Source organism: Microtus pennsylvanicus, chromosome 3 (genome assembly GCF_037038515.1).
Source record: "Microtus pennsylvanicus isolate mMicPen1 chromosome 3, mMicPen1.hap1, whole genome shotgun sequence".
NCBI lineage: Eukaryota > Metazoa > Chordata > Mammalia > Rodentia > Cricetidae > Microtus > Microtus pennsylvanicus.
In genome coordinates, this window is record NC_134581.1 from 37,751,149 (window position 1) to 37,823,237 (window position 72,089).

At 42.0% G+C, this 72,089-nt stretch overlaps 1 protein-coding gene across 1 annotated transcript; it reads left to right on the forward strand.

The window, feature by feature from the left end:
* Nucleotides 1–480: 480 nt before the first annotated feature.
* Nucleotides 481–30,813, forward strand: Elovl4 (ELOVL fatty acid elongase 4). Its single transcript, XM_075965101.1, has 6 exons — nucleotides 481–841; nucleotides 19,730–19,917; nucleotides 21,605–21,685; nucleotides 24,906–25,077; nucleotides 26,296–26,423; nucleotides 28,729–30,813. Exons 1-6 carry the CDS (start codon nucleotides 742–744, stop codon nucleotides 29,002–29,004), a joined length of 945 nt encoding a protein of 314 aa, XP_075821216.1. The 5' UTR covers nucleotides 481–741; the 3' UTR covers nucleotides 29,005–30,813.
* Nucleotides 30,814–72,089: the final 41,276 nt, after the last annotated feature.

Consider the following 72,089-nt stretch of genomic DNA (forward strand, 5'->3'; position numbering starts at 1 on the left):
GGAGTTTAACAATACGCTAATGTATTTATGGGATGACCACGGACTACCGCCACCGCCGCTGCATGAGACAAATGGCATTCCTTTAGAGTGAAACCACCTGCATTTCCTTGTCTGGGTGACAAGCACGTGCCAAAGGCGAAGACAGCAAAAGCACAAGTGAAATAGAGGTGAATGACAGGCAGGAACCAGAAACGCCTCGCCTACACATGTTTGTCCACAAACTCCCCTTCTTTTCGGTCCAGTTTCCCACGATGCATCCGGCGGAGCAGAGGTAACCGTGGGCAGGCGGGCAGGGAAGGAGGACACAGGCGCGGGGAGGTGGACTGGGTACGAGGTATCCCCCTCCGGCGCTCTCGTTGCCCGGGTGGCGGCCGGAGGGGGGGGCAGGCCTTAGTGCGCCTGCGCAGACAGGCCACCACTCGCGACCGCAGCATCCCCGCGCCCGGGGCGAGAGGAGGCGCTGCCCCGCCCCGCGAGGCCACGTGATGCGGGCGAGGGGATTGGAGCTGCTGCAGCGCGCCGCGACAGAGAGGAGCAGCGCTGGGCGCTCGCGGCGGGTCCTCCTCCTCCTCCGCCCTCCGGCTTCTTGTCGCCGCTGCTCACCCCTGCTCGCCGCCCGCATCCCTAGCCGCGGCGCCTGGAGGAGGAGGAGACGCCGCTGCCAGCAGGGTCCCCGTCGCAGCCGCCCACTGTCCCTAGGGACCTCTCTTCTCGCCGCGGCTTGCACCTCTTCGCGCCACGATGGGGCTGATGGACTCAGAGCCCAGCAGCGTCCTTAACGCGGTGTCCACTGCGTTCAACGACACCGTGGAGTTCTACCGCTGGACGTGGTCCATCGCAGGTACAGGCAAAGGGCCTCACCCATCCCCGATGGGTGCTCTGCGGACTGCCCACGACGCAGACGCTAGTCCCCGGCCTCAGCCCCAAGCAAGGCCCTGCGCCCCTCACCCGGCGCCCTGAGGCTGTTGGGGCGCCCGGGTCCTCGCAGATGCGGCGCGGGCGCCGCGGTTGTGAACTGGTTAATCGGATGCGAACGTTAAGGCGTCTTCCTCCCACCCCCCCACACTCCCATCTCATCAGCTTCGCGGATGCAGGAGCTGACTTATCAGATGCTGCCTGTGCAGCCAAGGAACCACCGCGCCCTGACGCCCGCATTTCCCGAGCTCGCCTCATACTTTTCTTATGTACTGACACTCCTTGTAGAAAGAGAGGCCTGGAACGGGAGGAGGGCTCCGATTGTTCTTGTCTCTGCTACTTCAGCTTCCTTGAAGGCTTTGACAAAAATGCTTGTGTCTTATTCCATTTAGTTAACCTCTCTATAGTATAATTTCGACTGAAATGTAAAATAGCATTATTTAGCTGGCCGAAGGACGTTAGTTTTTGTGACTTCCTGAGGGTGCTGGCTTTGCGCAGTGCAGTGCCATCACGAGGAGGGGGAGGAAGGCAGTCTTTGGGAAGGGGGTCTCCGCAGCAGCACCTAGAGGTTGGCCCAGAAGTCTGCATAAGTACAGCGTACTGAAATTAGCGAACGTTTCCCTTAGCTGTTCAGTTTGTGGGGCAGGACTGTCATTTGGGTGACTTAGGTAGTTTTCCTAGGAGAAGTGATTGTAACAGAAATGGTCACGCGTTACCATTTCTTCATTTGCTTTTAAAAGTTTTCAAAATCATAAACGTCAATTTTAAAGGATTCTCGGAATGGGTTTATGATGTAAATTTCTGCTGTCCGTTTGCAGTGTTACTTTGTATCCCAGCAGATTAGGATGTTAGCAATATAGGTTATGACAGCTGTCTTAAGAAATGAAGTTTCTTTTGTCGCTTTTGTGTTTGTTGCTAAGGCAAATGACAGTGTCTTATAGCATGGATACAGTATGACATCTGAGGTATGTGCGGTGGACAAAATGCTTGCTGGAATTGTTTCTGTATGAGACAATCTATTTTTTCCCCGTGTGTGTGTGTGTGTGTGTGTGTGTGTGTGTGTGTGACGTGGAGGCTTCACTGACTGGTTTAGCAAAGTGCGATACTTCTCAGAAGACTACAAACTTGATACTAGAAGAGGCAGCAGTTCCCAGGCCTCACAGCGGGGGATGACTTAAAGGCACTTGCAATGGGGCATTTCTTTCTTGAGTTTTTCCTTAATGTTATCACACGGATACGTGCAATACTTGGGGAAGGAGCACCCTTCCCTTCCCTTCATCTCCTTGATACTGCTCTGAGCATTGCGTCAGAGCATCCCCTTACACAACTGTGTAGAGCTAAACCTCAGACGTGCTTGCTGGCAGGTGGCAACGTGGTTGAGGTCCTCCAAGCCGCCTTGCACCCAGAGCCACGCCTAGGAGTTCTCAGTCCTGTCTCTCAGCTCCTTCCCATCCTGGAGCCATCTCATCTCTCCAGCCTCAGAAAGAGAAGATGAGAGGAAAGCTGGAGCATGGCTTTTTATAGTGGTTCATTCTGTCTGAATGAGTCTGTGAGAAAGATCAGCAATGGGGTTGGCAGTGCGGTGTGTCCACTCAAGTGAAAGGTGGCTCCTACGCTTTGAGGGCCCTATAAAACAATACACTTTCGTGGGTCAAGCTTGAGAAATGAGTAGACACAGGGACACTCAAGTGACCTCTTCCTAGCAGGTCAGTGGGAAGATATTCGTCCATCTCTTCACTATCCACTTACGAAACCCGAGACTGCCTCCTTGCTTCTATAACGAGCTGCCCAGTGCAGGCAGAGGTGCTTCTGAACCCACCAGAGGCTCAGTGGCTAGAGTCTGTTTGGCTTTGGTGCAGTATAAGGAGGATCATTGTTTAGGGATTATTTGTTTGTTTGTTTTTTTGTGCTTGCTTTTTGCTTTCACATCTGGATCTTCTGTGCTTTCCAGACACTTTTGTGTGCTGTGTGTTCCTTCTGGGAACCAGGTCTCCATGTTCCTTCTGGGAACCAGGTCACACTGCCTCCCTTCTCCAAGAACATTTATTTTTTTCCATGAATATTGAAAATGTGGATAAGGGGGCTACGGAGTAGAAAGGGAGGCTTCGCCAGTGATGCTGGAGAAAAGTGGATGAGTCAGATGTTTGGAAAGAGGGAAATAAAAATGGGTGGGAGACAGGGATGCTCTTGAGAAATGGTGCGGAGTGTGACGAAAGGGTGACATTATTCAGGAAGAGCAAGCTGGGCTGGGCGCCGTGCCCCGAGTGCCTCACTGAAGGAGTATGCTGACTTCTTTTCCCTTTTACTTGTTCCTTGGGTTTTCCTCTTCTTGAAGTTCCCCCATGAGCACAAGTAAAGTAGTTCTGTTTTGTATTGTTGTAATAAGAAAGGTACAGGGTTGTAGGGTATGTTTGGCAGCCTAAGACATTTTTTTTAGAGCAAATAGCTTCTGGTGAATTATTTCAAACTCTCTCAAATGGTACTGTTTAATAGAACACAGCCAAAGGGAGGTCTACAAACTGGGCTTTTCAACAGCACATATCTAGCAAACAACGAGTTTCTGTGCTCGCAGGAACAGTGTCACTTTTCTTGTATTATTAACACTTTGTATATTGAAATTTAAGATTTAAAAAGAGTGCACTGCACTTTTTTAAAAAGTACAAATAAATTTGAATTTTCTAAACTGGGCACCTAGCTGCATGCCACAAGGAAGTTACTGTTGTTTACATTGGAAGAAGGCATGGGCCGATGTGAAGCTTCATTCAGGGGAGCCACAGCTCTGATGTCCTCGCATCTGTGTTTTGATTCTCTGATTTGACCTTGTATTTGTGAAAATGACTAGAAAGTATAACTAATTAAACTCCCATCCAAACATTTAAACCGACACATCTAAATAGTCTCCCCGCTCTGTTCAGTGCTACACTGTCCACTTTATCCATTCCCGCCAGTTTCCTTCTTGCTACATAGTGGCTTCGCAGATCATGAGTACTTGTTCATGTATTGTTAAAGTTAGAGCATAAACAGTCGGGGTCCTGAATTCACTTTGGAAGAGGAAGAGAGGAAAGGGGGTGAGAGGCGTGGTATAGGAGGGATGGTGTTTCCTATAAGGTAATGAGAGACTCGAGAAACCAGGCTGTATTGTGTAAGTAAATGCACTCAGGTCATGCATAGTTCTTTATTCCATATGTACTTTCCATGCAGAACACGGGCCGGGGACAGAGGCCACTGGGTCACAAACTTACGAAGTCTAGGAGAAATCACTGCTATTCTGCACCCCCCCCCCCGAAATCCTGGTTTGAGGGCCCCAGGACAACCAGAAGAGTTCTCTCCTGTTATCTCAGCGTCCCCGCCCTATGTGTCAGACGTGAGTGGCGAAAGCAGCAGACTACCTGGCTCTGTTTTCTGAGTATTTTATCAGTTTCCCACAGTTGCTTACCCTGGCCGTGAGTGAGCTGAGGGGAACAGTCAGAAAATGTTTGAGTTGGTAGACCAGGGCAAAGGTGCCAAAGGCAAAGGGCCCAGGGGATGGACTGGGGACTGAACCAGGGACTGCAAAAGGACCAGTGAGTCATTTAAACCTGCTGTGGGAGGGGATGCTTAATTCAGCTGTAATAAACTGGAGTCAGAGGAGGTTTAGCCTATGGCTTGCCAGGCTGCAGAGGAGGAATACAGGTTTTAAATGTTGTAGAGCATGTTGATAATCATTTTATTTGACATAGTTAATGTGTAGTTTTCATCTGTGTTAATTTCTATAGTAAATTTGTGTTTGCATTAGCCTGGGAGATATGTCTATATGTCTGTTCTCTCTCTCTCTCTCTCTCTCTCTCTCTCTCTCTCTCTCTCTCTCTCTCTCTCTCTCTGTGTGTGTGTGTGTGTGTGTGTGTGTGTGTATGTATGTATGTGTGTGTCTGTTCTCCTTCCCCCGTCTCTCTGCAGGGTTTTGGGTTTGAGGTAGGGTCTTGATATGTGAATCAGGCCAACTCTGAACTCACACTGTACCAGTATGAGCCCCAAGATCGTTATGCCTCCACCCCGCAAGGACTGTGATTACACGCTTGCACACTAGCATGAAAACAAATGTGTGGAACACGGCTGGTCTCTAGCCTCTCTCCTAGCCACTGTTTTTCCTGAAGTCTTTTCTCATAGCCTCTCTGAAGCTTCTGGGAGGCCCAGATAGCTTTAGGGGGTTTGTCAGGTTGATATTTTTCCTTTATTACAGTCTCACTTGATAAGTACACCCTTGAACTTAAGTGACTGATACTCCTATACCCTCTTCACCCACAGCATATAACAAAACACTCCTCATGCACAGATCCCAGCGGGGCAAACAGTGCAGTTCTGAGACTGGTTTCAGGACAGCTTTATGTGGTTAGAGTCTTTCAATTAGGGTGACAGACCTTGGACAATGATTTTGTGATCATCTAAGGTACAAAGTACTTGGTCATAATTTTTTTTAAATTCAATGGTTTATATTTTTTTCTTAAGTAATATAATAATATCCCCTGTGAATGATTTACCATGAGTAAGGTTTTGCACCTGAGTTAACTCTTGAGTTAAGTCTCTGTTTCTATGCAGACAGAGTTGATTAGTGAATTGTGTCATTCCTCTCATTCAGTGCATCTATAAAATCAGACAAGATTTTTCTGTACCAGAATCTATTGTTTAAAAATCATATGGGTTTTGACACGTGGAAATGAGGAGAGAAAAACATAGCTTCCACGGCTGTTCTTTTTTATGACTGTAGTCCTGAATTATATAAACCGTCCTTATGATCTGCCTCCTCGTTTATGGTTTGCCCCTCAACATGCCCTAGAGAATCTCTTTCTCGCTCTTACACAAGTGGCAAGAGACGATCCCCTTAATCTAGCTTTGCTTTTCATTTTCAAAATGTCTCACTGCTGTAGTTCAGTCCTTGAACTTGTGTTCCCCCCCTTCCCCCCCAGCCTTCTCAGGTACCACTACACCTGGCAATCTCATGTAACTTTAAATGTTGTGGTAATACAGTTTTAGATGACGCTGAATTGCAGAAAGGTGCCCGACTCCCCTTGTGTATGTGTGTTTGGGGGTGGTCAGAATTAAATTTCAGACCTCATACATGCTAAGAAAGCATTCTACCTTTGAGTTTTATTCCCAGTCCCGTAGAAGGTTTTTTTTTTTAAATAATTGTCTTTAATCATAATTTCTGTCAATGTCATCTAAATCTAAAAAAAAATCAACTATCAAGTCATTTAGTAGGACAAAATAGAGATACACAGTCAGCTGGTCACTCATTTCTTGTCATCGTACCCGCCGAAACACTGTGATGTGGGATTTCAGGGTAGTGTAACACAGTCTGTGGAGAGACATAGGGGCCGGGCTTCAGGTGACCTGGCTTCAGTCACGAGGCTACTGCTACTTAGTGTAAGAGTTTGGACAAGTCCCTTTCACCTCAACCTCACATTTCTTACCTGGAAATTCCAAGGATTAATTGGGCAATAATATTTTAGGATTTTCCTGGATCCATAGTTCTGTGATGTAGGCCAGAGTGGCCTCCAGCTCCCAGAAATCTGCCTGCCTCTGCCTCCTGAGTGCTGGGATTGAAGATATGCACCACCACACCCGGCTGGATCCAGAGTCCTGTTATAGATGCTACTTTTCTGTTCTTCAAGTAGAGAGTAAAATTTCAAAGACATATATGTCAGTTTTAATCTGAAAATCTTTTATGATTTGAATGTTTTCCCAAACCTTTTTAGTACCGCCCCATTAGTAAAAAGAGTAGATTTGTAATTAGTAGTTTTTGCTTTGTCTTGCGTGTTCTGCAAGAGCCAAGTAGAGAAATAGGAAAAGGATAAAGACACTGGGTAACAGCTGGAGCAGCTCTGTTTATGGTGCTCCACCGTAATGGCCATTTAACTATCCCAGAATTCCTCGAATAACTGTGAATGAACTAATTTGTTAAAAAGAGGAGGAGCAGTAACAAAAAAGTATAAAGTAATCTCAATTATGTAGTGATCTTATTACGTGGTGTGCATAGTCTGGGCAAGTTATCAGTATTTCTTTGTGCCTCTCTTCTTAAGGATTTAATTTATTTTTACTTATGAGCATGAGTGCCTCTGTATGTGTGAACGTGAGTGTGTGTTTGTGTGTGTGTGTGTGTGTGTGAGTACCCTTCGGAGCCAGAAGAGGGTATCAGAACCCTTTGAACTGGAGTTACAGGTAATTGTGAGCTATCCATGTAGGAGCTGGAAGTCTAACTCAGTTCCTCTGCAGGAGCAGCAGGTGCTCCCTAGGCACCTGTTCAGCCCCAGGTCTCTTCTTGCTACCTGCATCATATGAAGATTGAACTATAGAGTACGTGACATCTATTGTCACATCCTCTGTATAATCCACTTTTTTTAAATTTAAATCAAATTTTCATCTTTTCCTAGAACAATAACTTAAACATAAGCCTAAAAACTTAATATTATTAGCTTTATTTTTTTCTTCAGAAAACAGCTAATTTTGTGACTCTGAACTGGAACATTTGAAGGAGTAAGCATTTCTGTTTGCTTTTTTATTTATCAAATGTAAACTCAGGCTCACACATGTGTGTTAATGCATTTCACATCTTGGTTACTCCTTGTTGATGGTCACATTGCACCGTAGCTGAGGTCGGAGCAACTGGAATATGTCCGCTGATGGATGCAGTATGTAGCATGGAGATAAAAGAGTATTTTCCATGTGGATGCCTCTAAGGAACTTTGAACTCCAACACACCAGGACAAAGACACGCATCCCGCTCACTCGAGCTTTCTAGAGTAATGACTAGAAACAGAAATTAAAACAGTGTCTGCCAGGGACTGGAAAGAGAAGGAGCCGGCTGGGGAACTGGCGTCTAACAGGTATGAAGTTTCCGTTTTGCAATGTGAAACTAGTTGTGGAGATTGGCTGCACAACATCACAAATACACTTGCTAACACCAGTATGTACTTAACACAATTACAGTGGTCAGTTCTCACACTCAGGAAGATTCACTGGGACATTGAAAGAAAGGGACATTGTGAAAGTGGATGGGGGCCTGTGGAAGTGAGACATGGGGACCAGAAAGGGAACAGGAGACTGTAATTAAAGAATATTGTGTGCATGTATAAATGCACAAAATGAAACCCATCATTATGTATAATTAATATAGCCTAATAAAACATAGCAACATACTATAAAATTAATATAATGGCATTCCTAAACTTGACTTTTCTTCAGTATTGGATGGTGAAACAAACGATTTTTTTTAAAAAAAATTTCAGCTTATTGTAAAATGGCTTTTATAAAGGGAATACAAGAGTGTTGATTGACTTGAAGAAGTACCTGCTTGGCTAGCAAGCAGCAAACAAGGAAGCAGAACGTTTGGCTTTGCATTTTTCTTTAGCTTTACAGCAACCCTGGAGGACTGGCCTGAAACGTTTTATTTCCTTCTATATGTGTACAAGCCGCTGAGGTTCATGGGAATGAGATAACGCACTGTCCCATATTAGCTGATGCTCCTGCCATCATCACGGCCACCAAGAGGGAAATTCTGTGTCTTTCACCTATGCATCATTTTAGTCCACTTTTTTCATTACTACTTTACCCATATAGCATTACTAAATTTGTATTACTGTAGCATAATAAATCTGACCAAAATCATAGACCAAAAAAGCCAAAACAACAACAACAAAAACAGCTAGAATGCTCAAAGTCACTATTTGGTCTAGTGTATGAAATTAAACTAGAGGCCAGAGATGCTCAGCCGTGAAAGGGGCTGGGGTTCAATTCCTAGCACCTACCTGGCAGCTCACAAATATCTGTAATTCCAGTTCCAGGAGATGCAGCCTTGCTTCTGGTCTCTGTAGGCACCAGCCATGCATGCACTGTACAGACACATATGTAGGCAAAACACATATACTTATTTTCAAGAAGAAACTAAAAATTGATTTTTTTTTTTAGATAAATCTCTATGCTGACACTACATATGGGAATCTACGTTGAAGTATAAAGACATGTGTTCTGAGACAAAGTAATCTTCCATAAGATGGAGTGGTTAGAACTGTTAAAAATTATATTCATAGTGACCATGCATTTGTTTGCTAAACGGCGTGAGATAAGATACCTACTACTGTTGGTGAAAATTCAGGATGGGTTAGTATTTTGCTCAGTGGATATTTGGTTCCTAGAACTGTTAGAGCCAGAGCGCCCCGCCCATGCACATACCTGCACATGCACACACAGATGCAGATACGAGCCCCGTTACAACTGGGACGCATCAGTGTCATTTTCTTAAAGTTTTGAGATCATTGGCAGCGCTGAGTGTCCATTGGATCGGTAACCCCCGACTATGAGTTCACGAAACAGGGATAGGAGGGACCTGCTGCCGTCTGCTCTTGACTTCTAGGATGAACAGCATCATTTTGCTTTTCAGATCTCTCTGTGGGTACATTTCCCCCACTGCACAACTCCCTTTCTCTTGAACTGACTTTAGCAGATGTGCTAGCTTTAAAACCGCGTCAGGTATCCCCAGCAAACAATAGGGTTCACTGCGGTCTGTGGAGTTTGAGACCACGGTAGGGCTAGAACCACACAATTGTAGAGTCACAGAGCCAGGGTAGACGGAGGCTCTCTTTCCTGTGGTAGTTTTGCTGTTATAACACAGCATTGCCCACCTCTTCTTTTATCATGACTACGGAGTGATCCCTGGTTGCCTCCTGAGTGCCGGGTGCTGTCACCTGTGCTTTGGTGTGTTGACTTTATTATCATACTTAATACTTAGGTTCTTCCGGTTGGGTGCCATTGTTATCCCCATCTCAAGGAAGAAACTGACGTTCCCTGGATCTTAGATTTCAAATACTTAACCCTTCCAAGTTAAAACTCAGTTTGAGCAGCCATTAGATGGCACCTCACACCCGTCTGCTCTTCTTTAGCCTTTCTCTCCGTTTGTAGCTTCCAAAGCCATCCTTTTCTGCTTGCTGCAGGAAACTGCATGCTTTTCTCCCCTTTAACTTTGATTATAATCGCTGTTTAGACTCACAACCAAAAGACTTCTCTCTGCTTTGTAGCTTGCCCCTCATTCCCCACCCCCTTGGGTGACTGTTATACAACTGAGTTAGTAGTGTACCAGCCTGAACTACTCTGAAACCACCTGCTCCCCCCTGCCATCAGACACTCAACCTACCCCTCTCTCTCTGGCAGAGGATCCCTTCCTCCTCCCTGCCAATCACACTGCCCTCTGGCTGTGTGTCCCTACCTAGGTCTGCCTCTACCACTGTGCCTGGTGAAAGCCACCTTCCTCTCGCTGTTGACCCAAATGGTATATTTCCTGTCCCCACTCCTGAGAGCGTGAGAGTTACACAGGAGTTCCTGCCATGGAAGGGGAAGAGGTTCTGGGGATCCTCATCCCCAATGTAGAATCTGTCCTCCCTTTCTTGAGGGCCTCTCAGGTATCTGCCCTGTTCTGTCCAAGTGTTTCATGGGACTCTTAATCCCAGGGTCGTGGGTTCGAGTCCCACGTTGGGTGCCAGATGAAGGCGTAAGTCACAAACAATCCCACACCAGTTTGGAATTATGATTAATAGGGTGGTATTTATTTAAAGGGGAAAACACTTACAGATCACCATCCCAGACAACAGCCCTCTGCGCAATCAGGAAGGAGTCTAGTCACCGGAAATGGAGCAGGAAGCAAAGAGAGCGAGAGGAGGGAAGTGGCCGCTTTTTTAAAGATAGAGACCACGCCCCAATGGGCTGGTATCTCAGCGGCTATTGGCTGGAGGAGCGGAAGGACCTCCTGCAACAAAAGCCCCTTCCTAAGTTCTGCCTTATGTGGCTGACTTTATACCTTGAACATCCTTGTTAAGGCAGAAACTTTGTTTACTGTAAATGGAGACTATATTTTTATTTCCTGGCCACCCAGACCCAAATAAACACATGGAAACTCTATTAATTACAACACTGTTTAGCTGATGGCTCAGGCATATTTCTAGCTAGCTCTTACATCTTAAATTAACCTATTTCTGTTAATCTGTGTATTGTCACGAGACTGTGGCTGACTGATAATGTTCTGGTGTCTTTCTCCTTTGGCAGCAATATGGCATCTCCCTGACTCTGCCTTCTTTCTCCCTGCATTCAGTTTAGTTTTCCCTGCCTACCTATATTCTGCCAGGCCATAGGCCAAAGCAGCTTCTTTATTAACCAATGGTAATAAAGCATATTCATAGCATACAGAGGGGGAAATCCCACATCAGTTTACTCTCCATGGCAGAGAGGAAATTGTTGATTAGTTAGAAGCAGAGGAAGGCACAAGGCCTTCTTACAGACAGGACTTGCAATCAGCCTGTTGGGGGTGATTTCAACATGCCTGTGATTCTGTATAGTGAATGTAGCCTTTGTTTTGTGTACAGAGAAATTGACAGTCAGTGTTGCCACTTAGAATATTAGTGGAAATGGATGTCTTTTTTTTTTATTGAGAAAAAAGCAATTTTCCGCCTCCTCCCAGCCTCCCACTCCTCCCCCCCCCAACTCGTCTCCCCGTCCCCCCACTCCTCTCCCTCTCCCCCCACTCCTCTCCCCCTCCCTCTCAAGTCTGAAGAGCAGTCAGGGTTCCCTGCCCTGTGGAAAGTCCAAAGTCCTCCCCGCTCCATCCTGGTCTAGGAAGGTGAACATCCAAACTGGCTAGTCTCCCACACAGCCAGAACATGAAGTAGGATCAAAACCCAGTGCCACTGTCCTTGGCTTCTCAGCAGCCCTCATTGTTCGCCATGTTCAGAGAGTCCGGTTTTATCCCCTGCTTTTTCAGTCACAGTCCAGCTGGCCTTGGTGAGCTCCCAATAGATCAGCCCCACTGTCTCCATGGGTGGGTGCACCCCTCTTGGTCCTGACTTCCTTGCTCATCTTCTCCCTCCTTCTGTTCCTCATTGGGACTTTGGGAGCTCAGTCCAGTACTCCAGTGTGGGTCTAAATGGATGTCTTTTAAAACAGGAGCTCAGCCAGGAGTGGCAGCACACACTTTTAATCCGAGTGTTTAGCAGGCAGAGGCAGGCCGAGCTCTGTGAGTCTGAAGCCAGCCTGGTCCATATAGTGAGCTCATTTGCAGCTATCAGTTTTAGTCACTGAAGAAGGACGGAGTATTTTAAGAGTACCCTTGAGGACATAGTTCTGACTTCTTGAATAAACTCCCAAAGCTAGTCTGTCTAGTGGTCATTAGACTTGTGGTTTTATTTTGATGACAGCAGGTTACACAGATGTAGATGCTGTTAGAAGAAAAGAGAAAGAGAAGTGGCTGATTTTTCCAGGTAGACCCAGTGATCAGATCAATTCTGGAGTGTTGTTGTTGTTGTTTTCCCTGTGAGGTGGATTCTGAGTCAGTGCTCTTGGCTATGGCATGAGATTCTGTTTCCTACCAGTTCCAGGTTACTGGAATTTGACTGGCATATGGACCACACTTTAATAGAAAAGAAATAGAGTATTTCAATTTCCTTCTGCAATCTCACACTGTTTAATATTGTGGGAAAGGTATAAGCATTAAATGAGTTTAAGATATTAATTTTTCTGAAAAATAAAGTAAATGGGGGTGCAAGCCAGCACTCCCCGCCCCCCAATCTCTCTATGTTGCTTATGCTGCCCAGGTTGGGAATGTGTCTTTTTTTTTTTAACCTCAGCATCTTGATTAGCTGGACTATAGGTGTGTACCACACCCTGGGATCCAGTTCTTCTTGATGCAAGTCTTATCTTCTGCCCAAATATTGCACTCCTCTGTTCTTTGAGCCTCTCCAAGGCATCACCTGTGACCCTATCCTCCCTGCAGCATTGTTTCCATCTATTTTAGGCATCTGAATACTCTAAAAAGGCTTAATTTTACTAATATTTTTTTTCTGGTATGTGATAGTAGAATTTTACTAGAAAGGAAATTCTTTTTGGTTAGTGGAAACCTGAGCCACAGGGGGAAAAAAACCAGTAGGCCCTGTTAGAGGTTCCTAAGGATTCATTGTAGTTACTTGTTCCTAAGTGGAGGTTACTTGAGCTTAAAAAAAAAAAAACTATTGGGTTACCAGTACTTTGTTCTTTGTTTCACATTGCCTTTTAAAAGGATTTTGAAAAAAGCCTTTTAGCATAATTTGAAAATTAAGCTAATGAGGACTGGCAGGATGGCTCAGCAGGTAGAGGGACTTGCTGTGAAGACCTGGGAACCTGAGCTCAGTCCCCAGAACTCACATGTAAGCACAGAAGGGGAAAACTGACTTCGGAGTTTGTCCTCTGTCCTACACACACATGGTATACATGCATGCCTGTGCTCATACACACATCATATATGCACAATAGCAAGTAAGAAACACTTAAAAATGTTAAGTTAGTGAGAGCAAGTCCAGAGTGAGCCGTAAGATAGTTTATCCTCTCAGTACCTAGGTTATAAATACCCCTGCCTTCTCAGTGTGAGCTCTTCCTGATGCAATTATCTCTATTCAGTTTTCCTGAGTTTGGTTTAACCCTGAGGTTGTAAGGGAGGAAGACTTAGTGGCTTTTGTCAGTATCATTGACAGTGCTGTTGCTGACCCCACCACGTCAATCACTGCCCATCTGTAACTCTTCCAGTGCTGCCATCACCCTTGAGTCTGGCGATCTGGTGAGCTAGAGGACTCTGGGAAGCAGACAAAAAGCCCTAGAAGATGCCAAAGTCTTGTCAGGGGAGATGTCCACATTGTTTTGATGTCAGGCAACCCTGTGAGACTAATAGGTGAGAGAGCAGGTGCATTGGAAGGGAGGAGGGACACTGTGGGATCCTTAGAGACCAGGAAACCTCAGTTCTTGAATCCTTCCTATCAACCCTCAAGGTAGCGAGTTCCTCAGAGAAAGAAGGCAGGCACAGTTGATTCTCAGTGTCTGCTATTTTCTCTCCCCTGCCTCCCTGCTTGATTTGCTGCCATTTCTCCCTCTCTCCCTGGGTGACTCCAGGCACAGACCTTTATTGGTTCTTTTTCTCATTCTCTGTGCCCTTGCTTGTGACCTTAAGCTCTGGTATGACTTTCATGGTCAGTGAATTCTCCCCTCTCTTCTGCCTGGATATCCCTCTGTAAGCCCAGAGCCTCCTGGCAGCCCCACCTAGGGACTTCACACAGGGATGGACCTCACACAAGGATGGACCTCCCATGGGGATGGATCTTACACGGCGATGGACCTCACACAGGGATGGATCTCACATGGGGATGGATCTCACACAGGGATGGATCTCACACAGAGATGGATCTCACACAGAGATGGATCTCACATGGGAAAGGACCTCACACAGGGATGGACATTATTACATAGGGATGGACCTCACACAGGGATGGATCTTATACAGGGATGGACCTCACACAGGGATGGGCCTCATACAGGGATGGGCCTCATACAGGGATGGACCTCACACAGGGATGGGCCTCATACAGGGATGGACCTCACACAGGGATGGATCTCACACGGGGATGGACCTCACATGGGGATGGATCTCACATGGGGATGGATCTCACACAGGAATGCTTAGCATTTCCTGCTCACTTCCTCCCAGACCTGCTCTTCTTGCTGGTGCAATCTACACTGTTCTGACTTTCTCAACTGCCTCCTGGCCATAATTATGGCTGGAGTCCTAAACTCTGCTTTCCTCTTTTCCTCATATCTGTACCTGTCTCCAGATCTATAGATGTTGCCCTGTGACCTTGCCGTTGTCTCCTGTGCAGAGCAATGACTGGAGCTGGGATTCCATCACCTCATGCATTGTAGAGCCAAGCCATAATCCATGGGAGCCCTGAAGCCAGGCTTGAGCCCCGACTGCAGAGTTGTCAGTTCAGAACCTGGGGTGGGCCTGGGAATCAGTGCATTAAACAGCTCTTGCTCCTATGTCTGCAGTGGAGATGGGCCTGACATGGTTTCCATGACTCCCGATGATCCCCTTCCCCTGCAGTCTGTCATTCACTGCTATCAGGGTCTTGTCAATCAACTAAGGAGCTCTGAGTCCGTTTTTCTAATGCCCATCTCTGAAACAGGACCACTCTGCCTGCCTGTCTGCCGGCATACTTTTCTTCATTGAGTAAAAGTTCAGATGTCTGTCACTGAGCCGTGTCTTGTCCCTTTTCCTGTCCTGTTGCTCAACTTGGACTCGGATTCTGCTGCAGAGCAATTGGGTTTTCAAGTCTGTCCCCTCCTCCAATAAATGGTGAATTTCCATAGGTCAGCGACCAAGTGATCTGGACACTTCCCCCCTCCGCCAACACAGTAGTCACAATGTGACTGGATTTAGTGTTGTGTGATCATAAGGTACAGATCAAGGTAGAAACAAAAATGTGTCAGTGATGTGTTCAAGAAAGCTCATGCTCTGGGCATGGTGGTACACATCTTTAATTGTAGCATTGGTTAGAGGTAGAGGCAGGTGGATCCCTGTGAGTTCAAGGCCATCCTACTCTACATAGGGAATTCCAGGACAGCCAGGGCTATGTAGTGAGACCCTGTCTAGATAGATAGATAGATAGATAGATAGATAGATAGATAGATAGATAGATACATACATACATACATACATACATACATACATACATACATAATACATACATACCCATTTCAGGTGGATGGACCCCTTGTCTTAGACAAAAAACAGTTAACAACACTTTGAAAGTTTTGACAACATGGTTGAGTAACTATCTATGACTTTTCAGCATAGGTTACATGGTTACTGTCCATACTGACGCATTTAAACAGGTCGGCCCCGCTTGTCATGAGCCTCAAGAAACAGTAAATATGTTGTTACAAATGGAAACTATTATAACCTTTGAGGGCAAGGCATGATGACGCATGCCTGTCATGCCAAGCCCAAGAAGACTGAGGTAAGAGAATCATGAGCTCCAGGCCAACCACTAAGGGACATATTAGAAATAAAGGCAAATAACTCATGTACTCTTTTGGAGTATCACATGAGAATGTGGAGAATCCCAGGCCTCAGTCGAGGCTTCACAGAAAATGCAGCATCCCTGGAAATGGACTGCAGCACCGTCAAAGCGCTGGTGTGTGTCAACTCCTCCCGGAACTTGTTTCATTAAAGCTGGAGAAACCGAATCTACTTCACCTTCTCTCCTCCCGTGTCTATAGGTGAAGGATCTTCGGGGGGATTGTGCACCGTGACAGGGCCAGGGCTGGAGCTCAGTCGTCCACTGGCTGTGTCCTGCATGCTTCCCATAGTTTCTTACCGTCATCTGGCCTCTCAGTTGCGTCTCAGCATCCCTCAGCGTCTGATGTGGTAGAGCCTTCTGTTTCTGACCTGTGTCATCCTCTGCCTCACCCTGGTAGTCCTCTCTAAGTGTTTGTGATGAATGAGGGAAAGAGACAGTGTCCCACACCGCACATCAGCATGAAGCAAGCTAGACCCAGCGGGACACCATGGTTCTATCTACTGTTTGAGGGGCTGATGCAGGAGAATCACTTGAACTCACAGGGTTGAGCACAGGCTGGAAAACAGAGTGAGATCCCCTACCTCTCACCAAAAAAAAAAAAAAAAAAAGATTAAAGAAGTACGTTGTCTACTCTTAATTTCTGACTAATTTTGTATCCCGGTTTTCTTTTTCTATTTTCTTTCTTTTGTATGTGTTGTTTGTATAAGCTATGTGTGTACATGTTTTTATATAGGTGTGTGTGTTTTCTATGCATAGATCAGTACTGGATGTCTTCTTTAATTACTTGGCACATCATTTTTTGAGATAGGGTCTCTTACTAAATGTGGCACTCATGGACAGGGCTAGACCAGTTGTCCGACAAGCCCCAGGAGTCCCCCAGTCTCTGCCTCCCCAGCACTTAGATTATAAGCATACAGAGACACTGCCAGATTGATGTGAATTCTAGGGATCAAATTTAGGTCCTTATACTCACATGGCAAGAATTTTATTGACTGAGCTTCCTTCCTTCCTTCCTTCCTTCCTTTTTTCTTTTTCACTTACTGCTCAGAACTTTCTGTGAAGTCAGTAGGAGTTCTCTGTGTGGTGAGATAAAATATGAGCCATACTCTAGGATCTTAGACATTAAGGTCTCTCTGCAGAAGAATGTATCTTCTTTCCTTGCCATGCCGGTTGTCCCATTAGCACGGCTTTGGCTCTTGACTTCCATCTGATGGGTCAGTATTTGCCCTGGCATTCGTGGAAAATAGGACCCTACAGCAACTCCACTGTGACCCAGAACAAAACTCTAGGCTTCGGGAGTTTGTCCACATCACTGAAGACCTAGACTGATTTCTGTGGAGGCCTCTGGCAGAAAAAGATTTGTGTTTATAGGACAGTAATTCTCACTGAAGGATAACATGTACTCTAAGCCATAAATGAGCACGTATGACGGTCACATGGCCTGTGACAAATGCCACCACAAGTCAACATGGTTTTAGTCTCTTCCTCCTCTGGTTGGCTTACTATTTCCTCTGTTTTTGAAATATTTTAATTTAAACCTGGTAGTATTTGATTTAACCAGTATAATCATAGTTACCATGAGCAGTAGACCTACCATTTTTTGTGAAGAAGGAAATAAAATGTTTGCAGTTTTCCTTGTTTCCATGGATGTTTTTCCTTAAAGTAATTATGTTTTCTTCCTTTTTCATTTTTGTTTTTTTTTAAATTTTTTAAATTATTTTTATTGAGCTGTATATTTTTCTCTGCTCCCCTTCCTTCTCCCTGCCTTTTCTACCCTCTCCCATAGCTATGCTCCCAGTTTACTCAGGAGATCTTGTCTTTTTCTACTTCCTTCATTTTTGTTTTTTTTTTAATTTTGTGGTTAATATATAATAACATCATTTCCATCTTCCCTTTCCTCTGTCCAGACTCTCCCATGTACTCCCATTTCGTAGTCTTTCAAATTCATGGTCTCTTTTTCTTTGACTTTTGTTGTTGTTGTTGTTGTTGGTAGTGGTGGTAGTGTAGTAGTGGTGGTGGTGTGTGTATTCCTTCTTTGTATATGTTTTTCAGAGCTGACTGTTTGCTGTTGGATAACCGATCGGCCTGTTCTTCCTTGGGGAAGACTGTTCTTCCACTCTCGGCATCCCTTGGTTGTCTGTAGCCCTTTGTGAAGGGTTTTCCCCCTGTCCGCATTCACGTGGCTCCCGGAATCATCCTGTTCTAGCTTACAGTTAGGCAGCCATGTTGATGAGACTTCCTGTGTAGCTTCTGACATTTCTAGGAGACACAACCTCACAGCTCTTGCAGACTTTCTGCCCCCTCTTCTGCAGCAATCCCTGAGCCATTGGTGTGGGGTTTGGGTTGTAGATGTATCCTTTGGGACTGGGCTCTATAACTTTGATTTTGATTTGTTGTTGTTTTCTATAATGGCCACTGACTGTTGAAAAGAAAAGTTTCCTTGATGAGGGGTGAGAACTGCACGTATCTGGCTAGACCCTAGAGAAGGAAATTCCCTTCTTTGTTTTGTTGAGATAGGATATCTCTTACAATTTGCTAGACTGGCCTCAGAGTCAAAATCTTTCTGTCTAAATGCTCCCCTACATTTCTCACTGTTTATTAACTGTTATTTCATTGAAACCATAGTAATTATGCCTCTTCCTGACTTGGAAGATTATTTCATAAAACTTAATGTTTTCTTGCATTGTATTTCCAGTTGACAATCTATAGAAATAGATTAGTGTGCATTTAAGCACAGGTATAGATTTGTGTGCATATGTATGTATACAGAGGGAAAGAGAGATCCTTTCTCTACCTCTGAGACATACATAGTCTGCTTAGTATATTTTAAAACAGTATTCTAGTATTTAGTTATCTAATGCAGATCCATTTTACATAAATAGTTTTAGTAAACAAGTCAGTTTACATAGAAGTTCCTGTAATTAGCACTACATGAAATTTGTTTAGGCTGGATTCTAGGAACTGGCTGAAAGACTTTTTCTTTAATTTTTTGAAATAAACTATGCTGAAAATAGAATGTTAAATGTGTTTTGTATTGCTAGGCATAAATTAGATATTTGATTATAAATGAGTGAAATGCTGTTTATAACCCTAGAAATATAAAATTTAAGCTTAATACACTTTATATATAAATGGATTTTTCGTAATCTCTTATTTCATTATAATTTCTTATTTTATTAATGTTTTACCAATATTTTGAGAATATTAAATTATAAAATTGATTCTTGATTACATATTTAAATATTACGGGCAATCAATTTAGTTTAAGTGAAATTACTTTTTCCATTCTATATATTTACACACCCGTGAATTAAGGGAAGTGAAGCATACAGATAGCTTTTTCATAGACAGTGAAATTGATACACACCATCAATGGAAAAGTAGCAACGCATCTTAAATATGGTTCCCATTAATGGTAAGTTAGAAGTGTAGTGAGATTACCTTAATTCCTCAAGTATGATTGTATGGCAGCTCCCATTTCCAGAGCGATCCCATCTCATGGCTCCCATGGCCCAGTACCTCGTCAGTCTGATTTGTGCTTGCTTTAGGGATGGACATAGAGAGCTGTGCTGTACTACCTAGTAAATTTTACATACCTAGTGCAGAAACTGAGTATTTCCTTAAAATATCATCTTAAAGCTATCAAGTCCCTATTTCACTTTCACCTCAAGCTTGTTGCCTATATTATCAATACATTCCTTCTCCGTTTCTTTGCTTCTTTATAAAACATACCATGTGGCCTAAGTAAAGAAAGTTATTTTCCAATGCTAGTTGAAGGACTTGATGGTGTTTGTTTTATGTACCATGTATTTTCATGGGACAGTCATCCGTGCTTACTCCAAGTATGAAATTAGGGCATTTTAGTCCCTAAGTAAATTTTGTTTTGTAAATTTCCTGCTGTTTCATTCTCTCGGTAGATAAACGCGTAGAAAACTGGCCGCTGATGCAGTCTCCATGGCCAACGCTAAGCATAAGCACATTGTATCTCCTGTTCGTGTGGCTGGGTCCAAAGTGGATGAAAGACCGGGAGCCGTTTCAAATGCGCTTAGTGCTCATCGTCTATAATTTTGGCATGGTTTTGCTTAACCTTTTCATCTTCCGAGAGGTAGGTTTATCAATCAAATAGTTCCCCGGGATTGTTGGAAAGGATTTAAAACTGAGACCCCTTGAAACTACTGTTGTAGCCTCAGCATGCACCTCAGCATGGCTGTTAGCTACTCGAAGAGTACATTTTTAACCTTCAGAATTTCTGGGTAACAGAAGCAGGAACTGGAGAGTAAAAGGGCTGTTGTGTTGAGACGGGACTCTGAAGCATGCATAGGTTCTCAGGATGCTCTTAGCAACAGTTTTGACATTGGGAGCTGTACAGCTGTTTTGGTCTCATCTTGCTCATCTCTCAAATGGTGAGATACCTGCCAAGCATTGAAGGCTGTTATTGGAGGCAAGAGAGGTGCCTTTTTGGGATGTTGGCACTTGGTGAGCTGCGAAGCGACCTGGAGCCCTGGTCAAATACTTGGAAGTACCAGTTTCACACTGAGCCGTCTTATGTAATTTATTGTGCTGTGTGTTGGAGCTGAAAGGAGTTGGCTGTTTTGCAGGCGTGGCTGCTAATCATCACTCTTTTCTGGACATCAGCAAATTCTCCAGGATATTTTGAAAGAAAATCCTGCAGGCTGGATTGGCACATTTTTAAGTTGCTAAAGCCTAAGGAATTTGTTCCTAAGAGACTTACTAAAATTCTGCGTAAGCAGAGATACTAAGCTTAGATACTAAGAAATTAACCTTTCTTTAGACAAGCTACCATCAGCAACGAAGCCCATAGAATCTCAGCTTCACAGTCCCTTTCATTCGCTTTATTTGGATACCTTCGCTTAGTGTGCTGGGCACACACCCCTTTGGATCCAGATATGAATTAGTTAAGGTGGGACAGGTCTCTGCTCAGAATCCAAAGAGTTTATTTCATCTTACTTCTGCAGGGAACAGTCTGGTCAAAGGGAAGTCAGGGTAGGAACTGAAGCAGAAGCCACAGGGGCACACTGCTCACTGCCTTGCTCGGCCTGCTTTCTTAGAGTATCCAAGACAAACTGCCCCAGGGGGTGGCACCACCCACAGTGAGCTGGGCCCTCCAATGTCAACCAGTAATCAAAAAGTGCTCTGCTTGCCCACAGGGCAGTCTGGTGGGGGCATTTTCCCTTTTCCCAAATGACTCTAGCTTGTGTCAGGTTGACATAAAACTAGCCAGCACAGCGACTGTAAAGTTTTCTTCAGTTGAGTTGGCACTGTATAGAATCGGCATCCATATTGGTCTAGAAACACTAAATGCATTTTTCTAGTTTCTGTAGAAATAGTGCACTATGCTAAATATGTAAGGTCTTGCCTAAGCAAGTTTAATTATAAGAACTAATAAACTATTCTCTAAATAATGAAAAGCTATTATGTATTTGATGGAGTTGATATCTTGTGAAAAGAATATGCTTGTTTTTTTTTCAACTTGGTTTTTATTAAAATTATAGTAAAAGCTACTACACCAAGAATTTTAGAACTTCTAACACATTACATGTCCATTCAAGGGCTCAGGCTGCAGCTCCAGTGGTACAGCATTTCCCCAGTATATGTGAGTCCTCAGTTTGATGCCCAGCATCACAAAGCAAAGAAAAAATAACCTTAAAATACTTTATGTCGTCAAAATGTCTTTAAGGAAAGTAACAGCTTTCAAATTGTGTGTCAGACTTACTGTTTTCAGTGCTGTGTCCACTACACCTTTACTCCAATGTTATTCCTTTTGTCCCCAGCTCTTCATGGGATCCTACAACGCAGGATACAGCTATATTTGCCAGACAGTGGATTATTCTAATAACGTTAATGAAGTCAGGGTGAGTGTACCACTGAATACTGTTGATTGATACAAGCAGTTTGACTTTATGGACTCTCAGGATATAAACGATGTGGTGTTGTATGGGAGTGAAATGTGTTGAGTGAGTGAGATCGAGAAAGCTCTGCTTTTCCCCTTTTATTTAGTGTTGTAAAAATGAACACTATTGGATTGTAGTACTTTACAAATGGTCCATTCCATATTTGATTGTAAACAGTATTTTTGATTCTTTTTTCAAGACAGGGGTTCTCTGTAGCTTTGGAGCCTGTCCTGGAACTAGCTATTGTAGATCTTGTAGAGTCCTCAAACTTACAGAGATCTGCCTTCCTCTGCTTCCTGAGTGCTGGCATTAAAGGTGTGTGCCACCATTGCTCAGCTAAGTATTTTTGATTTTTGCCAGACATGGTAGTGCACACCTTTAATTCTAGCATTGGAGAAAGCTAATCTCTATGAGTTCAAGGACAATTCAGTTCTATAACAAACTCCAGGCCTTTCAGAGCTATATAGTGAGACTCTGTCTCCAATTTTGTTTTTAAACTTTTGTGTCAAAAATAGAAACTCAGAAGACTTAACTTATTTGAGGAAAATATCTTCATTATTTAGGGTTTAGGAGGTACAAGACAATTTGTACGGGTATGAAGTTGGTCTTTATTAAATTTGTAAAAAATAATCACTACTAATATATAATGCTATATATTAGTATATATAAGATTAGCTTGTTTTCCCAGCCACCTGCATTAGTAAAATTATCATTCAATTTTAGTGAAAGAAATAGTAATTTATTAAGTATTTAATGATCTCTTGTACCTATGATTGCTATAAAAATTATACTCAACAAACCCAGTTTATATAAACGCATGTTTTGTATGTTCTATGAATGTTTTATATATGTATGCAATAAAGCTATATGTGTGTAATAACATTGATTGAGAAAAATACTTTTTAGTATGAATTTTAGGGCAGATATATGGACATTCACCAAGAACCATAACTAAATTGTTCTAATGTACCTAGTACTTCACGTCTATGTAATTTCCCTGCCAAAAGGCTTACGAAAAGTCACGTGTTTGCTTGGCACATTGGCTTCCTTTGCTCAGTGCATGTGTATTTTGCATTATATGTATAGGATGGCAGGGCCTTGACCACACAAGCGAGAAGATAGATTCAGTCTCTGCCTGCAAAGCACTCACATTCTGGTGAGGGCTGGGAGGCAGGTGATCCGCATGTCAGTCTCTGCCTGCAAAGCACTCACATTCTGGTGAGGGCTGGGAGGCAGGTGATCCGCATGTCAGTCTCTGCCTGCAAAGCACTCACATTCTGGTGAGGGCTGGGAGGCAGGTGATCCGCATGTCAGTCTCTGCCTGCAAAGCACTCACATTCTGGTGAGGGCTGGGAGGCAGGCGATCCGCATGTCAAGAAACAGTTAAGAAAACAAAACCCGGGGTGTGACTGAGAGAATGAGCAAGGTTGCTTCATTCAGATTCATAGGATATGAAACAGATTTTCTTCTGATAACTGCATTGCCAAAGAATCTCCTAAGTGGAGAGTTGGCTTCCCGTTCAAAGTGGGAAGAGAGGCCCCGACTTCCCTTCTCCCAGGAGGACGTCCCTTGGATAAGGCAGTCTGTTAATATTATTAGGGGAAAGCTGGAAATTACCATCCTGCTGATTGTGAATCCATTCTGCTGACACTCCCAGACTCCACCCACGTCAGTGAGTGAATATCCGTGCAGTCAAATTCGGTAGCACTCTTTCAGTAAAAACGAGCTATCGTGAAAACCTACGTAGGACGAAAACTCTGATATTGAGCCGATTGCTCAGAGTCTCATTCTACCCATCTCTCCGTCTAAGGGAGAACGTGGGGGAAGTGAGCAGTTTACTCCGAGACTCCTTTTGTGTGCGTTGCGTGCACCATGAGGTATCATTCCTCATTTTGACGTGTGTCATTAAAAGACAGCCGGTGTAGATCACCGACTAAGCAGAAATGCCCTTACGTGTGACCTGGGCTAGTTTGGAGGTCCACATGGAGGAGAAAGCAGACTTTGTCCTACAGTTTACCCTGCTGAAATGGGCAGTCACTTCATCTTACAGCGATGTAACCATGGGCATCAAACACAGTGTTGCTGTGCACAGACTAAGTGATGTCAAGCAGATTTTCAGCTAATTCCCTGGTTTCTAGCAGCATTGCTCAGGTTAAGTAGATGCTTGTCAGCTGGTTAAACATAACACTTTAGTTTGTTTCCGGTCTTTCTCTTTTTTCTTTCTCTAGCTTTTAAAATTGTAATGTTAGAGAATGCTTATCCTAAGTGATGTCTGATTCTAGAATTAAGAACTTCAAGTTGCCCCGAAGCCCCAGTTATGATCCCAGTACTTAAAAAAGAATTCTGTTTTTCAAAAGAAAAATAAAAACAAACCACACAAACAAAAACACATTATAGGCCTTAGATGCAGGTGTAAATTGAGGGAAGGGATCTTAGCCTCTGTCACAGAAATATTTGTAAATACATTTCAGCTGAGAACTGAAATTTTAATTTTTATATATGATGTTTATATATATATATATATGATGTTTAGAAAATGTTTACTATAGGACCACTAGATTTTGTTCATTGTTACAATCAGATCCTTGTGGAATGATTTAAAACATATATAGAGGTCACCTCTTGCTGGATCCTTAATCCCCCAGCATGTCACCTAATCTTTTTGTACCATCTGGTGTCTTAATTAGAGCCCGAGAAAAGACTTCCTTGTGTAAACAGGATTATATTTGTGACCTAGGAAATAGTTGTTGTTGTTGTTGGTTTTTAATTGTGATCATTTAAAAGACTTTACTAACACAGGCCACAGTGATTAGATGCCTGCCGTGTTGTACAGCTAAAGGGAATGGATGGATTTGTTAATATATGGAGACTAGTTGCTGTATAAACCTAGGCCCTGTAGGAACCCCTCAAGTGTTTACAGATGTGGTTTCTGTACAAGCTGCAAAGCACAGCGGTGTGATGGCGGCTCAGTCTGTGTCCAGCAGCGGCCACTGCTTGGCTCTAAGCCCAGAAATCTCAGATTTGTTTTCTGGCAGGTACATGGTTAGGTATCAAACCCACCTGGGCGCAGAATGGTTGTACCCCTTGTACATTTTCTGTGTGGTGTCCTGCATTTGTCAGCACCTAGTGGAGGCCGCCCAATAGAGTCTGTGTTTGACGATCTTCCTCTCCTCTCTTACAGATAGCTGCTGCCTTATGGTGGTACTTTGTATCAAAAGGAGTGGAGTATTTGGACACCGTGTTCTTCATCCTGAGGAAGAAGAACAACCAGGTCTCCTTCCTTCACGTGTACCATCACTGCACCATGTTCACGCTGTGGTGGATCGGAATCAAGTGGGTGGCAGGCGGCCAAGGTGAGGACCCCGCTTGCCTCTCTGAGCACCCCTAGCATGCCATTTAGCTTGGTTTCATGGTTAATCATCTCCATTCATCTGCCTCTCGCTTCTTGAAAACTTCAGCTCTTCATCTGGGAAGAATCGAGCTCCTAAAGACTTGCGCCCAAGATAAGCACAACCACAAAGCCCAAATGCCAGAAAACAATATTAACTTGAGTGGGGACCGGTACCGATTGGCAGCTCTTATCCAATAGAAACGCCTCATTTTCAGTCCAAGCCCTCAGCTTACTCCTGCTCTGAAATGACCTTATATGGTCTCATTGCTTCTTATTGAAGTGAACTTTGACATAGCCCATTAATGCTGAAGAGGATCAGATGTCATAGCTCTAGTCTAATCTAGTCTAGCCTCTAGTCTGGTCTTCCCGATGGCTGTAGACTAAGAGAGGTGTGCATGCTGAGCTGCAAGCAGCCCTTTCCTCTGGGCACAGGGAGGTGAGCATGCTGAGCTGCAAACAGCCCTTTCCTCTGGACACAGGCTGGCATTATGTCACTATTTGCAACCTAAGCATTTCACACTTAAAAATTACTAGGAAATTTGAAGCAAAACTCAGAGTTTCAAGGAGAATTATAAATATAAACTGACCCCACAGCTCACATTAAAATAAGTTCCGTTGCATTTGACTGAGTAGGGTATCGCTAGATCTGTGTAAACTAAATGGATTCATCACTCAATATATGTAATGCTGTCATATTTAAAACTACGTAGAAAGCTAAGAAATTAGTTTTTTTTCGGCACTGGTGTGCATGTTGCTGTCTCTAGAGACTATAGTGTAACATATCACAAGTCTCCATAAACACTTAAAAGCATCATAGCCTCTTTCCAAGGAATTACTGCTAGGTAGGATTAAAATAGAGGAATGTAGGGGGAAGCAGTCATTTTCTGTTTGTTGAAGCTTGCTGGAGTACCCCATTTGAGAATATACTGTTTCACAAACCTTTTGAATTTTAGCAATACACATTTTTATTTATGCGTCTTATTTCAAAAAAAAAAAAGAAGAGCCCTCAAAGCTAAATGGTGAGAAGTGTCAAGCTTAATTTGAGAAGCTTTCCCTGTAGCATCTCTGAGCTTAGATTTGAGACTAACCTAGATGGTACGGTAGACTCATTCACTTTCCATCCCAGTGCCGTCTCTGCCCAGCATCACTTTTCTTGCAATTGCCTCTTGTTTCTCAACAGCGTTCTTTGGGGCCCAGATGAATTCTTTCATCCACGTGATCATGTACTCCTACTACGGGCTGACTGCATTTGGCCCCTGGATCCAGAAATATCTTTGGTGGAAGCGATACCTGACCATGCTGCAGCTGGTGAGTTAAATGTTTGGAAGAGTTACTTCTGGTTGTTGCCCAAAACAAAATATTTAAAATATTTGAAGTTTGTTATTTGTACAGTGCCGAGGTGTTTTACATTGTTTTCCATCACAAAACCTACTTTATAAGCAAGATGCAGCGTCAAGGCTGGCTTGGGTGAACTAGCAATAGCCATTTGCTTTATAATGCCCTTAAAGATTGGTTTCAGAACCTGTCCCTCTGACAGAAAGTCTGTAAAACTACCTGTGAACAGGATGGTTAAATATAAATATGCCACAAAGTATATAGATTGATAGGTGACTGGAAAATACTTTCCATGAGTGACTTCTTTTTCCTAACTTACTATTTTCTTTGTTCTTCTTGTTCTTGCATAAATTTCCAGTTTCTCCATGTTTTGGTTCTTGCTAATAGACCCTATACATGTAGCAAAGAAAGTACGAAGCCAAGGAAGGGTAGGGGTGGGGGATGGGATCAAACACAGGCTCGAGAGCTCTTTCTAGTTCTGTAAAACTCTGTGCTTGAAGAGCAGAGCCAAGAATTTGAACTCTTGTGTTCTAGGCAGATGGTTCTCAGCTACTCCTCCTTGTAGGGCTTCACATTGCATCCCAGTGCAGGCATCAAAGCGCTGTTCAGAACTTGGGTGTGGTCTGTAATCAAACTGAAAATGCAAATCCAAGCTGGTGGCTAATCTCCAGGCTTCAGAGTGTATTCTAATATGCTTTAATCATAGTGTACACGCAGTTTTTATCAGTGGGATCGCATTTAGAAATATCCCTCTCTGCCTTGAGTTGCTACACAGCTGCCCAACCAAACAGGAAACACAACCTTTGGGGAATGCTGGGTGTGAGGGACTCATTAGCAAAGAGATGCTCCAAGAAACTTCTCGAATTTGTGGAAGCTCTTGAGATGGTCTGTAGAACTCATGCCTCTCATTGAGAGCCAAGTGGTCCCCAGAAAATGAAAAGGGACCCAAATCATATAAATAGTATCATCTCTTGTGTGGGGGTTTGCCCCGGGCTGTCTTTGAGCTACCTCATACTCAATCACACCCTATACACACCCTATTTCGGTGCTACAGGTTCTAAGAGCCATTGTGAAATCCAAAGTCTAAAACTTTGGATTTTTGCCATGGGAATTGTTAATTTAATATAAACTGATCATGCATGTGAAACAAATTATCTTAATATTTAATGAAATAGAAATATGGGTAATGCTATCTTTCACAAAGAAACTATAGTTGCCCATTACATCAGATAGGATCCTGATCTTCAATTTCTGAGTCTGATTTTCTCCAAACAATTAAATAATATATGGATCTTACAATACGGTAACCCTTACTCATGCTACAGAACCTGTAATCCTCAGACCATTCGGTGACCAGTGCACCAGAATTTAAGTTTATTCTTTGAGCATGTCTAATGCTTTGAATTTTCTCTTCTTGAGAATTCATAAAAATTGAAGGGAATTTTTCTTTTGACTTTACTGATTTTAATTGGAATATAAGTTTTTAAAGAATGGTGTTCATTCAGATGTGAACTTGCCTGAACCTTACCTGCCAGAGAAAGGCACTGAGCCAGCTTGATGGGCTCAGGTTCATGTTTAAGTGAGCGTCCTTTTGTGACATGGGCAAAAAGAGGAGTATTTAGAAGAAGGAGGAGACCAGTAGGCAGGGGAGAAGGAAGCTGAGCCAGCTACAGGGATGCACATTTGTGACAATGTCCCTGAACCTCATTATTTTTGTGTTCCTGCCTAAAAAATTAATGAAAAAGCATGAAGTGAATGAATCTACTTGCTGACAGCCTAGTAAAAGAAAAGAAGTCTAAACTGCAGGAATTTAAAAAGACCCTACAGATACTGCTGCTTTACTCTTGTTGGCCATTTGTTCCCTCTCCTTAGATGCCCTTCAGTGAGTATTCAAATGTCCAATTTTGTGCCAGGGACTCAGGAACGAGCGAGCCAGGCAGAGCCCTGCCTCTGGGATCTCCATTCTAATGAGGAGATAGACAGTCAACAGAGACAGGATCAGCTTCAGATGGCTCTCAGCTCACGTTTAAACACAAAAGCACAGTGATAGGTGGGAGATCTATGGAAAGCACTAGAATGCCCTTGCTAAGCAGGTGGCACTGGAGCCCTGCTCTCAAGGAGGGAGAGGCAGAGACTATTGGCCTCTCATACAGTGTAACACACTTTCAAACAGCATAGTGGCTCATGACCACTGTATAGGAGACTGTGACACCCGCTCTGGAAGCCTTTTACTACTCTGATTCAAAATGTTCCCTGTCCTGCTGCTTTTGTTTTTCAGGTCCAGTTCCATGTGACCATTGGGCACACAGCACTGTCTCTCTACACCGACTGCCCCTTCCCCAAGTGGATGCACTGGGCTCTGATCGCCTATGCAATTAGTTTCATATTCCTCTTCCTCAACTTCTACACGCGGACATACAATGAGCCCAAGCAGTCGAAAGCGGGAAAGACGGCCGCGAATGGTATTTCAGCAAACGGTGTGAACAAGTCAGAAAAGCAGCTAGTGCTAGAAAATGGGAAACCCCAGAAAAACGGAAAGCCAAAAGGAGAGTAGACTGACCGGCTGACAGTGAGGAAACTCCTGTGTCATAGAAACTTTCAGGGGCAACAGAAGCAGAGGGTCTGGGGTGGGGAGAGAGGCAAATGTGGTCTGTGCACCTTCAGACTGAGCACACCTTTCCAAATGGTACCCAGATGTTTTATTTATGACGTTTTTATTTTAAACATTTTTTTTTATTAGCCTTGATGTTGTCCAGACCAAAGCAATCCCACTGTGACCTTGGAGCCCCTCCTCCTGTTCATACTCACCTCTCGAGTGGGTGAAAATGTCACCTGTCTTGTATTCACCCCTTCTTCAGTCTGAATTTTAGATGATCACAGAAACACAATTTTATGAAAAAAAATTTTTTTTTGGCTAAATCACTAGTTCCCCACTGGTTGCAAACTGACATTTTCTTGTCCAGAGATAGACTGTGGATACATTTGAATTTGGATTCGTTTATTGGCCCTTGTGGTCAGATCTCTCCACCCGTAGTCAGAACATTCCCTTTTGGCTGTAATTAAATTTGAAAACTCTGCTAATCTCTGTAGAATCTTAGAGGCTTGTTGATGATGATGATGATGGTGTTGGTAAAAATAAGAAAGAATAACAGTAAAATCCTGTCTTGTGACCCAAAGGCCACCATGACGTACGGCACAAATCACTGTGGGAAACAATTTTATTTTTATTTTTGTGATGAGAAAGGAAGGTAGCCTTTGAATACTCCTATTATTAGCAGAAATGTATTATGAGGATCAAGATTATTGAATGATTGAAACAACTGATGTCTTTGTTAGTAACATCTACGGTAGTCACATTTACATGCAGTTAGAACTCTAAGGGTATATATTGATTTTCTCAGGCTTTCCTTGTTTTGATTTGTGGCTGTTACTGATTTTTCATATGTGGACATACACCTACCTCTTCTGTTGGAAAGAACATTTAAATACAACAAAATGAAATAAATTTTACTTAAAAAATCAAGGAGTCCTCTAATGTAAAATTTAATTTTAACTTTCAAACTTGCTTTTTTTTATTATTTCATTTTTGAATAGCATACACCAAGCATTTCTGCGATGTCACCCATCTCTTTCAATGTGTCTAACTTTGAGTGACGCTTACTTCCCTTGTGACTACGTTGCAGAAACCTTCTTTATAACTAGAAATGAAGTATAAATGCATTTTGGTGCAATACCTTGACTCCTTGGTGCTAACGATCGGTACACCAGTGCTTGCTGTTACAAGGTGTTACTTGTTAATGCAAGACGAGAGAAATGGGAGACCGAGCCAGGTCTCTCAAGTCAAATTCGGTGTTTACAAAAGATGTAACAGAAACGAACAACTGGAAAAAAGACGGATTTCATGAAATAGAAGCGAACAGCTGGAAAGCTGCGGAAGAGACGTTGTTCCACATGGTTTTTATATAGATTAATTTGTTGGGATGTCACAGAGGGATCATATGGAAAGAAAAAAAATGTGACAAAAAAATCGCATGAATATTTCTGAACCTTCCAACTTTGTCAAAACTGCATGTGTAGGATGTCTGCTGTGTGTACAGACTTTCTGAATATTTTGTAAACTCTATTTATTGTGCATTGAGATTACATTTTCCCCGAAGGCATGCAGTCATGAACCTTGCAGAAAATTAGCAACACATACAGTAACAGTGCGGTCTCAGAGGCTCAACACTTTGTTTCTCGCCAGTGTGTAATGACTAGAGATGTGTGAATCTTTGTGAACATTCTGTACTGGCTTCCCAGACCCCTTCATCCCCTGCTCTCAGATTGCAGCACAATAAACACACTACTGACGTGGGAAAAGTGATTCTTTTTGTTAAGCAGTTTGTTTGTTTCTGTTCTCATTTAGTTTCTGTTGCCAACTTCTTACATAGAAAAACAATGAGACCAGATCTTGGGTCTCTGAGTTTTTGGTTCACAGTTTATTATTTTTGTATGTATTCATTCATTTATTTTTGAGGCAGGGTGCTGCTGTGCAGCTCAGGCCGGCCATGAACTCCGCACCCACTCTCCCTCCAGAGCCCTGGGATTACAGGAGCACAGTAGAACTAAGAAGTTGTTTTTATGGTCACATTTTTTTTTAAATTAAAAATTAGCGCTATTTGTTTTCAGACATGAAACATAATCATTCTAAAAAACTCTGAGGAGGCTCTTAGAAATCTCATATTTAAATCACTTAGTCCTTATTATAAGTTTATGGAAGATGACTTTAAATGCTGAAATGACAGCCCTTCTTAATAGCTTTGACAGTTTCTGAGTCATCACACAACAGTCATAGGCCTTGCTGCTGATGCCCAGTGAACGAGGCTTGCACCTTCTTTATATTAAAATTTCTTTCATGAAAATATCTTCCTAAGTAGAAAATAGGGAATTATTAAATATTTACACATTCAAATACTTGACTATATTTACACATTCAAATACTTGAGTATAAACACCTGAAACATCGAGCTTTCGAGTATAGTAAATGAGTGTAGCTTTTTTTCTTTTTTCTTTTTCTTTGTCTTCCTGTGCTCTTGTATCTGTTTCCTGACAGACACTGACTAGCTGCTAGTTTCGACTTCAGCATTACTAATTCATTGATTCTTCCATTCCACACTCCAGGCATCCGAACACTCGGAAGGTTCACATCTTGAAACGTGGACTCTGCCAGTGTCACGGCCCTTGCTAGTGACTGCTGTTGTCTGTGGCCGAGGGCTGCTGCTCAGGGAAAGATCGAGAGCCACAGTGCCCTCAGAAGGAGTCCTAAAAGCCTGATGCAGGTGGATAGTCATGAGACTGTTAGGGCTTTCAGTAATTTTCCAGTTCTATCTCTCCTAAAGAGCAGAAAGAAAGAAACCAGACATTATAATGGAGTCATATAGCTGTCCCTTGGGTGGCACTTGGTGGCAATGTTGCTTACTTGTGCCCCTGGATTCCCCAGCTTGAAATAAAAGCCATGGTTAGCAGAGCCATTGGCCTGCTCCTGGAGCTTCTGCAGGCCCCAGGCTGCCTGCCAGGCTGGTGTGTGTCTCCCATATCTGAGAAGATGGTGTTAATGAGGCCTACCCGGGAGAGAGGATGCAGATGGTGACAGACTGAGATAGTCTGTCCCTTGTGTTTATGTCTGACAGCATAAAGGGATTTTCCTAATAAATGCAAACAGATTTTTAATATTCTAGAGCTTACCAGTGTTGATGGTTTTGCTTTGTTTCCAGTTTATTACACATATCTTGGATACAGCTAAGCTGTTCTCTCAGCTCTTTCCTCCTTACAGTCTCTCCTCAACCATCTGAACTCCTCTGCTCCCCTCCCTGCCTTTCGGTACTTTGTTCCTCTGCTTAGTTTAAAATTCCTTGCTTTGTGTTTGCCAGGGGGCGAAGGGAAACTGGCTAGAACTCCCTTGTCACCTGTGATACATTAGATTTAACCGAGTCTCTCCTCCCTGTGAGGAAAGGATCCTACGAACCAGTCTTTCAAGAATAATGATTACCTAGCTATTTGGAAATGAGGGAGTGTGGGTAGACGGTGAGTCTTGCATGATATGGAAGCATTATGCTAACAAGTTGTGCCCCACCTTGTGGCTTATGTTCTGCTGTCCTTAATCCGGGCATCCTGGACAACACATTCCATAGGCATATTATATAGTTAAGAGCATTAGCTCTTCATACATGCTTTTATATATATATATATTCTTCATTTTATATATATATATATTTATATATATATATTCTCTCCCAGTGATGGGTATCAAACTAAGTCCTCATGCATGCTAGGCAAGATTTCTACCCTTGAACTACATCCCTAGATTTCACGTTTCTCTAATTTCAGTTCAAATTAGGAAAACTTTTAAAGATGTTCCATGATCACAAAAGAGAAAGTAACCTCTTCAACTTTGTAATTGAGGGGTGGCGAGGGGCGGGAAGCTGTGGTTTGGCTTGAAGAATTATGATATTTTCTGCACTAAGAAAATATCCTGGGGCTTGGAGCAAAAGAGCAATGGCAGATGAGTTTGAGGAACAGATTTCTTACAGTAGAGACCTCATCCTAGAGGTCTACCCTAACGGTTGATTACATCATAATTCTAGCTCCGTCATTGTTAGTGTGCTAGACATTTACTGGCACAATGAGCTCTCTCTGCTTTCCCTCAGCATAGCAGAGACTGGAAAGCTAAATTTACATTCCTTAGATTCCTTTGTGTTTCTCTGACAACTTCAACTTTTGTCAGCACAAGGTAATCAATTGAAATTTTAAGAAGGCAGAGGACGCAGGTGCATCTTCTCGTGGTACAGATAAAACATGGGCTCTTCGGGACAATTGGCAACAACCGGCCTGTGTGCTCTGCTGCCTACATCAGTGTTGTGGATGCAGACAGTTATGGTAACAGCAGACACGGCAGACTTAGTCACGCGTATTTGAAGTCAGAGTCAAAGGTAAAGGAGGTTTTCTGACCATGTTTCCAAGTTACTAATAATTGTAAGAGCATTTAATTCTGAGAGAGAGAGAGAGAGAGAGAGAGAGAGAGAGAGAGAGAGAGAGAGAGATAAAGAGAAAAAGAGAGAGAGAGAAAGAATGCCTATGTGTATGTCTGGGGTACCTTGAATGGTATCTATTTCATACATTGAATTTCATACATGTAACTCAGCATGTGCGCAGCACTAAACATGATCAAGAAATGGTTCTAAAGATTATATGGAATTAGTTGCCTGCCTTAGTTGAGTTTACAGGGAGCAGTAATTTATGGGAAATGCAGTAATGTTTTCACGAGGCTCATAGCTAAGTCATCTAGAATGGAACTGGAATTAAAGGCGACCACTTGGCAGGTGGCAGGCTGCCACACTGCAGCATCGTGATGCAATGAGGATCTCAAGGACAGTGACAAGGCTGCTCCTGCTTGCACTGCAGAGCACGGAGAGTTAGCTCCCACCTTCAGTTCTTGGTTCAGGGTAGGACAAGGAGCCTCTACAACTGCCTCAAGAGGCTCTCAAGTACTTCGTAGTTGCAGACCAGAAATGCCTCCAAATGAGATCCAAAGTTTATTCCTGTAGGAGATAAAACTTAAGTTCACAACTTAAAGAGTTTCCTAGCAAATGTTGTCGTATTGGTTGTGAAACAAGGATACAAGAATTGCATTATGAGTATTGAGTAGATATGGCTGCATTTGATAACCTGAATCTCTCAATCCTGTTGGCCTTGCCTGGTCAGGTAAAGCAGGCCCCCCTCTTTTATCGGGTGCCATAGGCCTTCGTTCCATAGACTCTTACGAGGTTAGCTGAGGTAGCTACCCCACAAAGGGAGGCTGGCCCTTCCCATGCTGCTCCTCTCTGTGCCGTTGCATCCAGGAGAATTGCACGGTATGCTTCAGGGAAACTGTCCTGGTGGGAGATGGTGGACAGTGGCAGGATTTGGCAGATTTTGGTCTGGACTAACACATAATCATAGATTCTCAGGAGCTAACCAAAGCAGGATGAAAACATTTGTGGAATGAACTGAGGTTATCAATAGATGTATAACGTACCAGAAATTCTTGAGTTGAGGATAGCATTCTCCAGGAAGGAGTGGCTTAATGGTTTGTCAATTGACTAACCGAACCTGGACTTACAGCCTCGATTAAAATTTGATGAAATCAGAAAGGCATTCGAGTAACATGCCGGTGAGAATCAAAAGACTTATATAGCTAGTAAGGTTGGGGGTTTTACCATATGTGACCCATTTGGCCATTCTCTCCCTGTTTGATAAGACTACCAACATGCTTGGACAAGTGCTTAGTGGCTACTTCCTGTAGGATGGGGATGATGGGGAGAGGAAGCTGTCTCTGAAGTGGCCCTGGCCCATTCAGGGAGAAGGATAGTGTCACAGGCTGGAAAGGTACCTACATGCCAGTGACAGTGTGGCCATAGCTATCATCACAACAGTAGAGCCAGAACGAACATTCCAATGGCTTAGCTCGAGGATATGGCAAGTCCCCTTGATTGGTGTAACTGACAGGCAATTTGGTGGCCTCAGGCCTGAGTTGCCACAGTGGTGAGGAACGTACACTTACCAATTCCCTATCTGATCCAGAGCACAGACTTGGAGCTCCCTTCTTCCATTTCCCTTCCTCCCTCCCTCCTTTCCTCCCTTTCCCTCCCTCCCTCCCCGCCTCCCTTTTCTTCTTGCATGTGAGACAGCGGTTGCCTAGGCTGGTCTTGTGGTTTTGGGCTTCAGCTTTTCTCCTACCTCGGCTTTCTGAGGGCTAGGGCTATAGGCATGCCCCATGATGTCTGACTGCAGAGTGACCTCAGTGAAGGGATTTCCCAGGACGGTCCATCAGGATACCTTATAAATCTTCGACCTTTCATCAAGAGAGAAGAGAAGCAGTTTGCGGGGTACACTGAAGCATGCAACAGCTCCGTCATCAAGCACCCAAGTTAATAATAAGGCCACCAGTCAAAATGGGGGTATTAGAGGCCAGGTGGCAAATGGAATTCTGGCCTGAGTCCATCCCATTGGATCACATTGACATACACCTTCCCAGTTACCACATGTACAGCTAAATTAAACACACCATCTTTCTTGGGTCCTGCACTGCTTCCCCAGCTCATGAAATGAGGAGAGGAGTGGTATGGGAGACCAAGTCAAAGAACACTTTCTCCTGGTTGGAACAGTAGGCCAAAGTAACGAGCGCCACCTTACCTGGTAATGTCAGCTGTTGACTTTGCCCTCCTGAAGGTCTGAGAGAGTCAAGGTAATGGGTTCTGTCACGTTCTCATTTAACTCTTCCTGCTTTTCCTGAAGAGAAAAATAAGATTCTTGGAGAATGACACTTCATATAGGAAGAAAAATACATGGATCATGTGTTGCAGGGAGGTCGCTTGTTCTTCCCAGCTGCCCGTCCAGCTTAGACCAACAGTAATCACACAGAAACTGTATTAATTGAATCACTGCTTAGCCCATTAGCTTTAGCTTCTTATTGTCTAACTCTTATATTAATTTAACCCATTTCTATTAATCTGTATATCGCCACGTGGCTGTGGCTTACCGGATAAAGATCCCAGTGTCTATCTCTGGCGGCTCCATGGCGGCTTTTAACTCCGCCTTCCTCCTCCTATGCTATAGGCCAAGCTAGTTCTTTATTCATTAACCAATAAAAAGCAACACATAGACAGAAGGACCTCCCACAGCAGTCATGACATTAGTAAAGTTTACGCCACATCTATTGACCTGTAGAAGGCTGACACTCCCTCCAGAGTAAGCAAATTGCTGCTGTCTACCGGCCATCAGTAGTAAAGAACCACCACGTGCCTTTTGTAATAACACACACATTTGAGGGTGTTGCTCTTTCTCATTAAGTAGGACATTAGCCTACCAGGACTGAATGGGGTCAAAGGCAAGAAAAGGATTTGCAGCACCAGGAATTGCAGTGCGAGCTACTCTTCTGTTTAAGACCGAGGAGCCAACGTATTAAATGGCGTTGAAAGTGTTTGACAGAAAGTTGTTCTGGGGGTGACAGGTGAAAGCCCTTGATTTAGAATCAAGGTACAGTCCTTTAGGTTTGGGGTAAAAAGCCATGACCTAGTCCCCAAATTATTAAGAAACAGATCCAAGATTAGGCTTGGGCTTTGCTTTGCATTTGTGTATCTGACTACAGAACATGAAATGATCCTGCAAACTGAGCTGCTCACCCTGGCCTAGGTGTTATCTGACCCACCATCTCATAAGGCAGAGCAGGCACAGCAGTGTTCCCTCCTCGAGTGGGAGGCTGTGAGGGCGCAGGGACATGGCCTGAGCTGCCCTGAGATTACCAACGTGCCTGCCCTGGCTGCACACCTCATCTTCCTCACATCACAGTTCCACCTCACAATATTTCCATTCAGAGCTTTATTTAAATACTGGCTGACAGACTGCACACTTCTGATACATGTCCTGAAATGCTAAACCACACCGACTACATTATCTCAGCTCCTTCTTTGGCTTCAGTGTGGCCCTCAAATTCATATGGAGGTTGAAATTTAAGTCATGAAGTCATGTGTTAATGGTATTTGGAGGTGGGATCTTTGGGCCAGAGAGATTTGCCCCTCATGAATGAATGTAGGATGGATCAAGTGTGGCTTTGTTACGTAAGTGAACTCTTTGGCTAGCTTGCTTTGTTACATGATACCTTGTATCATGTCTTAACTCTGTAGGAAGACCCTCTCCATATGCCAAGCAATCTTCCAAGACCTTAATCTCATTAACCCCTTTCTTTGTGAAATATCCACACTGTGGAATTTTGCAACAGCCCCCGAAAATGGAAAAAGACAGTGAGCTCTCTGGCCAGCTGGCCTCCGGTTGATTTCAGTCAACAGGTCATGACCAGGTGACCCAAAGATTCCAGAGTGAGAGGATTCTTCCATGCCTTCTCCCTACTTTGGGCTATCTCTCCAGCTCAGGCCTCTCCCTCAAAAACAGAGCACCTGCTGGTAAAGCCTCTTCCCTCCTCCTCACAGAGTGTCCCTTTCTGCTCCTGCACTTCTTGGAGAACAGCACTCAACTCTTGCTCATGTCCCTGAACCTCAATTCTCCCAGTTTATTCCTTACTTTCTGCCTCCACTTCTACACACCGCCTTTCACTAGAGCTTCTTCACACAAGCCAGGTGTGGGGGGGGGAGGGGATTCTGATTTATGCTGGGCCCCTTCTTGAGAAGCTGGAAAAGAAAATAAACTTGGCTTATAAATTATTTTGTGTAACAAGCAAACACCAGTTGGAAATCGGCTGTGGCAGCATTATAACTGAGCTTGTGAGTTGTCCCCAAAGAGATGCCTTGGTGGTTAAGTGTGTGAAGACATGAATTCAAATACCCAACACCCACATAAGAAGCCAGGCATGCAAGACCACACACACACACACACACACACACACACACACGAAATGGCCCCAAGAGATGTGTGGAAAACTTTCTGGGAGAAGACATTAGGCTGTACATCTGCTCGGTGACTTTTTCTAAAAGTAAAAATGGCCAGAATTGCCCATTTGGTAGTTGTTTGGCCAAATTATGAAGAACCAGGAAAGACTAACATTGAGGACTGGTGACAAGGGGTCCTGTGACATTCTGAATGTGACAAATTTTGTTTTCTGTGTGGATGTTCACTGTACAGAGGCCTTTAACAAATGCCAGGTTATCTATCCATTGCTTTCTCTAGTCAGCTTATGTTTACTCTGTAGCTTATGGGCAAGAGATTGATTGTATAGTGGACTGAATATAGCCTCCAGAGCTTAGACATGTCACCAATCTTGGGAAAAAAATGTATTGTAGATGTGATGAAGAGTATTTTTTCCAACTTTTTAAATTGTTTTTATTGAGCTATATATTTTTCTCCACTTCCCTTTCTTCCTTCTCCTCCTGTTCTACCGTCTCCCAAGATCTTCAAGCTCCCAATTTACTCAGGAGATCTTGACTTTTTTCTACTTCCTGTGTAGATTAGAGCCATATATGATGTGGTATTCCTCTCTGTATGCTGTGAATACCATTAGTTAATAAAGAAACTGCTTTGGGCCTATAGCAGAGCAAGGTAGAACATAGCTAGGGAGGGAAAACTAAACTGAATGCTGGTAGAAAGAAGGCAGAGTCAAAGAGACAGATGCCAGAATTTTACCTGGTAAGCCACAGCCGCATGGCAATTCACAGATTAATGAAGATAGGGTTAATTTAAGATATGAGTTAGCCAGAAATATGCTTAAACTATTGGCCAAACAGTGTTGCAAATAATATGGTTTCTATGTGATTATTTTGGGGCTGAGCAGCTGGTAACAAAACAAGCGGCCTCCTACCACACCATAAATGTCTCTCTTAGGATCTTCTTTGTTGTCTATGTTCTCTGGGATTGTGAATTGTAAGCTGTTTTTTCTTTGCTTTACATCTAAAAGTCACTTATGAGTGAGTACATATTATATTTGTCTTTCTTTCTAGGTCTGGGTTACCTCATTCAATATGATGTTTTCTAGATCCATCCATTTGCCCTCAAATTTCAAGATGTCATTATTTTTTTCCACCGAGTAGTACTCCATTGTGTAAATGTACCATATTTTCCTTATCCATTCCTCAGTCGAGGGGCATTTAGGTTGTTTCCAGGTTCTGGCTATGACAAATAATGCTGCTGTGAACATAGTTGTCCCAAGTCTTCCTTGAATCCTCTCCAGTATGAGGCATGGTCCTGCCCTGAACTCAGACCTCACCATTCTACGAGTTTGCAGCCCAGTTTGCATAGGAGATTGTAGTGGCGTAAATAAATGCAGGCAGATTGTAAAGAATATATACAGCTTTAATGAAGAAATAAACTTACAGGACCAAGGTTCCCGTAGAGCACAGGAAGCATAAGTAAACATTCGCCCGAGGCAAGCCCGCCCCCTAAGGGGCTGGCTTAACCCTACAGGAGATGCTTGTCTCTGCCTCCCGGAGCAAGGATTACAAATGGCCTCTACACCTGCTTGACTTCTGTTTGGTTTCTGAGAATCTGAATTTCAGTCCTCACCCTTCACAGCAAGTGCCTTACCCACCGAGCCTTCTCCCTGGCCCAGAGTTTTTGTTGTTGTTGTTTTTCCTAACATTTTAATTGGAGAAATTTTCAAAAACTGTCTTGTTCCCTTGGTTGCATTTGTTTCCTCTGTGGTCAGATAGTTGGTGTACGTATTCTGTTCTGTCTATCTTAGGGCTGTGTAACTCTCAGGCTGATGTTCCTGTTCGACTATGACACAAGACAAAGACTGTAGTCATGCATGGTGTGCTGGCTGTGAAGACACACTTCGTGTGAGTGGGCAAGCCTGCCACCCCGAGGGCTTCCCAGTGCCAGAAGGAAGAGACTCTGTTGTGGAAATTCATTCTGCCCATAGTTTCGGGGTACCAGCCTTAGGGCATGGCTTCTATGTATGGATGTGATCTCTTATAAGGAAGAGGAGGAGGCTCTCTTGCTCTCTTGTGTGGTGGAAAAGATCCGATCACTGCATCCGTCATTGACCCCAGGGCCATTTCTCTACCTTGCTGTTATTCATAAGTATTCCTTAATAAATCTTTGCTATCCTTTTATTCCGGCTCTAGTAGATTCACATAATGTCGCCTACAAGACTCCACATCTATTTGACTTTAGTTTGTTTTCTATCATGGTGACAAAGCACCATAAACAAGGCAACCTGTAGAAGAAAGTCTAACTGGTCGTATAGTTCAGAGAGTTAGAGTGAAGCTGAGAGCTCACATCGTGAACTGCAAACACCAAGCTGAGAGAGTGAACTCCAATTGTGCAAGCCTTTAAACCCTCGAAGCATACCTCCAGTGACACACCTCCAACAAATCCACACCTCCTAAACCTTCTCTAACAGTGGCCCAGACTGGGGACTGAGTATTCAAATGACCAAGTCATCAGGAAACACCTCATTTAAACCACCACATATACCAACCCCCGTTCTCACTATAATCCTTTTAAAAGAGTTCTGAAAAGTGGAAGTTAATTGATGGAATGAACTTCATGGTTGAGGGTGATAACCAGGAAGTGATGGCTGAGGGTCTCTGTATAAGTTTTCCTAAATCCATCTACTTTTTCAGACCTGCTTCCCAGTGTTTGGGAACCATAGGAGAAAAGCTTTCTGCTTCTTTCACAAGACCTCTCTTTGAGTGGATTTTGTCTTTAACAGCTAAGGATCTGCCTTCTATCTTATCAAAAGTTATTGAAATTTACCTGCTGTGATTCCTTTACCGCTAGCATGGGTTTGACATTTTGCTCATCTCTGCTATATATTTAGCAGAACTATCAGAGGATAGAAAATCAAGGGTGAGCTTCTCCTGTTATCCAAAATAATAAAAAAAAAACCTTGTTGATATTTCTCAAAATGAAACCAAAAGCAGTTTTTGAATTGAGAGAGATTAAAATCTGAGCTTTGTCGCTCAGGTGTAACCTGGAACAAGTAACTGAGTCTTTCTGGGTCTGTTCCAAATGTAGCTAATGATATCTAACTCAACGTAAGTAAAAATGTGTATCTAGTCTTTAGTTTGTATCAAACTCAGAATTGTACAGAGGTTCTGCTCATCCTCCATTTCCTAAAATAGTTTTATTATTATTTACTAGTTTGTTTTATCACAGTTCTGGAGAAAGTTGGGTGCTTTGCACAGTTATTATTGTTTCCACAATAGTAAAAAGGAAGTGAATTATAGCCTACTTTTTAGTAAAGTATCCCAATCTGACTTTTAACTTCATTTCCAAAAAAGGTTATATTAGCTAGTTACAACAAGAAACAAACCACTTATCACATGATTAAGCTGATATTAGGATATTTTTCTTGTTTTCTACTTACAGCTTAAAGTGTACTTCTGAAATAGCTTTGCTGTATCTAGCAAAATTGTTAATAACAATTTAAAAGCAAACATCTGCATCGTGTTTATTAACTGCTCTTTAGAAGATTGCCTGCATTGTTTTTTTATATAACATAGCACATTATGACATCACCAATAGTTGGAGTGATATGATTTGATGCCTGTTGGAAAACATACACAGAGAGAGAGAGAGAGAGAGAGAGAGAGAGAGAGAGAGAGAGAGAGAGAGAAGAGAGAGAGAGAAACTTTCCAGTTAAAGAGTATTTGAAACATTAATTGTACCCCCGAATTTATGATACTATTGACTGCAGATCGATGGCTTAAAGTTTGAATTTTGACAAAGAAAATCACAGTGGGAAGAAATCATGACTTATGCACTTAACTTTATTTAATAGCAAAACAAACCTAAATAACTTTCCGTATTAGCTCTTTCCACTTTATAGAAGGAACTAATGTGAACTCGTTGTGGCATGCGGGTGGGATAGCAGGAAAGATAATCGGATTAAGGGTTCATGGTCAGACACTGTGACAATAATAGAAATTAATGACTGTAAATCCTAAGGAGCCTGCCATAGATCCCCGGCTCAAGGAACATTGCTAATACCATACCCTTCGCTCTGTGCATCTCCAAACCTCTTACGGTTTCAGCATTAGGACATCAAAAATGTTTATTCTCTGGGAATTGTGCTGTATGCCTCAGCTGCTTGGGAAACTAAGGCAGGAGACTCACTTAAGCACAGAACTCCAAGACCACCCTTCAGACCCTGCCTCATTTTTAAAAATTATGACTTGGGGAGCACAGACACCTCAGCGTTTAAGACCCAGGTTGGGTTCCCAGCTCACGACTGCCTGTAACCCCAAGAGTATGCACACATAACACATTAGAAAGAAAACAAACCATTAAAAGGGCTGATAACCATCTAAACAAAATTATACCATTGGTGTTGTTTTCCATACACGCAGTTTCTTTGAAGAGATATGTAAAAATTTCATTATAAATACCCTTAAAAACAGACTTCATTTTTTTAAGAGTGAGTTCAGGTTCATGGAAGAAAATTGAGCAGAAATATACACCTGCCCTGCTTCATGACTTCCACTGATTCTTAACAAATTGATAGTTCACATTAGGGTTCACTTTTGGTGTTATATAAACCACATGGTCATGCATTCACCCTTATCTTATCATACAGAATAGATTCAGTGCCCTGAGAGCCCTTTGTGATCTGCCTGTTCTCCCCTCTCTTCCTCCAAGCCTGGCTGGCAATGATGACTCTTTTTGCTGCCTTCATGTTTATACCTTTAGCAGAACGTCCCATAGTGGGAAGGACATGCTGGTCTTTCAGATAGGGTTATTTCAGTTTGTGTGGGTTTAACACCTCTTCCATGTTTTCCCATGGTTTGATGGCTCGTTCTCCCTTATCACTGACTTCCTTCCCATTGTTTGGATGGAACACTGTTCCCTTACCAAAGTACTTCCTCCTTGTCTCTACATTCGGGCAATTAAAACTGCTTGCCCATATCTGCATTCAGGTATTTATATGTATGTAATTTTCATGTATTTGGAGCAAATATTAAGAAATGTGATTGTTGGTAACAGTACTGCTTAGTTTTGTGAGAACTGCCAAATTTATTCCATACTGGTAGGACCATTTTGCATTCCTGCCATCAATGGAGAGTTCCTGTTGCCCCTCGGCCTTGGTGCTTCCAGTATGGTCCCTGTTCTAGATTTTTACCATTCTTGTAGGTCTTATGGCTCTATCTCATTTCTGCTTTAATTTGCTTTTTTTCCGAGGACATGTGATATGAAGCATCTTATGTATACTTATGTATTTTTTTTTAAAAAAAAACAGGTAGCCGGGCGGTGGTGGCACACGCCTTTAATCCCAGCACTCGGGAGGCAGAGACAGGCGGATCTCTGTGAGTTCGAGGCCAGCCTGGTCTACAAAAGCTGGTTCCGGGACAGGCACCAAAGCTACAGAGAAACCCTGTCTCAAAAAAACCAAAAAACAAAAAATAACAAAACAAAACAAAAAACAAAACAGGTATCTTTTTTCTCTAGGTCAAGAACGTACTAGATTTTCTTTTTGCCTACTTTCAATTGGGTTGTTAATTCCATGCCTCCTTTTTCAGTATAGACTTGGGCTTTGAACATACTAGTCAAAGCTACCACTGATTCAAACTGTCCTGGATTGTTAATTGTCTTATTGTTGAATTTTAAGGGTTCTCTCTGAGTTTGGGATAACAGGCTTTACCATATGTATTTCTTAAAAGTGTTTAATCAATCTACCTCAAGACCCAGCGTTACCACTCATGGGCATATACCCAAAGGATGCTCTGCCATATCACAAGAACACTTGTTCCACTATGTTCATAGCAGCTTTATTCATAGTAGCCAGAAACTGGAAACAACCTAGATGTCTCTCAACCAAAGGATGGATGAAGAAAATGTGGTCCATTTACACAATGAAGTTGTGTTTAAAACAATGACATCATGAAATTTGCCAGCAAATGGATGGACCTAGGAAAGAACAGCCCGAGTGAGGCATCTAACACAGAAGACAAACAAGGTATGTATGTACTCATTTATAGGTGGATATCAGCCAGAAAGTAAAGGATAACCACACTACAATCCATAGACCCAAAGACCCTAAGTAAAAAGGAAGGGCTCAAGAGAGGACACGTGAATCTCACTGCAAAGGGGAAATAGAATAGAAATCACAGGTGGACAGATGGAGAGGTCTGGATGGGGTAGGCATGGGAACAAGAGAGATCAGGTGGTGGGAGGAGAAAGAGAGAGAGAGAGAGAGAGAGAGAGAGAGAGAGAGAGAGAGAGACAGACAGAGAGACAGACAGAGAGACAGACAGACAGAGAGAGACAGAGACAGAGAGAGACAGAGACAGAGAGAGACAGAGGGAGGGAGGGAGGGAGGGAGGGAGGGAGGGAGGGAGGGAGGGAGGGAGGGAGGGGAAGGATTGAGAGAGAACTGGAAAAGGCAACTGGAACCAGGGACATCTCTGGGATGAGCTAGAAACCCAGTGCAATGGAAACTGCCAGGAATCTATCAGGGTGACCCTAGCTAAGATTCCTAGCAATCGGGTATATGGAAGCTGAACCAGGCATCTCATGTAACCAGGCAAGGCTTACAGTGGAGGGATTAGGACTCCAGCCCAGTCACATAACCTCTGATCTATAATTTCCTCTGACTACAAGATATGCTGGGACAAAGGTAGTGCAGAATTGTGAGAGTGGCCAGCCAACTGAGACCCATACCATGAGAGGAAGCCCACCCTGACAACGCACTGAGGGCCAGGACCCAGAGGCTACACAGCCCAGACACCTAGGGTAGAACCACACATGACTGGTTAAAAAAGTCAATGAAATAAATCTTGATGATATTCTGCTATACTCATAGATCATTGCCTAGTCATTTGTCATCAGAGAGGCGTTACCCAGTAACTGATAGAAACAGATGCAGAGACCCATAGCTGAAGATTGACCTTGGAGAAGCCTGTGGAAGACGAACAAGAAGGATTATGGGAGCCCAAGAGAACAAGGGCCTCATGGGAAAACACATAGAGTCAACTGACCTGGGCTCATGGAGGCTCACAGAGACAGAACTGCCAACCAGAGAACTTGCAAGGGCCCTCTGTACATGTTAGAGTTGGGTAGCTTAGTCTTCCTATAGGACTCCTGGCAGGGGAAGTGGGGGCCGTCTCTGACTTTGCTGTCTGTTCTTAAAACACTTCCCTCCTGCTGGGTTGCCTCATTCAGCCTTAATAGGAGAGGGGATATCTAGTCTTGCTGCAACTTGATATCCTGTGGATGGTTGATACACATGGAAGGCCTTTCCTGAAGGGAAGAGAAAGGGAGTGGATGTGGGGGAGGCAGGCGATTGGGGAGAGGGACTAAAGGGAGAGAAGGGAGAGGAAGGAGGGGAAGCTATGATCAGAATGGGGAAAACTAATTAATTAAAAAAAAATTTCACTTTTTTTTTTTTTGGTTTTTCAAGACAGGGTTTCTCTGTAGCTTTGGAGCCTGTCCTGGAACTAGCTCTTGTAGACCAGGCTGGCCTTGAACTCACAGAGATCTGCCTGCCCCTGCCTCCTGAGTGCTGGAATTAAAGGCATGTGCCACCACCACCTGGCAAAAATTAAATTTTTTAAAAAAGTGTTTTGTCCTACTCTGTAGGTTGCCATTTGATATGTCATATTTTTAGTTAAGTTATATATTATTCTTTAGGATCTACAAACGGGACAGATTGTATTTTTAAATTATTGTATTCTTAGATGTTGGAGGTAAGTTATGACCTTGTAAATATATTAAGTTACAATAATAATAATACATTTTTAATCTAATACATGGCCTCTGCTTTTTAGAAAGATCAGTCATAGACATAATAGGCATTTAGAATTAACTGCTACATTTTTAAAATTAATTTACTTATTTATTTTAAAAAGAAAACAATCTTTTTTCATTTTATATACTAATCCCAGTTCCCACTCCCTCTCCTCCGCCCCCTCTCTTCACCTAGCTCCCCCACCCCACCCCCTATCCACTCCCCACGGAGGATAAGGCACATTGCTCTGGGGAAGGTCCAAGGCCCTCTCAACCATATCTAGGCCAAGCAAGGTATCCATCCAAAGAGAATAGGTTCCAAAAAAGCCAGTACACGCAGCAGGGATACATTCTGATGCCACTGCCAGTGCCCCAGCCATACAACTGTCACCCACATTCAGACAGCTGGTTCCTTCCCTGTCGGGCTGGAGTTGGTGAGCTCCCATTAGCTCAGGTAAACTGTTTCAGTGGGTGTCCCCATCATGGTCTTGACCTCTTTTCTCATATTCCCACTCCTCCCATCTTCCACTGGATTTTGGGAGCTCAGTCCAGTGCTCCATTGTGGATCTCTGCCTCTGTTTCCATCAATTGTTGGATGAAGGTTCCATGGTGATATTCAAGATATCCATCAGTCTAACTACAGGGCAAGGCCAATTCAAGCACCCTCTCCTCTACTGCTTAGAGTCTTAGCTGGGGTCATTCTTGTGAATTCCTGGGAATTTCTCTAGTGCCAGGTTTCTTGCTAGCCCCATAATGGCTCCCTCAATCAACATATCTCTTTCCTTGTTCTCATCTCTGTCCCTCCTCCATCTCAACTGTCCCGCTCCCTCAAGTTCTCCTCTCCACTCCCCTCCTACTTCACCCTCCCATCCTCCCCTTAAGTCAGCCCTACTCCCCCGACCCATGCTCCCAATTTTGCCAGATGATCTCATCTGTTTCCCTTTCCAGGTGGATCCATGCTTTCATTAAGGTTCACCCTGCCCCTCAGCCTCCCTAGGATCATGAACTATAGGCTCAATATCCTTTGCTTTACAGCTAGTGTCCAGTTGTGAGTGAGTACATAGCATGTTCATCTTTCTGGGACTAAGTTACCTCACTCAAGTTGTTTTTTTTCTAGTTCTATCCATTTGCATGCAAATTTCAAGATATCATTTTTTCCCACCTAGTAGTATTCTAATGTGTAAATGTGCCACATTTTCTTTATCTATTCTTCAGTTGAGGGACACCTAGGTTGTTTCCAGATTGTACTATTACAAATAATGCTGCTATGAACATAGTTGAAGAAGTGTCCTTATAGTATGATTTAGCATCTTTTGGGTATATGCCCAAAAGAACCACTACACTTTTTATGATTTTCATTTAGACGGTCACTTTTATTCTAAACATTGCTGAGCAAATATTTATTTATTTATGCAATTAGTGTGTTGTAAGTTGGGAGGGGAAGATAAGGAGGTTTCTCACTTGAGAAAACTCAGGTATTTCATTTTTGCATTTATAATCATGTCAATTTGTTTACTTCTATTTTTAAATTGAATGGTCAAAGGCAAGGTAACTATTGTTTTATGAGTATGTATCTAACTCGTTTTTACTAAAGCCCATGAAAAAGTTAATCATAAATGTTAGTATTTTAGCCATAATCTTCATTAGTAATTGTTGTAAGTGAATTACTGAATGACTAATTGCTGGGACCTTGAACCAAGAAAAGTCTTTCCTTCCTCCATGTGTATGTGACAAATCTGTGCATTCCTCAGCATCCTGTATTGACTGAGGCTGGACTGGAAGTGTAAGAGGAAGAGGCTAGCTTCTTCATGCAAGTCATTATTCCATGATTAAGAATGTTGGTATGTGTATAAGGGTGGATCTGGTTTCTGTGTCCTCGTCTTTGAGACAAAGATGCCTGTGTTTTTTAACTGAACTGTGATTAGGCCATGACAAAAAAATTTTTATTGTAAAACTTGCTAAGAGTTAAGATTGACTTTTACAACAGTTTGTCCAAAAGACAAATTATACTGGAAATAAGAGTGGGGAAGAAAGTTACACTGGGCTTCAAAAATGACAAACAGCATAATGAATAGTCTTGTAATAGACCATATTGAATAACAGACAGAATGATATTTTCAATGTTTTAGGCGAAAACAAGGCCTTCTTGTAGAAGACTACAGTACAGGGATTCACCTCAGATATAAAGCAAACATGTCAGAGGCTGGTGTGCCTTTTGGTGAAGGTGGCATTTTTTTTTTGCTTATGAAGAAAAATATTTTCCTTATCAAAGCATATGAAATACAGACAAACTATGTTCAAACTCATTAAACAGTATTCAAAATTAGACTGATTTCAAAACTACAGATGCAAAACTAAACTATGGAAGGCCACCTGTGGGGCTTCTTAGGGTTTTGGTGGTACCAACCTTACTCTCCCAGCCACATGCTTGGCTTTCCTCTGGAAGAGGTGAGCTGCATGCTGTGTTTTTTTTCCTCCATTGGTGAGAGGGCCGACGACATGCAGACTTTTTATCGGTGAGGAGAAAACAGTCCATCGTGGAATGTTTCCTGTGGTGGTCAGTTAGATGACGTCACACTCCCTGCACAGCAGCTCAGTGACTCTGAACCTGCTGTCATCAAGTGCTCAGTGTGTTGCCTGGGAGAAGGGGCATGGGATGGCAGAGCACAGGATGCCCTTGAACACTCTTGGAGCTGGCGGCTGAGTGGTGAGCGGCGGATTTACAGCACTCTCAGAACACACGTCAGCGCTGAATGAATGCTTTCCTCTTATCTGTGTGATGAGCCAAAAGCTGTGGGTTCCAGGGCCAGCTGTCGAGGTATGTGACAGGCTGACACCTGTGGGCTGTGCCAACTGCGTAATATCACCCACACGGGCTTCAGTTCTGAAAGATATGGTGAAGCGTCAGTGAGAAATTGCCTGAAAAGTACTCAGCCTTGGGCTTAGCAAATATTAAACATTCAATAATTACTAAATCCATGTGTGTGTGTGTGTGTGTGTGTGTGTGTATACACACATGTGTGAGTACTGTATGTGTGTGATCATGTGGATGTGTACATACAATGTATGTAGGTGCGTGTGGAGGTGGACACCAGGTGTCTCCCCGAATCCCTCTCAACTTTTACTTTTTGAGACAGGGCTTGTCACTGAACCTGAGGGTCACTTGGGCTAGGTTGACTGGCTGGTGACTTCCATGAATCTGCCTCTCTCCTATCCCTCCCCAGCAGTGGGGTTCCAAGTGAGTGCCTTTGTGTCTGTCTTTTTAGTGTTCTCTGAAGATTCAAACTCAGATCTTTATGTTTGCATGGCAGGCACTTTACACACTGAGTCATCTCCGCAGGTCCCAAATACTAAATGTGATTTATCATGGACTTTCAATAACACCATGGCCACAGTAGTAATACACAGTACTGTTGTTAGAGGCTACTTGTTTGTTCCTGGTTGCTCAGCCCTGAAATAACCACACAAAAACTGTATTAATTAAATCACTGCTTGGCCTATTAGCTCTAGCTTCTTATTGGCTAAGTCTTACATCTTAATTTAACCCATTTCTATTAATTTGTGTATCACCACATGGCTGTGGTTTACTGGCAAGGTTCTGGCTTGTCTATTCCGGGTGGCAGCTACATGGCATCTCTCTGACTCCACCTTCTTTCTCCTAGCATTCAGTTTAGTTTCCTCACCTAGCTCTGTTAATTAAACGACTGCTTGGCCCATAACCTGTAGCCTCTTATTGGCTAACTCTCACATCTTGATTTAACCCATTTCTATTAATCTGTATATCACCATGTGGTAGTGGCTTACTGGGAAAGATTCAGCATGTCTGTCTTTGGTGGCTCCATGGTGTCTCTCTCTCCTCTGCCTCTCTTCCTCCCAGCATTTAGTCCTGTCTTCCCTGCCTACCTAAGTTCTGCCCTATCAACTGGGCCAAGGCAGTTTCTTTATTAACCAATGAAAGCAACACATAGACAGAAGGACCTCCTACCCCAGCTATGAACATAGTTGAACAAGTGTCCTTGTAGTATGATTGATCATCTTTTGGGTATATGTCCAAGTGGTCCTTGGGTTGGGTCCTGAAGTAGGTTGATTCCCAGTTTTCTGAGAAACTGCCATACCGATTTCCAAAGTGGTTGTGTAAGTTTGCATCCCAGCCAGCAATGGAGGAGTGTTCCCCTTACTCCACATCCTTTCCAGCATAAGCTATGATTAGTGTTTTTGATCTTAGCCATTATGACTGGTATAAGATGGGATCTCTGAGTTGTTTTGATTTGCATTTCCCTGATCCAGCATCTGATGGAAACAGAAGCAGAAACATGCATTGGGGCAGTGGACTGAGCTCCCAAAGTCCAGTTGAAGAGTGGGAGGAGTGAGAATATGAGCAAAGAAGTCAAGACAATGATGGGTTCACCCACTGAAACAGTTTACCTGAGCTAATGGGAGCTCATCAACTCAAGCTGGACAGGGAAGGAAACAGCTTAGGTCCCAACTAGTCCCTCTGAATGTGGGTGACAGTTGTATGACTGTGGAAGATTGTGGGGCCATAGGCAGTGGCACCAGGATTTATCCCCACTGCTTGTACTGTCTATTTTGGAACCTATTCTCTTTGGATGGATACCTTGTTCAGTCTAGTTATTGCAGGAAGGGGATTAAACCTTCCCCCAAAGCAATGTGCCTTACCCTGTCTGAGAAGTGGATGGGTGTAGGATAAGAGGGGATGTGGAGGGGATGGGAGGAAGGGAGGGAGTGGGAACTGGGATTAGAATGTAAAATGAAAAATGATAGTTTGTTTTCTTTTTTTAAAAAAATAATGCAGATAGGGATCATTTAGCATTTGTTTTATAGTCTTATTAAATATTTAGTATAATTTAATGAAACACTTTTACTTGTAGCTCAAATTCATAGAGACATTTAGGGGCCAGAAGTATAGTCTGGGAAATAAGATAGTTTTGTCAAGAAGTAATATACCTATTCCAGACCCTAGACAATAAAAACCCTATTCTATAATTATGGTGGCAATTATACTTTATACTCTCAGGTTACTGTTGAATACATTCAGTCAACAAATATTTAATGAATTTCTCATATGTGCCAATTATTGTACTAGCCTCAAGAAGATAATGATATACATCCCAAACCTTTGAAGAAGCCATTGACTATAGAGTTGGGCAAAGGCACTAATAATTATATTACAAAAGAATGTAATTGAAACCTAGACAAATATGAGAGTTAGAACCACTTCATAAAAATTTTCATCTCCTTATAAACAGCTTTTACAAATATACATACATTCACAGTATATTGTATATTAATTTATATTAATATTAATACATTATATGGTCATAGTAGAATTTTCTGTTGGAAAACACATATTTGTACATGATATTTATATAAGCCAATCTGTTTGAGATGCACATTAACTGTTAGTGGAATGTGTTTCTTCCAGGTAGACATACTAAGTGTGTTCATGAGAACATTCAATTTTTATAAATTTATATGCCTTATTTTGGGTATATATACCCCCAAAAAATGATCAGGAAAAAACAGTGAGGGTCTAGACTAGACTCCACACTTCCTCTTTTAGTCTGTACTGTTTCCTTTAATAATTAGAATCTAATGGCCTATATCAATGAAGTAGACAAAATAGTATGAAATGTAGCTGTAATTATTGTAAGAACAGGGTGTGATTTTAAAGACTATTTAAAACACAAACAGGGAATGTTTGCTGTTCGTTACAAAGTTCATATTAAGTAGCTAATAACTTTCTAGCCAGTAGTAAATATTTAATAGTAAGTCTGTCTATCTGAGCCTTCTGATCTGATGCTTGAGAGTGCACTCAGTTTTATACCGCCTTTTAAATGTGCTGTTGTGGTGAAAATAGTCAAATGGCAAACATATCATGAGATGAGAGCATGAGACTAAGAAAAGTTTTGGTCTATGAAAAGTCAGAGCTAATTTTGACCAAATCAAACCAAAATATGCAGGCTATCATTAACTTCTGGAATAGTAACTGATTAGGTGTTTGTTACTCACAGAGAATGATGACAGAGCAGGCCTGCTAAGCAAGTTTGAGTTCGTCTCTCCTGGGTTAGACTGATACTGCGGAAATGCTCCTAAGGCATCTTGTGATATTATACAAGCCATCTAAGAGCGATACGGGGAGGCTTCAGTTGTTGTTAGACTGTGTCCCAGAATTCTGTTGCTCTTCTATTTGTTTGGCCTTTTGGCTGACGTCATGTCATGTGTGGGTTCAAACTCTGCGTTACCCCACACCATGGTGAATTTGGGTTCAATGGACGGAGGAAAGAGAAATAAAGTTAGACTTGAAACTTAGTCACCAAATAGTCTATTGTGTTTTTCTAGGAAAAGCCTATCAGAGCCCTAAGTTGAAGTGCGAGCTGCTAGTTCCTTAGCTGATATCGAACTGGTAACAGGAACCCGCTCAGCTCCAGGCCATGACTTGTAACTCCAGCAGCTTGGAGCAGGGCCACCAGATCTTAGGGTTGATGTCATGTGGTGGGAGAAAAACCCCCTTGGAACCACCTCCTGGGGCAGTGAGCTCTTTGGAGGCAAGACAACGTATTATGTATAAGTATTCAAAGTTTTGCAAAAAATGGTAGTTTTTAAGTGGCTGCTGTGAATTGCCCAGTAAAGTCATTAATGTGCAATTCATCCAGTGAAAAAATTGGTGGTGTGGACATCATCCAGGAGCTAAAAGAAAAACGGGCAGTATGTTGGAGAAATGCTTCGAAGTGTTTCTACTATCAGAAATAAAATGGACATCCTCTGAACTACAATGAAAGCTGGCAAACATGAGTTACCATTCTTCCTTCTATTGATTGATTCCCTACCTCCTTATCTTCAGAAATTTTGAATAATCTCTGTAATTTACAAACACTTCGTTTTCTGAGTATCTCCAATTAATAAAGACTTTCTTCAGAATATTAAATGTTTATTGCATATCTCTTTGGGTATGTGATTTAATCCTAGGAATTAAGTATATTCAGCAACCAAGACTCAAAATTATTGATTTTTACGGAAGTGTTTGGCTGCAAGTAACAGAAAACATAGCTCGTAGTAACATTAATAAATGAATGCTTTTGTTTTCTTCCGTGCATAATCAGAAGTATGGAACCAGAGAGTGCCAGCTTGGTATAGTGCTTATTTTTGGCAGGTTGAAAATGTCATTCATATAAGTTTTCAAACAATTTTTATCATTTCCCCAGTGTTTCTTCCTTATGTTTGTTTGCCGTGGAAGTTTTGTATCAGCTTTTGTTCTTACATTATTCCATTAAAATACCCAACTTGGTCACTGACTGCTGTTTTTGGTGTCTCTAAATATCATGCGCGAGGCATCTCCCCCATTCTTTCCCTTCCCCTTATCCCCCAGTGACTGGAGCAGTGTGTGTGTGTTAAACGCATGCGCATTGATCAGTTTCTGAATCAATTCCTAGAATGGCTTTTCGGTGCTCTGAAGCTTCACAAGGAGGAAAGAGATATCTGGGGGAAAAAAAGCCATATGTTTTGTGCTTTCAGCCATTGGAAATGGAAGAAGGGCCTAGTCTTTCTTAGCCGCAGACCTGTGACTTGACGGCTTGGAAGAAGGGATCCCACACTACATCTCGGTTCTTGGTGCTGGCTTCACTCGCTAGAGTCCTTGAGCCAAGCAGTTAATCATAAACATCGTCACTTCTGAAATGAAGTTAATAAGTCTTCCCTGGTATCCCTTGAGATGCTAAAAAGATCTGATGAGTGTGGAAGACTTTCTGATCCATGACGCTGTGAGGAGCTTTGTAAACTGTAGAGCTTTCCTTGAGAAGTTCATCTGGGGACAGAATGGAAAGGAAACAAGCAGAGGACCAGCCTCGGAACGTTAGCCACAGTCCAGACCAGCCTTGCCACCCTGCCGCCTCTGAAGTGAGACAGGAAGGCTATGCATTTCACTCAGACAGGGGAGCAGCAGAGAGAGTGCCATAGGTGACCGTAGGTCTTTTGTGCCTGGGTCAAAGCGGGGCTAGCTTGCTCACTGCAGCTGGGATCTCCAAAACTCCACATTTGGGGTACAGTCGGGACAGGTTCTAGAAGAATGTGCCTAGGGTGCAGGGGTCAGAGGGGGGGGATTTGTTTGTGAGAGAGGAACAATAATAGGTGCACAGGGAGAGAGGCAAGCAATAACAAATTGAGACGCTAAGTCTCAGGTGTGGGTAATTTGTACTGAGACTAGTAAAACTGGGTTTCCAGGCTCCCGTGGTTAGGTGTGGTCATATAGATGGCTCTTACGAGACAAAGAGGCCAGAGTTATTCATTCCAGTTGGTTTTGCCTGCGGTATATAGACTGGTTTAACGAAGGGGCGAGTAGGAAAACGATGATGTAAGACTTAGTCACTAATATTTACAAATAAACTCTGAAATACATATTTAGGGGGAAAATTTTCACACTGAAGTTATAGGATTGCTACTTAGTTTAGAAACTAAAGCCTTCAGTTTAGAAATGAAAACCCTGCCAGCCCTTTAAAAAAATAAAAAGTGCCTTCTTTTAAATGTCCCATTCTCATGGAACTAAGATTTTGTTAAGATCCACCCAGTTCCTCCTTGTAGTGTTTGACTCATCCCTATTTATTACATTTTATGTAGGCCAACTTACCCTGTCCTGGCCAATAAGGGAGCTTTCTTGACATTATTCTGTCAATTAATTAATTTTACATACCAGCCACAGTTCCTCTCCCTCCTCTCCTCCCATTCCTTCCCCCTCACCTTCTTTCTACCTCCCCCACCATCCACTCCTCCTCTGTCTCCATTCAGAAGGGGTAAGGCCTCCCTTTGAACTCAACAAAGCATGGCATATCAAGTTGAGACAGGACCAAGCTCCTCCCCCTTACATCAGGGCAGGGCAAGGCATCCCACCATAGGGAGTAGGTTCCAAAGAGCCAGCTCCGCATCAGGAACAGGGTCTGGTCCCATTGCTAGGGCCCCCACATAAGACCAAGGCACACAACTGTCACCCAGATTCAAAGGGTCAGTCCCATGCCAGCTCTGCACAGAGTCAGTGAACTCCCATAAGCTCAAGCCAGCTGTCCTTGTGGTTTTCCCAATCATGATCTTGACCACACCCCTCCATTACTCATATAAACCCTTTCCCTCTCTTCAGCTGTACTCCAAGAGCTCAGCCTGGTGCTTGGCTGTGGATCTCTGAACCTGCTTCCATCAGTTACTGGATGAAGGCTCTATGATGACAATTAGGGTAGTCACCAATCTGATAACAGGGGAAGACCAGTTCAGAGAGATGGCTCAGTCATTAAAGGTTAGGCTCCCAGCCAAAAATATAAGGCATTATTCACAAATGAGGGGAAAAAAACAAGTACTAAGAGTCAGAGACCAACAAGCTAGTAATGTCGTCATTCCTCACAGCCCACAAAGAGTGGCACAGACAATAAAGATACGTGACACCCACGTCTGTATGGTAAGCAAGGTCTGGAAGATTGGAGCTCTCTGCGCCTTCTCCCTGTCAGTCCAAGAAACCTCAATGTTCCTTACAGGTATTTAAAACATTGCTGAAATCACAATACTTTGTAGTTGGTATAAGGACCTAACGTATTTCCACTGAACTTTAGCAGGAAGGTGAAAAAAATCCTAGTGACTGGTAGAATTACATGAAGCCTCCAGCAAAAGTATTTTAGAATACCTCGATACAGTCAGTTTTCTAAAGTCTGGTGACGCCTTGTGGAAACACTAGGAATCTTCCTTGAATTGTATCTCAAACTGGCAGCCACTCCTCTTCATTCCTAGGAAGGGAAGTGCCGTGACCTACTGCCAGTGCTCAATGGCTCCTGTGTGCACAGAAAGAAGAACTTGTGCATCATGTCCAGAATAATAGAGGAGTCTGAATGGGTGGTATTACCACAGAGAACACACACGCACATGCATGCATGTGCATATGCACACATGCACATGTACACAGGATTTTAGCAGTATAGTTGGCCTTCTGTCCCAGCAGGATCTGCATTTGTGGAGTCAACAAAACTGAAAATTTAAAAAAAATTCTGCATTTTGAAGAAGAAGTACTCTGTGCTGAATGTGTATGAGCCTCTGTCTTGTTATCACACTCCAGAATAATACATATAATAGCTGTTTACATAGCAATTATACTGTATTAGGTATCTCTCATAATCTAGAGATGAGGCAAAGTACACAGAAGGATATGTGTAGGCTATATGTAAATACGTCGTTTAACATAAACACTGGAGCTCTTGAAAATGTTGATATCAGTGGTAGGCATGGGGGTGTCCTTAAATCGGCCCCCCACCAACGTAGAGCAATATACGCTTTCAAGAACATGTGGTTGCTATGATGTTACATAAAATGTGGATAAGATGAAAACAGACCAGGTACCATTTGAGGTGAGGAAGAGAACCAGCAAGAGGCAGGAGAAAGGACAAGAGCTGGTCATGGGGGAACATGAATATGAGCAAAGTGCATTGGTAAAAAACAAAATGAAATTTATTAATTTTTATATTAACTATAAACAAGTTAAAAAGAAACAGCATCACTATCACTGGGGCATATAGACAGGCAGGCAGACAGACAGACAAAAAAAAATGTGGAAGAAGGATACCCAGTATAATGAGGAGACACTAGTCTCCTCAGTTTGTGGGGATCTAAAGTAAGATATCATCACAGCAGTTTGAGCTACAATTCATAGGAGATGGACATGAGAAATCTTGGGGTGCCAGATGAGGAAGGGAATGAGACCAAAATACTGTGATTAGGGACTCTTCTGAGCCCAGTCATCAATCCCAACAACAGATTTAAATTCTGTCTAAGAGAATTGCTTACCCCATTGGCTCACATGGTTTAGGAAATATGGTGACCCTTTCACAGAGGAGTCACATATCAGCTATCCTGCATACCAGATATTTACATATGATTCATATCAGTAGCAAAATTACAGTTATGAAGCAGCAGTGGAAATAATTTTATGGTTGGGGGGTCACCAGAACATGAAGAACTGTATTAAAGGTTCGCAGCCTTAGAAAGGTTGAGAACCACCGCCTCCGAAAGAGTATGAACTCACTCCTGTGGCCACATCCTTCCTTCCCTGTGCATCTCCCATTACAGGTGCCTGGTTTCCCAATTTCAAGCTCCCCACCCTTATGGTTTATCTAAAAAAAAAACATTACTCAGTTAATGACAGCAAACCTGCCTGGTTACCTGAGAAGCTGAGCTAACAAGGGGGAACCAGATGAGAGAATGGTTCTCAAACCCTAGCATATTGTGAAATCACCATGTGGAAGTGTTTAACGTGTGTGGTGGGTTCCATTCCCTGAGATTGGAGTCAGCTGGGCTAAGCGGGGATGGCAACCATATGTTTTGGACAAGGTGATATGGGCACTGTCAGTCAGCGAAAGACACTAAGTAGGAGTGGGTTAGAGAGTGACCTGGAGACTTCCGTGTGATTTCCCTCATCATCACCCTGTGATAACCTTTCAAGTCATCCAGATTGATCCAGATCTTGGTGCAAGTGTTGGCTTGTCACAGAGGCTCTGAGGAAGAGACGAAATGCCAGCTAGGTGAGGTGCAACCTTCCCAGGCACTGTGTGTAGGAGAGTTGGAGAGATGCTGACTTAATTATGGATTTGTAATATCTAGTGCCATGCAAGTTCTTCCTGATAACTTTCTTTCTTTTTCATAATGTATCTGTGTACGATGTGTGTGTGTGTGTGTGTGTACGCGTGTGTGCCTGAAGCCAGCATCAGGAGTCTCCTTGAATGGGTGTCTACCTTATTCATTGAGGAAGGATCCCTCCATTGAACCGAGAGCTCACCTATATCGATAGGCTAGCCAGTCAATTGCTCCAGGGATGCCTGCCATGTCTTCTGCACAGGAATGGCAGGATCATCTGTGCTCCCTACTGCTTGTGCTTTCGTGACCAGTGTTTTAACTGCAGTCACCACCTCAGCCCCCGTTTCGCTAATGCCACTAAAAGTGCATTTTCCCCTTGTTCATCGCCTTGTGAAATTAGTATTCAGGGCTTTTAAAGGCATGCACTTCATAAGCAGGAAAAGCTGCAGTGACATTTTTTTTTTTGCTGACCCAAAATTCCCTGGAGTATATTTAGATTTCTACATTTGGGTATTTCTCTACTGTTGTTTAATTTATGACTTTTAAATTGGAGATATTTGAAACTGGCCTGAGAAATTTCGATATGAATAGAAATTTTTGTAAAATGGTTATGCTTCAAAATCAATAATTTCTTTACAAAACATAAACTTAACAATTCTACAATTAGCCTTTTAGCTACATTTTTCAAAATTCTTACATATCTCATACTTTCCTATATAATACTTGTAGTTCCTGCTAAATTCTATTTTGCCTCTGAAAGCTTTATTACATCTTTTTTCCCTTGAGTTTTCCTGTTTAAGTATTACACGTTTTTTTTTTTTTTTAAAGATTTATTTATTTATTTTTGTTTACAGTGTTCTGTCTGCATGTATGCCTGCAGGCCAGAAGAGGGCACCAGATTTCATTACAGATGGTTATGAGCCACCATGTGGTTGCTGGGACTTGAACTCAGGACCTCTGGAAGAACAATCAGTGTTCTTAACCTCTGAGCCATCTCTCCAGCCCCCAGTATTACACGTTTTTGTGTATGTTTCTATGGAAAATGAATTTTTCAAGGCAGGGTTTCTCTGTATATCCCTGGCTGTCCTGGAACTTGCTCTATAGACAAGGTTCAAGCTCAGAGATCCACCTATGTCTGCCTCCTGGGATTAAAGGAGTGACAGCCTAGATAATCTTGAGACATCATTTTTGTTGTTGGCATTGAAGTTTCTTAAGTTAGTGTTCTGATTCAAACCGAAAGGTTTTGGACTCCATCTTTCTTCTTAGTTATTAGACTACTTAGTTACAATACTATTTGCTTGATAAAATGGAACCTATGCAACTTTTCCAGGCCTATTCCTGTATCAGCAATGCCTGTGGATTTTTAGTATCTTAGGCCCTAGAGGATCTGTCGATCGTTTTCCTAGCTGTCACAAAGCTTTCTTAGGCTGAATTTGTAGACTTGATTGTAGTAGGGAGAATGACTTTAAAAATTTTATAAATAAAGGAAAATTAAACAATATGCTCTTGAATGTCCAATGGATGAGTGAAGAAACCTGGGGGAACGTTAAATTTTACAGAAACAAACCAACATTGAAACACAGCTGACCAATACCTATGGGGTCTAGCAAAAGCAATAACAAGAGGGTACCAAGGATGGAACTAAATGCCCACCTTTATGGAGAACTCGTTTCAAATAAGCAACCTAACTCAAGAAAACAGAAAAGGAAAAGGAAAAAATCCTCAAATCCTAAATTAGTAGAAGGAAAAATAGCAAAAATTAAAAATGTAAGAAGTATTTCTAAACAATGATCAAAAAATTGAGAAATAAAGTGTTTTCTTGTGAAAAAAGATAAGCCGAATCAACATTTTGTGCTTAATAAAGCAAAAAAAATGACATAAATGTAATCAGTATGTGAAGAAGACATTATAATTTATATCATATAATATAAGGAACTATTATGCACAACTATATATTAACAAAGTAGAAAATCTAGAAGAAATGAATACACTTCTAAGCACAGAACCAATTAAAATTGAACTTGAAGGAAATGAAAGCCTTCACAGACAATAATGGGTAATGAGATCATCATCATCATCATCATCATCATCATCATCATCATCATCATCATCTCCCTAAAATAAAAGTCCAGAACTGAATGGCTTGACTGACAGATTTTATGAAACATTAAGAAGAATTAGTACCAACTTTTACTGAAATTTTCCAAAATACTTGAAAGACAGAAAGCTCTTCAAAACCCATTCAATGAAGTCAGAATTACTTTCACACCAAAAGAAGTAAAGTCAAAATACTTGTCTCCAGAGCCAGTGTGCTAGCCACCCTCGCTGAAGTGGCCAGCTCTGGGCTCAGTGGACAGTGATTCAAGAAGACACTTGATGTCAACCTCAGGTCTCTACCCAAGAGTGCACACCCCTCACATATATCCATGTACAGAGGGAACTGAATGAAAAAGTAATCGACAGAGAAACTCTATACTGTTTATACATCTGCAAAAGGATTGTCATAACACTATGAATAACATGGAAAAAGCTAAAAAAACCTAGATACTCCAAGTCAATAAAGTGAAAGAACTGAACATAGAGTTATCAAAAGACAAAGAATAAATGGTCTATAATTATGTGAAAAAATGTTTAGTATCTTTAGTCATCAAGGAAATGCAAACTACAGCTACACTGGGATTTCTTATTGCCTCAGACAGGATAGTGATCATAGAGAAAACAAATAAGAATAAATACTTGTGAGGATGTACGAGGGAAATTCTGTCTTAGTCACATGTTGGGGTGACATTTGTTGTTGCCCTACAGATTTACAGGTAAATGAGGAACAATATATGGCTGAAAAGTTCAGTTCCTTCATGACCCTGTCTATCTCTCCTGTAACACTGCTTCTTTGTTCAGGACTTTGAGTTTGACCAACACCTTGTAATTGTGGAATAGTCTCCGTTTTAGGCCACCTGGAAGACCATCGACTGGCAGTCATAAGAGAAATATCCACACCAGTATCCAGAAGACCAGAAAACCTTTTTCCATTTATAAACAAAGTGGGTTCTGGTTGCTGTGGACTATGGCTTGTAGTCAATAGGCATCAGATGAACCAAATCCAGCCTCTCCTCTCTTACCTCCCTTAACTTGATTTCTAGTTTGCACTTTAGGAAGTAAGATTAATTGTGCAAGCCTTTGGCCTGTCTCTACCACAGAGACTCCGTTAGGTGAGTGAGCCATAACCTTGATTTTTCTGTTGGGAGAGAATATCTTTGTCTGCCTTTCCCTGTAAAGCAACAACTAAAACTAGTCCTTGTGCCTACAACGGGTCCATGTCTGAACAAATCCAAATATGATCTGAGACGTCATCTTTCTTTCTAAAAGGCCTTAAAGCAGCTTTACATATTGCATTAGCTGCTTGTGAAAATTTGTTAGTCTAACCCTTAAGGAAATCAGTATAGAAGTTCCTCAAAAAAGGTGCTGTATGACCCACCAGATGCAACTTGAGCCCATATTCTTAAAGGACTTCAGGTGAAGATGTCCCAGAGATACTTACACATTCATGTTTATTACAGCACTGTTTATGATAAGCAAGTTACAAAATCAGTCAAGGAATCTGTCAACAGATAAATGGACGCAGAAAATGGAATTTATTTAGCCATAAAGAACAAGAAAATTGTTTGCTGGGAAATGAAAGCAATGTGAGATTATCCTATCCAATCAAACAAACCAGACTTAGAAAGGCAAATGTCATATGTTTTGTCCCACTTGTGAATCTTAGAATCTGTGGAGCTATAAAAAACAGCCCATATACATATATGAAAGTAGGAGAGGGACATGGGAAAGGAAGGAGACTAACAGAGAGAGGAGGAGGAGGAAGATAGTATGGAGAATAAATACCGTCAAAGTCAGTTCCACATTTGAAAAGTGCTGTCCGTACGAAATCCACTAATGCATACAAGTAAGTATATAGCAAACACGGCATGAAAAGCGTTGGGAATGGGTGTGGCATCGTTGTTTCACTTTCCTCAGAGAGCACCAGATGTCTCCAAATGCTCAAATGCGGTGCTTCCGGTCCCAGATCTGCATACTTCCCTCGAGTTTGGTCTCAAAGGGAGACTCCCCAGCTGCCTGACGCAGGAGCCCTTTACTGCTCAAAGGAAAAGATTCTAGTGGCATCGTCGTTCTCCCTAGGTTACAAGACTACTTCTCTATACCTCTGGGATAGAAATATGTAATCTCTGCATTCCTCTGTTCCCAAATCTCTAAAATAATGTTAGTGACCTTGGGCAGTTCCTGGGAGGAGTGAATTGACTCAGGTACCACGTCCACCTATTCTGGCCTGTATCGTCACTTATTTTAGTCCCTTTTCCTTTCAGGGAAGCTTGAGTTCAAAGTTTTGTTTCATCCCCCCCCCCCCATTTTTTCTTTTCTTTTTTTTTTGCCCCACCATGAGGTGTTTTATGTTTGTGTTTTTGCTGTGTCTTGTGGTGTGTGTGTGTGTGTGTGTGTGTGTGTGTGTGTGTGTGTGTGCTTATTGGTACATTCAGTATCTGTGTACAGGTGCCCACAGAGGCCAGAATAAAACTATAACAGGCAGTTGTGAGCTGCTCAGTGTAGATGCTGAGAATTGTTAACTGCTGAGGCATGTCTCCAGCTCCTCTACTGTGGGTTTTTAAATGCTTTGTTGCTTTCTTGTTCTCTTCTCTGTCTTCTCTAGGTCGGACTACAGCTTGTGCTGACTGTAAACAGAGTCCTATCCACCTAGAAGACTCTCCTCCTCCCCTCCTAGAGAACTTGCCTGTGTAGTGTAATAATGTCTTTATTAAGTATTATCTTTAAAAATATTTAAACATCAAGTCATTAAAATGCCAATGAGTCACTTATTTGTGTGACTATTATACATAGAAATGTTTTTAGAGAAAAGTAATTCAGAATGGTTTTAACCAATATAATGCTTCTACTAATGATAATTGTTATAAAAGTTATATCTATCTATCTATCTATAGATATATATATTTAAAGAAAGTATTGCTGATTTACTCCAAAGGCAGTCATAGACTTCTGCATGAGTCTACCTTAGGTAATCATATATATGATACCAGTATATCATAAAGATGGATCAACCTATTGCATTCTATAGACTTTTGTGGACTACCATATAAGTACACAGACTATAGAAATAGCAATATGAACTTGTATGAGATGATAGGGAATATTTAAACATTGTTTGTTTGTGATATTAATAAAGAATGGCAACTCTCATTTTGAAGTGATACTGTAGCTGGATTTTTTAGATGGGTTTCTCATCTTCCAGAGACAGATACAGAACTATTTCTGAGTGAAATGAAATGGTTTCTGGTAGCCACACCAGAGCAATCCAGTGTGTGGGGGTAGGAGGCAGTGGGAGGAGGTACAAACAAAACACAACTAACAAATTTAATAATGGTTCAGTGCTTGTGGCTTTGCAGCCCCCGGCATAGGCTGGAGCTACATGCAACAGGGGTCACTGACCAGCTGGCTAGGTTTTCCATCCTTTTCTCCCATTGGGTTGTTGGCTTTCTCTTGGATCACCTTCTCAGGTGGTTGACAAACTAGGAAGCTGCCTTGAAACCCACCCAGGCTTCTACTGTTCTACATAGTCAGCTTCACATCTTCATCAGCATCATCGTCATCAGCAGATTTGATGAGAAATTGGAAATTCTTAAAGGGAGGAATTAGTTAAAAGAGAGTTTTCCCAAGTTAAAAAAAATGGGAAACACTATTACAATGGAGAGAATTAGGTCTCTGCACGATTACACAATACATGATTTAAAAATGGAACAACTAAATGAAGGGATAATCAACTTAACTGGGATAGACATAATGCTAATTATCACCTTGATAAGTCTTGTCTTATTGCTAAAAAAAGTTAGTTGATATGAGTGCCAAGATATAGGCCTTAGGAAAACTTATTAAAATAGATCATAGAGATATTCAAATACAGACAGAGGAGTTTGAAGGAGAACTAATTTCAGCATTGCATTACTAAGTTAGAGAGGAACAGCCTGAGATTTTCAACGAACCAACCATAATTTATCCAGCCACATTACAGGAACTGCCGAATGACTTACTTAAACTCCCAAGGCTATTCAATTACTCACTGGAATCCCGTGAAAATGTTATATTTAAGGAGACCCAAGGAGGCGATATTCTCACATGACAAGCATTCACCCTTTTTGAAGCAGATCTTAAACTAGTGGTCAACTTGTAACTAAATTATCCATAAAGACTGGATAGAGTTGGCTACAGCAGTTTTGGAGCCTGGTCCACAATTACAATAGAGGAGCTTATAGAAAGATGAGGTTAAGACCATTGAACAATAAAATAGGGCTAGATGTATGAAATGTCCCCAGATCAATTTCTTGGAATGGGAGATTATGCTAATGTACAAAAACAATCTCTATATGATGAATACACATTGACTTTATGCCATACAGCATCTTTGAAGGCTTGGCACAGAATTGGAGAAGTGGGAAAGAAAATTGAGTCATTTATGGAAGTTATACAGGACCCAAAGGAAACCTTCACAGATTTCTTACAAAGATTGTCTTCAACAGTAAATAGATTGATACCAAATTCAGAAGCTAGGTAAATAATAATCAAATCTCTGAGTTCTGAAAATGCTAATGAACAAGGCAAAGGGGTAATTAGGCTGTTAAAGGCAAGATCAGCACCCTTGGAGGAATGGGTCTGAGATACAATCAATATTGAATCTCATGACCATGATGATACTTGAATAGGAGAGGTGATTTCTAAAAGTTTGAAGAAAAATCAAAATGTCAAATGTTTCAACTGAGGTAAACAAGGTCACCTAAAAGGGGATGATAAACAGGGAATTCCTAGAAACAATGTTTTTTCAAGCATAATCCATTCATAGTACCACTCCCTTATGGATTACTCAGAGGGTGTGGCAAAGGCAGGCATTGTACTAATGAATATAGATCAACAAGGTAATTCTTTGTAGTCAGAAACACCTTGAGGGGCCTCTCAAAGGTCCCTATGTTAAATTTGGTTCAGTTGTTTCCTGTCATCTCGGAGGAAACTCCTTCTCAGAGCATTAAAGAACCTAATGCCTATTGTAAAAAAAACAAAACAAAACAAAACAAAAGAAAACAAACAAACAAACAAACAAAAACCCTCAAACTGCTCTGGATGATAGAAGAGCTTTAAAAAAACACAAAATTTTCAGGAGGAAACAAAATTGATAAAGGTTAGATTAAGAATCTTCCCAAAGTTAGAGCTGGGGCAGGGTTTTGTTTTTGTCTTTTCAGGAAAATTAAAACAACCACCTTGAGGAATTTAAGACTTTTGGAAAAATAAGCATCCAAAGAAGAAGGATGAACTATCCAGAAAAAAATTACCAAGAAAAGGAATAATTTTACCTAATGCAATCTTTGAAGTCTTCCAAAAAGATGATGGGATCCCACTACAATTCCTCCAAACCACTAAATTGACAAACATCACCTAAAGATCAGCTTTGCATTACAAACTGCTCAGGACAATTTTGAGATGGCTAGCTGAGATAAAATTCAGCCTCATAGATACCCTAAAAGGGGATGATAAACAGGGAATTCCTAGAAACAATGTTTTTTCAAGCATAATCCATTCATAGTACCACTCCCTTATGGATTACTCAGAGGGTGTGGCAAAGGCAGGCATTGTACTAATGAATATAGATCAACAAGGTAATTCTTTGTAGTCAGAAACCCTAGTAAGGATTTGATACAAGCCCTGCTTTCCCATTACACAGAGACTAGACAACAAATAATACAGCTACCTCTCCAAGGACTTGAAAATTAACCCAAATTTTTCTTTTTAGTATCCCCTAAAGTTGCTATCAACCCCAGACAGCAGGAAGTAAATTTAAGAACACAATGCTCACATTCCCAAGAGGTGAGATTGGTGGTTTTTGGTTGTTCAATGTGTTAAAGGTGTTTGTTATTGTTTAGGGTGGTTGGTTACAAGTTATTATTGATAATGGTCAAGAAAAAAGTTGAACAAGGGAGATTAGATTCAGAGTTTATGGTTTGAAAAGGAAAAAGGATATAGATATGATAGGAGAAGGGTAATTATTGAATCTACTTTTAAACCAAAAAAGGAACTAGCAGTTTTAAATATTTTACATTGATATGAATTTTTATATATTGATGCAAATTTATGGTTATTTTGATTAGAACATACAATACATACATTTCTATTCTTGTTCAAGGTTTTGTACCTATACAGTTCATTTAACATTGTAACACAAATTTATAGTCTTTGAAAGTTTTATTACCAACTATTTAGGATAATAAGGAAATGCAGGTTAGTAATTAGTTATCTACTACAATTAAACTTGTAGTCATATTAGGTATGTTTTCAAGGTCAAACAAAGATATATTTTAGATAGACATGTCATCTTCAAACACTTCAGAGATATACAGAACATGGCATTTAATAACATAATTTTTTATGATAATAAGACATGTTTGCTCCTAGTAGCACCAATTTATTCAGAAAAGGTGATGGGCATTGAAGAAACTCCACATGGAGTTTACTTTGTTTGTAGCAAAAGCAAGCCACTGGGCAAGAAAATGCTCTTGACTCAATTGCTGCTGGTGTGCTGTCCAAATTGGAAAAGCAAGACAAAAAAGAGAGTGACTACCAAATCTTTCCAAGACCATGTAGGACAGCCCTTCAAAAATTCTGCTTCATAGAAAAGTCTGTCAAATATTCTAGGCTGTAGGCTGACGATGGATATCCCAACATTACAGAGGAAACTTGGGTGACTGTCCAGGCAGCCAGCTGTTTCTGTCATTTCTCACATTTTTTGGGGGGAGAGAGTAGCTTGCTTGCAGTTCCTGTTTACTCAGTTAATAATATTTTTTTCTTTGGTCTTTGAGGGAGTTGAAGACAAGAGAGTTAAAGCTATAGTTTTCCTTGTTTACCAGACTCAGAAAAGAAACTCACTAAAAAAGTGTAAATTATATAAGGTTGAGAGACATCAAAAGATAGTTTGGGATGGTAATTCAAGTAAGGATAAAAAGTGAACTAGGTACAAGACTTTGCACTCACCAAGATAGGAGTATTTACTCTGAATTTGTCAAATGCGAATGGATTAGACATTGTTGATGTATTTATTGGATGTATATATTGCATATACTTATTGTACTTACTGTACATAGTTTTCCTTATATTAGTTATAACCTTTTTTATTTTAGACAAAAAGGGGACATGAGGTAATATTTTGTTTATATTTTAACAAATAACGCTTGCCTGAAGATCAGTTTGCAGAACTAGACACTAATTAGTAATATAGGCCAGGCAGTAGTGGCACACACCTTTAATCCCAGCACTCAAAGGGAAAAGGCAGGCAGATCTCTGTGAGTTCAAGGCCACCCTCAGCTACACAAGATTGATCCAGTCTCAAAGAGAAACAGCGTCAAGTGGTGGTGGCTTAAACCTTTAATCCTAGTACTTGGGAGTCAAACACCATTAATCCCAACACTAGGGAGGTGGAGACAGGAAGGGGTATGGCTGCGTGGGGAGAGGAATATAAGGTGGGAGGAGACAGGGGCACAGGGCATTTAGTCTGAGGATTTTTAGTGACAGGATCTGAGGATTCAGTAGAGGTAAGAACTAGTGGCTGGCTGCTCTGCTTCACTGATCTTTCAGCATTAGCCCCTATATCTGACTCCAGGGTTTTTTGTTGTTTTTTTTTTCCAAGACAGGGTTTCTCTGTGGTTTTGGAGCCTGTCCTGGAACTAGCTCTTGTAGACCAGGCTGGTCTCGAACTCATAGAGATCTGCCTGCCTCTGCCTCCCAAGTGCTGGGATTAAAGGCGTGCGCCACCACCACCTGGCTTTGACTCCAGGTTTTTATTAAGATCAATTAGAATTTGTGCTACATCTGTTTTGTTTCCCAGTTCTTTTTCCTACTTGTTTTCTTTCCTACTTCTACCAGTTAACTCATCAGTAGAGTATGAGACTCAATCTCAGGGTCATGGGTTCAAACCCCACATTGGACACCATATGCTTCAGCACATGCAGACAGGAGGGTTGTTTGCATCCCATCCTTCTTGAATTACCACAGTCATTTACTACCACTGACTTTCACTTTCCCTAGCTTCCCTGCCTCAAGGAAAAACATCTCTCTATCTATCTCCCTGACGCCCTGCTTGCTCTAGTACTTCAGCTCTCTGTCAGTGGTGGCTGCTGATTTTGTCCTCAGTCCTTTTTTTTGTCTGTGTATATTATCTTGCATTGCTGTTGTGTGTGTGTGTGTGTGTGTGTGTGATTCCATGGTTTCAATTATGATTCATTCATCCAGTTATTTTTACTCCGCTTTGACTATATGACTCTACTTTGACTTGTTAAGCTTTCAGGATATTATTGTTCATTTATTAATTAGCACTCCAAACACTATAAACCTTTTATTATGCCCAGTTGAACATAGATGATAGAAAATGAGTAAGATACCCTGGTCTATGCTGTTTGAATCTGGAAACCTAACTGGATCAGTGAGGAGATGAAGGAAAGACAGACACACAGACACATGTACAGAAAAGATGGGACCAGGTGGATTAAGAACATGCTGATGGAGCACCCACTTACCCCCAACACCCATATCTTTAGCATGTTTATTATGTACAGCAAGAGGGAGGGGCAGCTGGTCTCCATATGAGGTCTCTGTAGATGAGCAGTTTCAGGCTGTAACTATCCTGAAGGAGGAAGATAAGTTGCTATTTTCGTGTACATATTGGTCAATCATAAGCACTTGTACTTGGACCAGAGAAAAAAGGCTTTGCTAACTTTAAGTCTGATTATATAAGGAAAGCCAGTTTCCCATGGGTCAGAGGCCTTGGTGCTTGCCATGGTTGTGCTCATATCCATAATACACATTCACTCACTCAATTTTTCTTCACTTCCTGCATCAAGACAAGACACTTCTCAAAAGTTTCACAATAATCCAATAACATTTCCTCACTTATTTCTTAAGCTGTGATTTCTTTCCTAAGATCAAGAGAACAAGGTTGCCATCTGGGTGGTTGGTTAGCACTTTGGACTAGCGTGTTAAGCAAGAAGTTCCATTCCACTAGTCAGCCACCCTTCTCCACATCAATATTGTCTTTTTTGTTGGTAGCCTCAGCACCTGTGCAGAGAAATACTTTCCTTCATTTCTTCATCTTCCTTGCCTTCATGTCCACTCTGTCCTTGTACATACTTTACATGTCAGTCAAGGGCTGTGACTTGAACAGACTCAACCTCTTCCGATAGTTGATAATTCAAACACTTGACTCTTAAGGGCTACCTCATTAAATTTACTGTGCCACAAGGTACACGTTGAAGAAATATTAACTTCCATCACCAGTTTCTGGCCCTTCCTACATTTTGTGACAAATCTTTTCTGTGTAGTTATCTACAAAGGATGTACTATTATTTCATTTTTTATGTGCAGGAACTGGGTAACTTGCCCATTGTGACAGTTTATCTTCATCATCAATTTTATTGATTTTAATTCACAGAAAGCACTTGGGACAATACGGAAGTGCCTTTTGTGGTATCTGTCTTAGTGTTTTTTAATAGTTGTGAGGAGACACCATGACCATGTTGACTCTTATAAAGAAAACATTTAATTAAGGTGGTGGCTTACAGTTCAGAGGTTCAGTCCATTATCATCATGACAGGGAGCATGGAGAGATGCGAGCAGATGTGGTGCTGGCTACATCTTGATCTTGATCAGAAGGCAGCAGGTAGTTGACTGATTATCACATTGATGGAAGCTTGAGCAAAAGAGACCTCAAAACCCACCCCCACAGTGACAAACTTCCTCTAATAAGGCCACACCTCCTAATAGTACCACTCCCATTGGGGGGACCTTGTTCCAGGACACCATTTTGTACAAGTGGTGGCCCCACATGCTGGAATAGACACTCATACTATTTGAGTCTGGCGTTTTCCTTAAGCAATTCTCAGATTCTTACAGCACAATTCTGAGGCCTAGAAAGGAAGGGGAAATTAAGAAGGCCATGATTTTTCTCCTTAGTTTGCTTCTTTATCTAGTAGATGTGAAAAACTGGCAATTGGCCACCTAATACCATTAAAAAAGAATTCTGTAGAGTAATGAATTTGGGAAATGACAGAAAGTTAAAATTGGTTTCTTTTCTGCTAGTGTTTTCTGATTTGAGCAAGTCACTGTCCATTGTAAATATCTAATGCACAGTGTATCTTGGTACTTTTGAATGGCATTTTGACCATCATTTTACAGTCCTTTCTTATTCTAAGACGGGAAGATTCAGGTCGCAGTGCCGTATCATTCTCTTCACTCCATTTGCCAAGAGGAACCTTAACTTTGGCATTCCCTGACTCACTAGTCACTCAACAGCTTATTGCAACTTGGGCCATACATCATTTTCAACACTTTTCTTAAGCTCAGCCCAGCACATGGCCCAAAGAGGGCTCTCCCACACTTGGCAGAGAACCAGCCAAACCTGTGGGTGCGCATGAAGGAGAGGTATCGTTTAATTAATAAGAGTTTCTACCTCTTAGGCCCATGTTAATTCAAGCTCCTGGGACAAGAACTCAAATGGGTGTTATTTAATCCTCAAAGCTGTCCTGGAAACTAGGTATGGATGTGATGTGAACTCTGTTTTAGAAGTGCAAAATAAAGTCTCAATCATACCTGCAAGTTCATGGTCACATAGGTGACAGGCACAGGCTTACCGTTCATTCTTAGAGCCCATCATCCTAGCCTTATGTGCCTATGTCTTATTGTTTCTTAAAAGTCTTGTATTGCATTATTTATGTATTTATCTGATTAATGTTTGTTTGTATTATGCATGTGTCTGCCAGCACACATGTGTGAGATCAGAGGACAGCTTGCTTACAGGAGTTGGTTCTCGCCTTCCACCAGGAGAGTCCTAGAAATTGAACTGAGGTCATCAGGATTGGTGATAAGCGCCTGTACCCACTGTTTCATCTAGCCACCCCATCAGTTCATACTACTGTATTTTGACTCATCAAAAATATTTAATTATTTTAATCCAATGAAATAAATAGAAGAATATGCCAGGAGACAGGTATGTCTGTATGTACCTGGTAACTCTGTATTTCTGACTCCTAGCACAGCACCTAGTGTGTAGGGGATGCTCACTGACTTTTAGCACAGTGCCTATCGTGTGGGAGATGCTCACCAGTCTTTGTTGGGCATTAGCTATAATGCCCAACACAGAGCACCTTATAAGGGAAGGATACATTCAAAGGGCACACAACATGAACAAAGGCATTGGTTAAGTAATGATCTCTCCGCCATGGGCATGCCAGGGAAACTCCTCTCTCTCTTGGTATGAGTGGAATGGTTACGAGAGTCACTTGATTAGCCGGAGTCGTAATTTCTCTATTGGTGTGTACAGCTAGAGAAACAGTTGTTGCGTCTAGACTTTCGTCATCTTCCTCTTTGTTGCTGCTCTATTATTTCACAGTTTAGTTGCAGCAGCTATGAATCAGGCACATTACACAATGCCCAGCTTCCTGAAGGAGAATTGCCTGTGAGTCAGAGTCTCCCTGGCCCAAGCAGCAAAAATTCACCTTCAGGTATTTGAGCGTTGCAATACTGACATAGATTCTCAAGGAAAGAAACTAAAAGAACTCGTAACATGGTATAAGAAACTTGTTCAATTACCAGGGGGGCAGAAATCACAAACCGTAGGATACCATCTTCAAAAGGAAGTCCGGAGGCGTATTTGATGAGTCTCTCACATGGAGATAAGATAAGGATCACGTGATATATGTGCTGTGGGTGGGAGTGAAGAAGGAAATAGTAATTATCTAAGGGAACGTGGACATCGTAAATAGCCGAGAAAAGAAAGAACGAAGAGTCCCAGAAGTTAAATAAATAGGAAAAAGAAAATGAGCTTTAAGAAAAGACATTGACACAAAGTGCCACACCAACTCCAGTGTCGTCTGTGTGACATGACATGTCATTATGCCAGACAGCAGCTACGTGTCCTATGGGACTAAGCTTCCTGGAGGTCAATGGCAGATGGCCTGGTATTGGCCACTGCTGAGGCATAGACGGGTTTCTGGATTAGCTGGCTATGTAGGATATGGACTTTGCAAAATCTCTTTTATAATAATGATATTCTATGTATCTACAAGACAAGGATTATCTCTTCAGAAACAGCTCTGGGATAGGAAGCACAGTATGGGAATGTATAAGACTACAGCAGAACCTTTGTCATACACGGGGTGTAAGGTGAGCAAGGGAATAGATGGGTTAATGTTGATGGACAAAGACTGTTATATTATACTTTGAATTTTATGGATAGGCTTGCTAGATCCCAACTCCCATGGTATCTGCTGCATAAGAAGTTACAAAAAAGTGTATTTCAACAGGTGCAGAGAACTGATTAGGTATATTTGGTCACTAGATGAGATAAAGAAAGGGTTAGGAAGAGGAAGGGCCATGATAGCGATAATGAGACAGAAACTTTCTATTCATAAGATGAAACCACTTGCCTGAGGTTTATGTTCCCAAGGACAAGAGTTCCTCTTCTAAGGATGTTTTATGTCTAACACCTGTTCCTGATAATATGCTTTTCTTAAAAATCACTGATGTGACTAAAAAAGGCTTTCATACTCTGCCAACTAATGACACATGACCTTCTGATCTGTTCTTTGTTTGAATGCTATATAATGAAAACATGAATTCAGTAAAATCGCAGCAGATTCCAACCTCTCTCTTGTGTGTTGTATCTGTCATTTGCCAAACTTGTGCCTTCCTGTTACCAAGACCCTGCTTCTCCCATGGTCTGAGTGGCTCCCCTGAACC

Bases quoted from the DNA above. Each gene is read 5' to 3' on its own strand.
- Elovl4 (XM_075965101.1), top strand. From the start codon at position 742: ATGGGGCTGATGGACTCAGAGCCCAGCAGCGTCCTTAACGCGGTGTCC. The intron at 842-19,729 runs GTACAGGCAAAG...TTCTCTCGGTAG, and splicing joins CTGGACGTGGTCCATCGCAG to ATAAACGCGTAGAAAACTGG. The intron at 26,424-28,728 runs GTGAGTTAAATG...TTTGTTTTTCAG, and splicing joins ACCTGACCATGCTGCAGCTG to GTCCAGTTCCATGTGACCAT.